Source organism: Oncorhynchus mykiss, chromosome 11 (assembly GCF_057628025.1).
Source record: "Oncorhynchus mykiss isolate SJ-2025 chromosome 11, ASM5762802v1, whole genome shotgun sequence".
Taxonomy (NCBI): Eukaryota; Metazoa; Chordata; class Actinopteri; order Salmoniformes; family Salmonidae; genus Oncorhynchus; species Oncorhynchus mykiss.
The window spans coordinates 10,370,870-10,442,958 of record NC_143032.1 but is presented as its reverse complement, the minus strand read 5'-3'; the positions used below and the strand labels follow the sequence as shown (position 1 = coordinate 10,442,958).

The following is a 72,089-nucleotide window of genomic DNA, read 5'->3' as shown; positions in this document are numbered from 1 at the left end:
CTGGGACCAGACCTTGTGAACCCCTCTACATCCTCAAACCAAACAGACCTGGGACCAGACCTTGTGAACCCCTCTACATCCTCAAACCAAACAGTGACATGCTGCTACCGGCCCCCTCTCCTCATAACAGCATATAAGCTCCTTGTGAACACTCGGCTGGGTGGGTGGTTGGTTGGGTCCCCCCTCTGGTCCTCCTATTGCCGGACGAAGGGTGTTGATTCCTGCCTGACCCTCTAAGAGAGCTGAACCCCAGCCAAGTCAGCAGGGACATACCTGGTGTATAACGAGAAGACCAGCAGGTGTGTAACGCTTGAGTATGAGTGTGTGTGTGTCATGCTTGTGCTTGGACACTTGTTTTTTTTCTTCACGTTAACTCGCTGGTCCCCCGTCCCCTACGTCGCCCCCATCCCCCGCCCCTAACCCCCTCTCCAAACCTCCGTTCAGACATGTTAACTCGCTGGTCCCCCGTCCCCTACGTCGCCCCCAACCCCCGCCCCTAACCCCCTCTCCAAACCTCCGTTCAGACATGTTAATCGTTGCGTCCGGCTTCAGGTAGAGAGAAGAAGATTAGCCGTGTTATGTCTGTGTGTTAAAATGAAGTGCTAAGCGATTTGCGGGGACCATGGAACCCGTAGCTTCTGAGTGGGGACTGTGTCTTGTGAGGATGTTTGATGTGAGGATCTTTTTTGTTCTTTTTGATTCCTTTTATGTATGTCAAACACACCGGTAAATGAGGAGAGAGAGAGAGAGAGAGAGAGAGAGAGAGAGAGAGAGAGAGAGAGAGAGAGACCAGTTAGTTTGCCCTCTCGACAGCCTTTTGTACAAGGCATTTCGTTCCTCTTTGTTGAAGATAAAAACATCACAACTCGCCAGTGTCATCCGTAGCCACACAACACTGGGAACATTTGTGTACAGGCCACAACGGCTGGGGGAAATGAGTTGTGTGTTTAAAGAAACGAACTGAAACACAAAGCAATAGCCTCATGTCAAGAATTAGGTAACCACCCGGGCACAAAACAATGGCCTATGGTCGACAATGAGAGCTGTTTGCTTCGTGGCTCGCTTACAGTTTGTTATCATATTGCCTAATTTATTCACTGGGTCTCCAAAATCCACTGTAAGTTACGTAAAATGTCCTGTCTTTGTAACTTAATGTAAGAAGGCTTAGACTTTGAATTAAAGCATGAGGCTTATGTCAACAAACCAAAACATAAATGAGAAGAAAAGGAAAAGAAAGGCTCTAAGTTGTAAGGGCAAAAGGCCTCTTAATGGCCCCCAGGACATGTACACACAACACATCTAGTTGATCTATATTTGAATCCTGGTGAAGGTGGTGAAAAGGTCTGTGTAACTTGGCGGGGCGGAAGGGTACCGCAAGCAAAGACGATGATGATGATGATGCACTACCAGAGAACAGAAAGAGGTAGAGATCAGGGAGAGACAAAGAGAGAGAAAGCAGGAAGAGAGAGAGAGAGAGCAGGGGGAGAGAGAGAGAGCAGGGATAGACACAGAGAGAGAGAGCAGGGGGAGAGAGAGAGAGAGAGCAGGGAGAGAGAGAGAGAGAGAGAGAGAGAGAGAGAGAGAGAGAGAGAGAGAGTAGGGAGAGTAGGGAGGGATGGGAGGGATGGAGGAATCAGAGCCACAGCGTAATCACCATATCAGCGGTAGCTCATGAGCAAGCGCCGCAATGCCCTTCCTCTCACCCTTCAGCCCCCTCATGGCTGACACCCAACACCCAACAGGCCAGGCAGGGGTTACACAGGGATGAGTCTGTACGCTAGTTGACATGTGGGTGGTAGGGTGGTGTAGGTTGAACGTTTCAAGCATTTACATTAGAGTCCTGCCTTTGTGTGTATTGATAGGTATGAATGATTGGTACTTTTTTCCACACACAAAGAGGCATGCGATACCAGTCATTAACGTATTGGAGCCAGTTGGATGAAGGAGACAAGTCACACAAAATTAGCACACCTGTCTAAATGATTTCACACTGTGAAGACGGAATCCGCATTAGGGGAAACCGTATCACTCTCTGCCCAAGTACCTTTGTTATTGCTTGTGTTTTTTGGAGGAAATGGAGGTGATGTGCATCGAGCAGCATATATTCTGCTGTTCTATCATGCCTACAATGACGTCAGAGGGAAAAAAAACTGTGTTGATTGTTTGTAGTAACTTTTTTTGTTTTTTTTGTTTCAAAGTTAAGTATTCCAGCTTGAATCTAATAACTGTATAGTGAGAATGGTGTGGGTAATGATACATACAGAGGCAGTGACAAGGACCTCCACTGGCCTGAATGACCTGCCAAGGCTTAATAAGGAGACGTGATGAAGAGGAATGAGGAATGTGAAGGATGGTGCTGTGACTGACCTGCAGAGGTCCACATAGACAGAGAAGGCATTTTTTTTGGGGGGGGGGGGAGGGGGAATGAAACTGCTTTGAACACTTGAGTGTCCTGGTCCCTCATCAGATAGTGGATAACAAGATATAATCATCATCATCATGAATCACGTCTTGGCATTACCACTGATAACTGTCTCCAAGTTCTCAATGATGCACAGATACAAATAGTTTACAGCTATATTATCACAACATCAGTACTCTCCACAGGTTTCACAGCACTAGCATATCTCTGAGATCTTCAGCATATAAACATGATATGTAAAGTGACATCTGCAGTTAGCTTCATTGAATCACGTGGTTCAGAGAGTACCCATGTGATTTGAGTGTAGTAGGGTCAGGTGACGGTGCGTTGGGAGTGACACCTCTCTAAATGACCGCAAGAGCCAGGGAACGGATTTCAGGGACGCAAAAGCAAAGGTGGAGCCAATAGTTGAAATCTAACCAGGTGTGAAATACTCTGGCATCCAACCTGACAGCGCCTGTGTAAAACTGTGACCTCCCCATTGAACCGGGTACTCAACTTCACACATTTTCCTTTATCTTTAGATCTGAACTGAATAAGTATGACTTCACCAGTTACTACGGGCTGAACTCATACACATGTTTTCATATGCTAATTAGGGACCGCTGATTAACATTTTTTTAATGAGATTCAAATACAGTGATGAGAATAGGTACACTTATGCCAAATTTGGAGTCTGCATGATTTGGTTACACTGCCTTTGAAATCTTACAGGTTCAATGGTTTTGATATGACTAGTATTTACATGTTATCTAAGCTGTATGAAGAACTTAAGGGAGGGTTTAGGGGAGACTTTATTGAATAAAACAAAATTTACGGCAATCTCCAACTAAATATGTTGCCAGTGTATGTATGAAGTAACACATGACTGAAGAACGTAGGCTACCCTTATGTTTAAACAGATTACCTTCATAGATTTCAATTAGACGTACATCTGTACATCTGACCAATAGCAGCAAATGTTCCCCAAAAGTTGAATACATCAACTTTTCTTACGATAATTAAATACCTTTTGTAAGTTACTCTTTCTGATTGTGGATGCTTAACAAAAAAGTTCTGAATCAGATGGAATCTCTGTCCGTGCACTGGAGAAGCATACATCTCTTAACTGTCTGTTTTTCAAATGGGAGGATATCTTCCCAGATCTAAAGACGGGATAAAACCTAGGCTTGGGGCCTCCTGAGTAGCGCATCGGTCTAAGGCACTGCATCACTGCGCCACCATCAAAAATGTAATAAAAAATAAAAAACTGTCTTGGAATTCGCCAGACATGTGACACAGAGGACAATTCTGCCAAATATCTGAAATGACTAAGTGCTCTGGTGCCAAGTGGAAAAGAGTACCTTGTCTCCCCCTGTGATTGCACAATGCAATTTCTGACATGCTCTGGTAGCAGCAGTAGATGAATCATCCCAGTTAGCACCACTGTCTTGTTTATCATGATCAAACCTGGACACTGCGGCAAAGACTGGCTCCATTGCAGAGGCCCGCCAAGCCAACCTGAAAATAGTGCCAAAAACAACCTCTCCGATCCTTTTGAAATTCAAAACCATGAAGGATATGGTGCATGCAAGTCCGTGCAGGAGCACAATGGCAAATTAAGACACTGTTCCACAAAGAAAATCCAAAATGGCCCCTCCTTATTTGAAACCTTCGCTAGTTTATGTCTTGGAAAAGTTGCATTTTTTACTATCTCCAGACATCGCTGATGCATATGGCACAGATGTTGTTTAGATGATGTAGAGAAATTTATGTTTTATCAAAGCTACCAGCATGAGCTGGAGTTTTTCCCTCTCTTTTGGATCTGGTCCCACCAGTGTGAGAGACGTCTACGTGCAGCTGTTCTTCGTCTGTTGGTGTGTAAACTGGCAGTCATTATGAGGTTGACCAGGAGATCAAATATTTTCAACAGGTCTAACCTATACGGGCATCAGTAGCTCCTGCGTTCAAAATAAACATTTGTCAAACATATTGCTTCACGCACATTCTGCGTGGGATGAGTAACAACCCTCATAGCACGCCACAGATATATAAAGCGGTTCACGAACCCGTTGATGATTTTTCCAGGATGACAGCGAGGTTGACGTCAAACTTGGGAAATATTGGAAAAGTTGTATAAAAACTTTAAGAATCACTGGTACCCTGAAACTGTACCAAAAGTTATGCGTTCCATTCTCAAACAAGATATACAGTAGGTAATGGAAATTCGAACAACAAAATAAGCAAATCATTTGTAGTCTGTAGATAGTCTGCAGATAAATGCATTACTGGAATTGTTTGATTGACGGTGACACACACGGAAGCCGATGCTTTCCCAGAGATGCATGATTCAAACAACGATTTAGGTATTTACAAAAAGGCAAAGCAAACATGACATTGAATGACAGCATGACAGCCACTTGTTTCCACTGAAAGCCTGACACACAGCAAATACATTTGTACTCCTGGAACTACTGGGTCATGTTTTGGTTGGGAAATCTCCAGTGGTGCATCTCAACTGGAAAAAAATGGCTTCCTCTCCTTTGCATTGACATAGAAAGAACTGGGCAAGTCAAAGCAACTCCCTGGTAAAAAAGTGAAAGCAACTCCCTGGTAAACAAGTGAAAGCAACTCCCTGGTAAACAAGTGAAAGCAACTCCCTGGTAAACAAGTGAAAGCAACTCCCTGGTAAACAAGTGAAAGCAACTCCCTGGTAAAAACAAGTGAAAGCAACTCCCTGGTAAAAAAGTGAAGCAACTCCCTGGTAAACAAGTGAAAGCAACTCCCTGGTAAAAAAGTGAAAGCAACTCCCTGGTAAACAAGTGATAGCAACTCCCTGGTAAAAAAGTGAAAGCAACTCCCTGGTAAAAAAGTGAAAGCAACTCCCCAGTAAACAAGAGAAAGCAACTCCCCAGTAGACAACTGAAAGCAACTCCCCAGTAGACAAGTGAAAGCAACTCCCCAGTAGACAAGTGAACGCAACTCCCCAGTAGACAAGTGAACGCAACTCCCCAGTAGACAAGTGAAAGCAACTCCCCAGTAGACAAGTGAAAGCAACTCCCTGGTAAACAAGTGAAAGCAACTCCCTGGTAAAAACAAGTGAAAGCAACTCCCTGGTAAAAAAGTGAAGCAACTCCCTGGTAAACAAGTGAAAGCAACTCATTGGTGAAAAAGTGAAAGCAACTCCCCGGTAAACAAGTGAAAGCAACTCCCTGGTAAAAAAGTGAAAGCAACTCCCTGGTAAAAAAGTGAAAGCAACTCCCTGGTAAAAAAGTGATAGCAACTCCCCAGTAGACAAGTGAAAGCAACTCCCCAGTAGACAAGAGAAAGCAACTCCCCAGTAGACAAGTGAAAGCAACTCCCCAGTAGACAGGAGAAAGCAACTCCCCAGTAGACAAGTGAAAGCAACTCCCCAGTAGACAAGTGAAAGCAACTCCCCAGTAGACAAGTGAAAGCAACTCCCCAGTAGACAACTGAAAGCAACTCCAACGTAGACAACTGAAAGCAACTCCCCAGTAGACAAGTGAAAGCAACTCCCCAATAGACAAGTGAAAGCAACTCCCCAGTAGACAAGAGAAAGCAACTCCCCAGTAGACAAGTGAACGCAAATCCCCAGTAGACAAGTGAACGCAACTCCCCAGTAGACAAGAGAAAGCAACTCCCCAGTAGACAAGTGAAAGCAACTCCCCAGTAGACAAGTGAAAGCAACTCCCCAGTAGACAACTGAGAGCAACTCCAACGTAGACAACTGAAAGCAACTCCCCAGTAGACAAGTGAAAGCAACTCCCCAATAGACAAGTGAAAGCAACTCCCCAGTAGACAAGAGAAAGCAACTCCCCAGTAGACAAGTGAACACAAATCCCCAGTAGACAAGTGAACGCAACTCCCCAGTAGACAAGAGAAAGCAACTCCCCAGTAGACAAGTGAAAGCAACTCCCCAGTAGACAACTGAAAGCAACTCCCCAGTAGACAAGTGAACGCAACTCCCCAGTAGACAAGAGATTGCAACTCCCCAGTAGACAAGTGAATGCAACTCCCCAGTAGACAAGTGAAAGCATCTCCCCAGTAGACAAGAGAAAGCAACTCCCCAGTAGACAAGAGAAAGCAACTCCCCAGTAGACAAGTGAGAGCAACCCCCCAGTAGACAAGAGAAAGCAACTCCCCAGTAGACAAGTAAACGCAACTCCCCAGTAGACAAGTAAACGCAACTCCCCAGTAGACAAGAGAAAGCAACTCTCCAGTAAGCAATAGGTAGACTATCCATCCAGCAAATTGCTTACACATATCCTGTGCTTTCAGATCAATGCTTATGAAGAAGTGGAGACGAGCAGGGGGCACATTAGACTACTGATATACACCCCTGAGAGGAGACCAGCGGCCCCCCAACTACGGAGCCTCTTCAGCACACCCTCAGTTCAGGCCACAAATTCTGAGACGGCCTGATGCAGTGTTGTGATAGGGCAGAAGAGGACACCTTTCCTTGAAAAACGTATCTGAGCAGGAAGCGAAAGCCAAAAATGTACTGTCTTCTTAAAGAGGCATGAAGCAGCTGGTTAAGCCACCGCCTCCCAGATAGACATCTTCTAGTCAGGATATTGTTCCCGATAAGCAATCTGCCAGCTGCCTTGCACCCTGGAGTCCACTAGGCTCATTGGATTTCTCCCTCTTTTTCTCCCTCCCTCTATCTCTCAGACTTCCTTCTGTTTTTGATCATCACCAAGTAGCATTAACAGGAAAACAGCCACATCTGAGACAGGCAAAGAGGAGGATGGCTTTTTCAGGAGGGAGCGCTTGACTATTTCAAAAGTGATTTATTTCCAAGGACAGAAAATAATTTGTGTGTAGAAAAAAATAGATGTTTTGATTAAGCCTTGTCACCTTTTATCCACATAGAGATGGGGAAGCTAAAACAAAAGAAACGGCAAAACAATCCCCTTGTTTTGTAATGGATCCCCTCTGACTAGATTCAAGATACAAAAGGCTGTACTGGGTGTATGGATGAGGACTGTGTGACTCATCTGGTCACAGTCCTCCAGCCATAGGGGCCATTACGAACTCCAAGATGAAGGGAGAGCACAGATACCAGCTGTGCAGGGGGACTCCTCTGACTAACAGGCACAAATCAATTGACAATCGGAGGCAGGCATTACAAAGAAGGCCATACTGTAACTGCATGTCAATTGTAAATTCACTGAATATGTTAACACTGTGGTACATTTTCTAAGTGCACAGAGGTGTATAACTACTTTACAGGGTGTAAAATAAGTCCATTGAATAATGTTCTTTTTCCCAAACACAATCAGCCATAGAATTGAACTGGGCAAGGCTATGGTTTGTTGATTTGTGCTGTTACTTAGATGATGTTTTCCTGCGGGGCTCTTGCACACGTCAGTCTCCACGTCAGTCTCCACGTCAGTCTCCTGCCGACCCACAGATAGCTGATTCTCAGAGATACCTTGGCTGATTTCAGCTAGAATGGACCCGTTGGGGTGGTTTCTCTTCCATTGTGATAAGCGGTAGACCGTGATCTTCTTGTTGTTGTTCATTCTGATGAAAGTGGACGTCGATGCCTGATGCACAATCAGAAGGATGAAAGCTGTCTACTGAGGACGGTAGTATGGTGGTAGGATGGACAGAGGGAGTTACAGTATACAAAGATGGTATTATAATGGACAGAGGGAGTTACATTATACAAAGTTGGTAGTAGGATGGACAGAGGGAGTTACAGTATATAAAGATGGTATTATAATGGACAGAGGTAGTTACAGTATATAAAGATGGTAGTAGGATGGACAGGAGGGAGTTACAGTATATAAAGATGGTATTATAATGGACAGAGGGAGTTACAGTATATAAAGATGATATTATACTGGACAGGGGGAGTTACAGTATATAAAGATGGTATCATAATGGACAGAGGGAGTTACAGTATATAAAGATGGTATTATAATGGACAGGAGGGAGTTACAGTATATAAAGATGGTATTATAATGGACAGAGGGAGTTACAGTATATAAAGATGGTATTATAATGGACAGAGGGAGTTACAGTATATAAAGATGGTATTATAATGGACAGGAGGGAGTTACAGTATATACAGATGGTATTATAATGGACAGAGGGAGTTAGTACATAAAGATGGTATTATAATGGACAGGAGGGAGTTATAGTATATAAAGATGGTATTATAATGGACAGGAGGGAGTTACAGTATATAAAGATGGTATTATAATGGACAGAGGTAGTTACAGTATATAAAGATGTTAGTAGGATGGACAGGAGGAGTTACAGTATATAAAGATGGTGTTATAATGGACAGAGGGAGTTACAGTATATAAATATTATATTATAATGGACAGGAGGGAGGTACAGTATATAAAGATGATATTATAATGGACAGGAGGGAGTTACAGTAAATAAAGATGGTATTATAATGGAAAGGAGGGAGTTACAGTATATAAAGATGGTATTATAATGGACAGAGGGAGTTACAGTATATAAAGATGATATTATAATGGACAGGAGGGAGTTACAGTATATAAAGATGGTATTATAATGGAAAGGAGGGAGTTACAGTATATAAAGATGGTATTATAATGGACAGAGGGAGTTACAGTATATAAAGATGGTAGTAGGATGGACAGAGGGAGTTACAGTATATAAAGATGATATTATAATGGACAGGAGGGAGTTACAGTATATAAAGATGGTATTATAATGGAAAGGAGGGAGTTACAGTATATAAAGATGGTATTATAACGGACAGAGGTAGTTACAGTATATAAAGATGTTAGTAGGATGGACAGGAGGAGTTACAGTATATAAAGATGGTGTTATAATGGACAGAGGGAGTTACAGTATATAAAGATGGTATTATAATGGACAGAGGGAGCTACAGTATATAAAGATGATATCATAATGGAGAGGAGGGAGGTACAGTATATAAAGATGGTATTATAATGGACAGAGGGAGTTACAGTATATAAAGATGATATTATAATGGAAAGGAGGGAGTTACAGTATATAAAGATGGTATTATAATGGACAGAGGGAGTTACAGTATATAAAGATGGTAGTAGGATGGACAGGGGAGTTGTTTGTTGGCCCTGAGTGGTCAGACGGACAAGGTTCAGGTGGATTTCAAAATGGTTACAATCAAGGATGGAGGACATCCTGGCTTAACATAATGTTTCTCATCCTAACCAATGACGGATGCTGACTGACTAAATACCCAGGGTGCGAGGTTGACAGCATGACAGAATGATGATGTCAAGTTTTCGAACTACCGGCAGTTTCTTTGAGAAGATACAGTTGAAGTCGGGTGTTTACATACAGCTTAGCCAAATACATTTAAACTCAGTTTTTCACAATTCCTGACCTTTAATCCTAGAAAAATTCCCTGTTTTAGGTCAGTTAGGAGAACCACTTTATTTTAAGAATGTGAAATGTCAGAATAATAGTAGAGAGTATTATTTATTTCAGCTTTTATTTCTTTCATCACATTCCCAATGGGTCAGAAGTTTACATACACTCAATTAGTATTTGGTAGCATTGCTTTTAAATTGTTTAACTTGGGTCAAACATTTGGGTAGTTTTCCACAAGCTTCCCACAATAAGTTGGGTGAATTTTTGCCCATTCCTCCTGACAGAGCTGGTGTAACTGAGTCAGTTTTGTAGGCCTCCTTGCTCGCAAACGCTTTTTCAGTTCTGCCCACACATTTTCTATAGGATTGAGGTCATGGCTTTGTGATGACCACTCCAATACCTTGACTTTGTGGTCCTTAAGCCATTTTGCCACAACTTTGGAAGTATGCTTGGGGTCATTGTCCATTTGGAAGACCCATTTGCGACCAAGCTTTAACTTCCTGACTGATGTCTTGAGCTGTTGCTTCAATATATCCACATCATTTTCCTTCCTCGTGATGCCATCTATTTTGTGAAGTGCACCAGTCCCTCCTGCAGCAAAGCACCCCCACAATATGATGCTGCCACCCCCTTGCTTCACAGTTGGGATGGTGTTCTTCGGCTTGCAATGCTCCCCTTTTTTCCTCTGAACATAACGATGGTCATTAGGGCCAAACAATTATGTTTTTGTTTCATCAGACCAGAGGACATTTCTCCAAAAAGTAGGATCTTTGTCCCAATGTGCAGTTGCAAACCGTAGTCTGGCTTTTTATGGTGGTTTTGAAGCAGTGGCTCGTTTTACTGTGGATATAGATACTTTTGTACCTGTTTACTCCAGCATCTTCACAAGGTCCTTTGCTGTTGTTTTTGGGATTGATTTGCACTTTTTGGACCAAAGTACGTTCATCTCTAGGAGACAGAACGTGTCTCCTTCCTGAGCGGTATGACGGCTGCGTGGTCCCATGGTGTTTATACTTGGTACACTTGTTTGTACAGATGAACGTGGTACCTTCAGGCATTTGGAAATTGCTCCCAAGGATGAACCAGACTTGTGGAGGTCTACAATTTTTTCTGAGGTCTTGGCTGATTTCTTTTGAATTTCCCATGATGTCAAGCAAGAAGGCACTAAGTTTGAAGGTAGGCCTTGAAATACATCCACAGATACACCTCCAATTGACTCAAATAATGTCAATTAACCTATCAGAAGCTTCTAAAGCCATGATATAATTTTCTGGAATTTTCCAAGCTGTTTAAAGGCACAGTCAACTTAGTGTATGCAAACTTCTGTCCCACTGGAATTGTGATACATTGAATTTTAAGTGAAATAATCTGTCTGTAAACAATTGTTGGAAAAATTACTTGTGTCGTGCACAAGGTAGATGTCGTAACCGACTTGCCAAAACTATAGTTTAACAAGAAATTTGTGGAGTGGTTGAAAAACGAGTTTTATTGACTCCACCCTAAGTGTATGTAAACTTTCGACTTCAACTGTATACAGTGTATCGCGATCTGTGCATTTTAACGACACCATAAATACACATATTTCACTTCTTCATGTGAAATTCTCCGACTGTTTTGAACATATTATATTATACTATTTATAATCCAACCTGTTCATACTGTTTCTATTATTTTTCAAACTGTTCATACTGTTTATACTATGAGATTATACTATTTACAACCATCAGTCAGCTCAAACGAGTGTACCATAGAGAACACAACAAGCATGCAGATAGGTGAAAACACATTATCTAACTGGGGATAGCTAGCTAACATAATGTCACAAAGCATTATCTAACTGGGGATAGCTTGCTAACAGAATGTCACAAAGTATTATCTAACTGGGGATAGCTAGCTAACATAATGTCACAAAGCATTATCTAACTGGGGATAGCTTGCTAACAGAATGTCACAAAGTATTATCTAACTGGGGATAGCTAGCTAACATAATGTCACAAAGCATTATCTAACTGGGGATAGCTAGCTAACAGAATGTCACAAAGTATTATCTAACTGGGGATAGCTAGCTAACAGAATGTCACAAAGCATTATCTAACTGGGGATAGCTAGCTAACAGAATGTCACAAATCATTATCTAACTGTGGATAGCTAGCTAACATAATGTCACAAAGCATTATCTAACTGGGGATAGCTTGCTAACAGAATGTCACAAAGCATTATCTAACTGGGGATAGCTAGCTAACAGAATGTCACAAAGCATTATCTAACTGGGGATAGCTAGCTAACAGAATGTCACAAATCATTATCTAACTGGGGATAGCTAGCTAACAGAATGTCAATTTAATTGCAATAGAAAGTTAGTCAAAATAGACAAGATCTTGCAACCATGGAGAGGTAAATACGTGTCTATTTATGGATATTAAAGCGTTATACTTAAATGCAGTGGTTCCCCAGTAGATTATTAAGAAAAGCTCATCCATTGATAAAACAATTAATGTTTGCCTTCATCCAGATTGCAACCTCTTATTTTCAGTTAATTGAACATAAAACCCTTTCTGAAACAAGCGATACAAAGCTGGTTACAATTTCAATTACAGGCTCCAGAAAAGACAGAACAAATGTTACAACAAATATTATGAATAAACTCAAATATATGAATTGATAAAAATAAAAATGAAATGTATGGATATATATTTTTTAATGGCATTGTTTTTTATTCGTGATATTTGGAGTTATGTCACACATGCAGCTATCGGAACTATATGGTTATGTTTGCTCAATGCAACATTACAACCAATTGATTGCAGAATTACCACAGAATTGGAGAATATAAGTGGAAGGGGGATAAGGTTCTTTGTCTCTCCTGACTACCACAATATTGTTTTTTTGTTGTTGTTTTTTTTGCATGGCTCAAGGTTTTTTTCATAAAAGTAGCATGTCGAACAAAGTTGTTTTTATACATAAATTGTGAGACTTTTTCCAGTATTTGTATTTGTTTGTTTTTACCCCCCTAACACATTACACACACAAAAAACATAGCTAATTTGTTATTTTCCTCCTGTTTCATTACCTCTTAAAAGGACACCTTGACTCCATATCTATTTACACAAATCAAGCTGTAAAATGTTGCCCTTCCTGGGTCATACAATACACTGTCCCGACTTAAACTTGCAATGGTCATTGAGAGAAATGTCTTACAAAGACTAGAACAAGTACTACAAACACACTTACTTATAGAGACACATTTTAGTCCACAAAAGGTCTACGCGTTTAACATTCAAACAGTGTTAGACAAGCCGGATCTTAATGTTGCGCGTAAACAAGCAAATGTGCCATTTAAGATTCGGTAACCCCTAGGTCCTCCGGCAAGTGTTTAGAGCATGGTAGTAATGAGGGAGAAAGAAAGTAAATAAGCAGTGATACCCATACAAACACGGGAGGGGAAAGTATTCAGACTAGGTGCTGATTACTGCTGAGCTCGACCAACAGACCCTAATTCTGCCCTCAGTAATGTGAGATGCACCATAAACACTGTGGGGAAAGACAGTGTCAAACACAGCAGGATCAGGCACACCTGGCCTGTCTATTGATATGCTCCTCAGCCTGTCACTTAGTACCTGGCTAACACACTCCTAGAGCTAAATGTCAATTAACTCATTCAGAAAAGGATTTTGAGTGTCATAAGACTTCAGTTATTGTACGGTAGGAAAATTATATTACATTTAGTTTGGGTGCAAAGAAAGCAGTCGTTTTCCAGATTTTTTAAACGTTTTCATTGTTGGATATAAAAGACTGTAAAAACACCGTAAAATCAGTTTCAAGTGATTTTAATATTTGTAAATCTGTTCCCAAGTATTCCCACGCATAAAAGAGAGACACAAGTGCTCGTATACAAATGTAAGCAAGGTTTGAAATTATTATGTTTAAGTCTACAAATTATTTTTAATTATGTTCCAGCCCCTACCATCTGCTTGGCCCTCGGATGAATGTAGTTGATGATCCTTGAACTAGTAGATATCATGAAGTATCTCATACCGATTTTCAGGAATACATTTTTCCCAGGTCAAAAAGCTGAATTTAATCTTCGAGTTAAAATCTGAACCAAAACAGCACTGCTTTTTGCACACAATAGCATTCTCAGTATGTTCTCACAAAACATATCTGAAATTATAGCGAGACGTACAGTATATCTGGTGTTTGATAAACAACCACTGTGTGAACCAGAGACACATACAACAGTCACAGCCATGTTAGATCTGGGAGTTGTAGAGGTTAAACGAACAACGCCTCGGGATGCAGACCTAGAGCTCTCTATTCCCACGGGTGTGTCGAAAACCCACTCGGATCAGCGTTTTTGGATGCAGTCTCACACACACACACACACACACACACACACACACACACACACACACACACACACACACACACACACACACACACACACACACACACACACACTGCAAAGAAAAGTCCCACGCAGCTGTGGAAGGCCCACTACTACAGGCGGCTGGAGGAACTGGCTGATAGATCGGCATCGGGCGGGGGGCTATTCTTCACCACTGGTGTGTGCTGCCAACTGCAAGCAGAGGCCTTTGAGCGCGGTAGAGTGTGAAGTGCTTGTCACTGAGCCCTGAGAGTGCTTCCCCTGTTGATAACAACACCTCAGGTGTTACTCTCTGCGGGGGGGATTTTTACCAACACCTTCCTCCTCAGTCAAAACCTTTATTTACTTTTTTTGGACTTTCTTTCTTTCTTCCTGTTTTGTGTTTTTCAGTGGGTGAGATTATGGGCGTGTGGCACTCCCATGATCAAAGTATTTTCAAATGCGTAGATTAAAGTGGGAGAACTATCCACTTATTCAAAACAATCACATTAATTATGTATTCGTTAAACATATATATATATATATATATATACACACAGTGTACATATGTTTTTTTCAATGGCAGAGTGCACGTTTCAAGACCAACCTTGGGGAAAGTCTCTTTTGGGAGACATTGGTTATTTGTTGAATATGATCTTTGTCTCGCTGGTTATCTATCCACCATCTCTGTGAATAACCTATGTTTCTGGGGTACTGCAAGTCAAACACTTCTTATGGAATATGCCATTAGCCTATAGGCCGTAAAATGCAGACACCTTCTCACTGCATGGCGTGGTCCATTCCACACTTGAAGATGTTTAATTATTATGAACCAAACACCAAACATTGTTCGGTGCTGTGCCTTGGCTTGAAAGTCAGGTCAGTGATCACCTTGACCCGCTGGCTTTGTAGTGCTGTCGGGATCGTTCTATCTATATCCTCTCCACTGCAAATCACCTCTGTCAACACATCATTACTCTTACCGTGACAGTAAATAGATACTCCAACAGATTTCATCTAGTCTCAATTATTTATGGTAATGCATGTTGTATTTTTATATTATGAAACACAAGATGTAGGCCTAACCAATGAGATTAATCCAAAGGAATTACTTTGAATTACAATTACAGACAGAAACAGACTCAAATTAGCAATATATATATATTTTTGTTTGTTGTGAACCTATATGTGAGTTCATCTGATCCTTTGAGCATTTGAACAAAAGGTGGAGCTGAAAGTTGCTGAGGTTAACTTGTGTGTGTGGCCCTTAAAACCCCAGTCTCATGGAGGTGCCCAGGAAAAGTATGCCCCTATGAAACCCAATCCTCACATCTGCAGGATACACCCCCCCCCCCCCCCCCCCCCCCCACACACACACCCCTTGACTGTAATGGTTAATGAATTCCAATGCAAAATCATATGATGTTGAACATTTCCTCGATTGATGGATTACTCCTGTATCGAAAACAAAAGCAGATCTAATATCTAATAATAATCTAATATATGTCATTAGGTACCACTAAGTAGAATTCACAGGTGTATACTTGCCAAGTCACAATGTAAAAACAATATATTTGAGAGAGAATATGGAGAAAATATTATGTTCCCCATTAACCAGTCCTTGAAATCCAGGATATATCTTGTTATTATAATGTTTAAATTCAATTACATTTTTCATATTTTGATTCAAGCATATAGCATAGAATGAATAAAGTGAATGGAAAGACTAATAAACTAATCCCCTTTATCTGAGGTGTTGTTTCATGGGGATGGATCAGGAGGGGAGTGGCTCCTAAACATATGACACATGGAAGATTTATCCTAGGGAACAATAATAACATTAGGGGATATACCATGCCAAAACAATGGAACGACAGGCATCAACGTACTCAATAACCCTTCTGCATCTTGTGCCAATAAGAATAGATTATCAACAGTAGCCAACAATAAAGATTTTAGGTGAGGAGGACCCATGACCTTCAAGTGTTAACAATTCAAAAAGCAGTGATGGAAAAAGTACCCGATTCAAAATGACTCAAGTAAAAGGGAAATACTACTATAAACGTCTAAAAGCATTTGGTTTTAAATATACTTAAGTATTAAAAGTAAATGTAATTGCAGAAAATATACATACAGTTGAAGTTGGAAGTTTACATACACTTAGGTTGGAGTCATTAAAACTCGTTTTTCAACCACTCCACAAATGTCTTGTGAACAAACTATAGTTTTGGCAAGTTGGTTAGGACATGTACTTTGTGCACGACACAAGTCATTTTTCCAACAATTGTTTACAGACAGATTATTTCACTTGTAATTCACTGTATCACAATTATAGTGGATCAGAAGTTTACATACACTAAGTTGACTGTGCCTTTATTAAACAGCTTGGAAAATTCCAGAAAATTATGTAATGGCTTTAGAAACTTCTGAGAGGCGAATTTACATAATTTGAGTCAATTGGAGGTGTACCTGTGGATGCATTTCAAGGCCTACTTTCAGTGCCTCTTTGCTTGACATCATGGGAAAATCAAAAGAAATCAGCCAAGACCTCAGAAAAAAAATTGTAGACCTTCACAAGTCGGGTTCATCCTTGGGAGCAATTTCCAAACGCCTGAAGGTACCACGTTCATCTGTACAAACAATCGCACGTAAGTATAAACACCATTGGAACACACAGCCGTCATACCGCTCAGTAAGGAGAAGCGTTCTGTCTCGTAAAGATGAACGTACTTTGGTGCGAAAAGTGCAAATCAATCCCAGGACAACAGCAAAGGACCATGTGAAGATGCTGGAGGAAACAGGTACAAAAGTGTCTATATCCACAGTAAAACTAGGACTAAATCGACATAACCTAAAAGGCCACTCAGCAAGGAAGAAGCCATTGCTCCATAACTGCTATAAAAAAACAGACTATGGTTTGCAGCTCTACATGGAGACAAAGATCGTACTTTTTGGAGAAATGTCCTCTGGTCTGATGAAACATAAATAGAACTGTTTGGCCATAATGACCATCGTTATGTTTGGAGGAAAGAAAGGGAGGCTTGCAAGCCGAAGAACACCATCCCAACCGTGAAGCACGGGGATGGCAGCATCATGTTGTGGGGGTGGCAGCATCATGTTGTGGGGGTGCTTTCCTGCAGGAGGGACAGGTGCATTTCACAAAATAAATGTCATCACGGAGAAGGAAAATGATGTGGATATATTGAAGCAACATCTCAAGACATCTCAAGACAAGTTAAGGCTTGGTCGCAAATGGGTCTTCCAAATGGACAATGACCCCAAGCATACTTCCAAAGTTGTGTCAAAATGGCTTAGGCCAACAAAGTCAAGGTATTGGAGTGGCCATCACAAAGCTCTGACCTCATTCCCATAGAACAATTGTGGTCAGAACTGAAAAAGTGTGTGCGAGCAAGGTGGTCTTACTAACCTGTCTCAGTTACACCAGCTCTGTCAGGAGGAATGGCCCAAAATGTACCCAATTTATTGTGGGAAGCTTGCAGAAGGCTACCCGAAACGTTTGACCCAAGTTAAACAATTTAAAGGCAATGCTAAAAAATACTAATTGAGTGTATGTAAACTTCTGACCCACTGGGAATGTGATGAAAGAAATAAAAGCTGAAATAAATAATTCTCTTTACTATTATTCTGACATTTCACATTCTTAAAATGAAGTGGTGATCCTAATTAATTTAAGACAGGCCATTTTTACTAGAATTAAATGTCATGAATTGTGAAAAACTGAGTTTAAATGTATTTGGCTAAGGTGTGTGTAAACTTCCGACTTCAACTCTAAGTAACAAAGTAAAACTATAAGTACAAATCAATTCAAATTCCTTATATTAAGCAAACCAGACGGCACCAAACAAAGAAAAAAACATGTAAAAAGTACATTATTTTCTTTAGGAATGTAGTGAAGTAAAAGTAAAAGTTGTGGAAAATATCAATAGTAAAGTACAGATACCCCCAAAAACTACATAAGTAGTACTTTAAAGTATGTTTACTTAAGTACTTTACACCACTGTCAAAATTATCACAACACCCTCATTATAAATCAACAATATGACCTTCAGGAGCCTGTCTTTAATGCCGCACCTCATTAAATCAACAGTATGACCTTCAGGAGCCTGTCTTTAACACCGAACCTCATTAAATCAACAGTATGACCTTCAGGAGCCTGTCTTCAACACCGAACCTCATTAAATCAACAGTATGACCTTCAGGAGCCTGTCTTTAACACCGAACCTCATTAAATCAACAGTATGACCTTCAGGAGCCTGTCTTTAATGTCACACCTCATTAAATCAACAGTATGACCTTCAGGAGCCTGTCTTTAACACCGAACATCATTAAATCAACAGTATGACCTTCAGGAGCCTGTCTTCAACACTGAACCTCGTTAAATCAACAGTATGACCTTCAGGAGCCTGTCTTTAATGCCGCACCTCATTAAATCAACAGTATGACCTTCAGGAGCCTGTCTTTAACACTGAACCTCGTTAAATCAACAGTATGACCTTCAGGAGCCTGTCTTTAACACCGAACCTCATTAAATCAACAGTATGACCTTCAGGAGCCTGTCTTCAACACCGAACCTCATTAAATCAACAGTATGACCTTCAGGAGTCTGTCTTCAACACCAAACCTCATTAAATGTCTGTCCGTGACATATTACACACTCAGAGCCACTGAGGCGTTTCCAATGGGGAGATACGCCAACTCTTCCAATATAGAGGGGATACTTTAAGTCCACTGCACCCGAGCCTTATAATAAAGGAAGATACTACATCTACAACTAGTCAAATAAAGGATGGTACTTCAATCAGTGGAGTACTGGTAGTCAGCTGGTGCTTCCATTTTGACCGGTCTGTCTGAAGTGCCTTATATCTAGGTTTGATTTCCTGTGTTACTTTGGACACTAAGTGCCTCTCAGCCTGAGTTGCTTGCTAGCACTGTCTTAGCCTTGCTACTCTGTTAAACTCAGAAGCATCTCCTAAATGGGATATATTATTATTATTATTATTATTATTATTATTATCGTTTAAAGAAACTCAATGGGAATTGTGGGGAAATTATTTTCTATTTACATTTTAGGAATTATTACAGGAGGGTCAGCTTTGTTCATTACCACATGTTGTAACTGACTTTATTGTGTTCAATTTGGCTACTGGATTGGAACATTTGACTGTGAATGTGTGTATCACAGAGCCCCCTTGTGGATGAAGAAACAAACAACTGGTATACATTTTCTCAGTAGAGGGAGACCAGGGAACAAAGTAACAATTATAGGCTTTTGCTTGTTCTGAAAATATTATTTGAGTTGGATTAATTATATTTTTATACAAACAACACACATATCTCACCTACCATTATACACTGTAACTAAGTTTCTAGGACATACCAGTTGTTTACAATTCAACCAAAAGCGTCTAGAGTGATATTTTCTGGGTACAATCCTAGATCTATGACCAGGGGCAACTCCATTCCAGCTAAGGGGGTTCAGAGGTGGCGAAACGGGACAGTTTGGGCAGGAGAGCATCTGGTGTGCCTCATGGTGCTCGGTAACAATCCTCCTCAGTTCTGATTTGTCAGCTTTTCTCACACCTAGGACAAGAAAAAGAAAGAATAGAATGAGTAAAAAGACAGGTGACAAGGGACATATCAAGCTGGTGTGGTGTGTGTGTGTGTGTGTGTGTGTGTGTGTGTGTGTGTGTGTGTGTACATGCATGCGTGTGTCTAATTACCTCACTGGAGGTCTTCATTCAAACTCAGTGTGCTCTTGGAAGAATGGGACAATGTAGGGGTTGAGAACAGCTGGCTTCCTATGGGTCACCTTGTCATACACTTTGTCAGATATTCAGGGTTCATCATCTTGGGTTGATTGGAACCTACAGAATATATGCAATATAGTTATTAAATCAATGGAGGCATTGAACAAATACAAATAAGACAGCTAGATACACCTAATGTACTTCAACCCTATATAACTAATACAACACTGTTATATGCTACACAATACATCAGATTATTTTATCAGACTCCCAATATTTTCCTTTCATTCTGTGCCACCAAATGTTTGCATACTACTAGTAAAGTGATCAGGTTTAGCTAAAACACTAACATGGTTAGCGGGGAGAGGCTGTTGTCCGTGCCACCCGGGATCCTTGGAAAGTCCATACCCAATTGAAGTTGACATTTTAAATGCTTAAGGTTAGGCAAGGGTTCTGGTTAAGGTTAGGGTATGTGATCATGATCTGATGAGGGGGAACGTAGGGGGTGTAATAATAGGTTATTTAAAATAATTTTGATTAGGTACCTAGCCATGCAATGTCATAAAGTAGTTCATTTCCTTATTTAGGAAGCTCATTGGATCCCATCCAGGTTGAGGTCAAAGTTACTATTTTTTTCTCACAGACTATATGCACAAATTTGTTTATATCCCTGTTAGTGAGCATTTCTCTTTTGCCAAGATAGTTTATCCACCTGACAGGTGTGGCATATCAACAAGCTGATTAAACAGCATGATCATTACACAGGTAAAAGGCCCCTCTAAAATGCTCTGTTTGGTCTCACAACACATTGCCTAAGATGTCTCAAGTTTTGAGGGAGCGTGCAATTGACATTCTGACTACAGAAATGTCCACCAGAATTGCCACCTCCAATGTCCTTTTAGAGAATTTGACAGTACATCCAACCGGCCTCACAACTGCAGACCACATGTACATGGTATGGGTAGGAATAACCTACGGACAACAAACACAATTGCATTTTAATCAATGGCAATTTAAATGCAGATACGGTGACGAGATCCTGAGGCCTATTGTCGTGTCATTCATCTGCCGCCATCACCTCATGTTTCAGCATGATAATGCACAGCCCCATGACGCAAGGATCTGTACACAATTCCTGGAAGCTGGAAATGTTCCAGTTCTTCTATGGCCTACATACTCAGCAGACTTGTCACCCATTGAGCATGTTTGGGTTGCTCTGGATCAACGTGTATGACAGTGTGTTCCAGTTCCCGCCAATATCCAGCAACTTCTCACAGCCATTGAAGAGGAGTGGGACAACATTCCACAGGCCACAATCAACAGCCTGAACAACTCTATGCGAAGGAGATGTGTCGTGCTGCATGAGGCAAATGGTGGTCACACCTAATACGGATTGGTTTTCAGATGCATATCTGTATTACCAGTCATGTGAAATAGATTAGGGCCTAATTACATTTATTTAAATTGACTGATTTCCTTATATGAACTATAACTCAGTAAAATCTTTGCATTTTTGCATGTTGAGTTTATATGTGTGTTCAGTATACAACCCTTTCCACAGAGGGTTCAACATGGAAACAAAAAGGGTTCTCCTATGGGGACAGCTGAACCGTTTCCCCCCCAAATGTACAGCTAATAATAGGCTAGCTAGTAGCTACTAGCTTTGTTCAGTTTGGTTAGGGGCGAGCTGGATATTCGAATAATGGCTGGGCACTCCCAAGTGAAAAAAAATGTCTGGGCACTCCCAAGTGAAAAAAAATGGCTGGGCACTCCCAAGTGAAAAAAAATGGCTGGGCACTCCCAAGTGAAAAAAAATGGCTGGGCACTCCCAAGTGAAAAAAATGGAAGACCACCATGTCAAGTCCAATGATGAGCTCAGGGAGCAGCCTGATCACCAAGGTTCAGCATGTTACATCAGAGAAACATCCAGCTTGTCCAATGATGAGCTCACAGAGCAGCCTGATCACCAAGGTTCAGCATGTTACATCAGAGAAACATCCAGCTTGTCCAATGATGAGCTCACAGAGCAGCCTGATCAACAAAGTTCAGCATGTTACATCAGAGAAACGCCCAGCTTCACCAATGATGAGCTCAGGGAGCAGCCTGATCACCAAGGTTCAGCATGTTACATCAGAGAAACGTCCAGCTTGTCCAATGATGAGCTCAGGGAGCAGCCTGATCACCAAGGTTCAGCATGTTACATCAGAGAAACATCCAGCTTGTCCAATGATGAGCTCAGTGAGCAGCCTGATCACCAAGGTTCAGCATGTTACATCAAAGAAACGCCCAGCTTGTCCAGCTGAGAGGGACCTGAAGTACATTTCACCAGGAAGAAAATGGAATCAGAAACTTCTCATGAGGTTCAACACAGCATGGAGGAGGCTGCAACTCATCTAAATGGTAAGCTACAACATTTATGTCCCTGGCAGCCTTGCCAGAATTATGAATGAATTGGTTCTCTCTCGTGTAAGCCTACTGGTTGTTTGGCAGATTTTTAAATGTAATGTATAGTTCAGGCCTTTACTTCAATACATATTTTAGATGTAATGTCATTGCTTTTTTTGCGGGTCTAATTGCTATTGATAGACATACAGCTTTGCGTTATTTGATGGGTGTAGGTACAATGACCAATGTAGCCTATAGCTTGTGCTCTGAGGTGATGCTGACAAGGGCTGTGCATTTAACGTTACCCTTTCAAATCAAATACATTTTTATTTGTCACATGCACCGAATACAACAGGTATTACTGGAAATAGCTTACTTACAAGCCCTTAAACAACAATGCAGTTAAGAAAATAGAGTTAAGAAAATATTTACTAAATAAACTAAAGTAAAAAATTAAAAAATTAAAAATAAGTGACACAATAAAATAACAATAATAACCTTGCTGTAAATAGCTTACTTTACAAGCCCTTAAACAACAATGCAGTTAAGAAAATAGAGTTAAGAAAATATTTACTAAATAAACTAAAGTTTAAAAAAAATAAAAAATAAATAAGTGACACAATAAAATAACAATAATGAGGCTATATAGGTAAATTGACTATGCATAGATAATAAACAGCGAGTAACAGCAATGTAAAAACAAAGGGGGGTGGGGGGGGGGGGGGAATCAATGCAAATAGTCCAAGTGGCCATTTGATTAATTATTCAACAGACTTATGGCTTGGGGGTAGAAGCTGTCAAGGAGCCTTTTGGACCTAGACTTGGCACTCTGTTACCGCTTGCCATGCGGTAGCAGAAAGAACAGTCTATGACTAGGGTGGCTGGAGTCTTTGACAATTTTTAGAGCCTTCCTCTGACACTGCCTATTATATAGGTCCTGGATGTTAGGAAGCTTGGCACCAGTGATGTAGTATGCCGTACTCACTACCCCCTGTAGCGCCTTGCAGTCGGAGGCCGAGCAGTTGCCATACCAGCCGGTGATGCAACCGGTCAGGATGCTCTCGATTGTACAGCTGTAGAACTTTTTTAGGATCTGGGGACCCATGCCAAATATTTTCAGTCTCCTGGGGGGGATAAGTCGTTGGTGTGCCCTCTACATGACTTTCTTGGTGTTTTTGTTGGTGATGTGGACACCAAGGAACTTGAAACTCTTGATCAATCAATAATCAATCATTCAAATATATTTACATCAGCCGATGTCACAAAGTGCTGTACAGAAAGCAAGCCTAAAACTCCAAACAGCAAGCAATGCAGATGTAGAAGCACAGTGACTGGGAAAAACTCCCTAGAAAGGCTGGATCCTAGGAAGAAACCTAGAGAGGAACCAGGATCTGACGCATTCCACAAGAGCACCGTAGTTGTTCAACCCCTCTTTTTCTTGTGGTCCACAATTATCTATTTTGTCTTGCTCAGATTAGGGAGAGGTTGTTGTCCTGGCACCACACTGCCAGGTCTCCTATCTCCTCCCTATAGGCTGTCTCATCATTGTCGGTGATCAGGCCTACAACCATTGTGTTGTCTGCAAACTTAATGATGGTGTTGGAGTTGTGCTTGACCACGCAGGGCTGTACAGGAAGGGACTAAGCACGGACCCCTAAAGGCCCCCATGTTGAGGATCAGCATGGCAGATGTGTTGTTACCTACCCTTACCAGCTGGGTGCGGCCCGTCAGGATGTCCAGGATCGAGTTGCAGAGGGAAGTGCATCAGGATCATTAAAGAAACAATCTTCACCCAGTTTGAGGGACTGAGTTTCAACAACTTAATAAGGAGTCACTGAAACATGACAGAATTGTGTGTGGAATTACAAATGACCAAGTGCGAAGCAGATTACTCTGAGAACCAGATCTCCTGCTAGCTAGAGCAATAGACATTTGCCGTGCTAGTGAAGTGAGCCAGAGCCAACTGAAAATGCTTCATTATGAAGTCGAGGTACCCATTCACAAGGTGCATAAGCAAAGGAAAAGACAACACTAGACAACGACCGTGCACAGCTACTAAAAGAGAGGTTGCAGGTAGAATGTTCACGTTGTGGGTAAAAACATGAACCAAAAAAGTGTCCAGCGTAGAGTCAGATGTGCAAAGTATGTCACAGAAAAAAACAGAGAATTCACTGCATTGACAGGGAGATGACAGCAGGAAATGAGGACATGTTCATTGGGACAATTTAAGTGAAACACAATGTGTAGCTCAGCTAGTGAACATCAATGAGAAAAACCATGAGAAAGAGCAATGGACAGAAACATTGAAAATAAACAACCACAAACTTACTGTTAATCTGGATACAGGAGCTGAGTGTAACATTTTGTCCTTGAGAGAATTGAAAACGCTGAAAGGAAAAGTTAGTGGCAGATTCCATGCAAAAATTCACCTGCAAGCTCGTGACATATTCCGGCCAACAGATAGAGCCAAAAGACAAGAAAACACTCAAATTTCAGTACAAAGAGAAAGTGTTTTAACAGGAATTTCAAGTGCTTGAATAAGATGCACCTGCAATACTTGTAAGATCAGCTTGTCTATAAATTGTCTTAATACAGATAATATTCAAGCTTGAACAAAGGTCAGAGACTCACATTTACGGTGAATATAAAGATGTATACACAGGACCTGGATGTGTTCCTGGAGTTCATCACATACAAATAGACCCAGAAGTCACACCACTGGTTCACTCATGCAGAAAAGTACCTGTAGCACTAAAAGGAAAAACTGGAAATGGAACTGAACCCCGTGGAAAACATGGATGTTATCGTCAGGCAACCTGAGTTTACTGAATGGGTAAACAGCTTGGTGATAATCGTGAAGCCAAACAAAAGACGGGTATGCATGGACCCACAGGATCTACACAAAGAGAGAGAGAACATTATGCCACTGAAGAGGTAGTTGCTGAAATGCCTAACGCCAAGGTATTTTCAGTAGTTGATGCAAACTAAGGATTCTGGCAAATCCAACTGGATGAAGAGAGCACCCGACTCTGCACTTTCAATACTTTGTTTGGGAGGTATTCCTTCAAGAGACTGCCGTTCGGAATTGTGTTCGATCCAGAGGTGTTCCAGGGGTACCTCTGTTCTGGAAGGTGTCGTAAACATCATGGATGACATTCTTGTCTGGGGTGATGACACAGAGCAGCACGATTGGAGACTGAGACTGCTACTAGACAGACTGAGAAGCATCAACATGAAACTGAATAAGGACAATTCAAAAATCAGAAGGACAGAAATTTGCTACATTGGACAGTTGTTAGGCCTGAAACCAGACTCGGAAAAGTATATTTATGGTGTTATTTCCAGCTTCTGTTGACTCCAAAATGGCGGATATTTCCGCCGTTCTCAGATTAAGCTTTTTCCGTATGATTTTTTTGAAATCTGACACAGCGGTTGCATTAAGGAGAAGTGTATCTTTAATTCTGTGAATACCAGTTGTATCTTTTATCAATGTTTATTATGAGTATTTCTGCAAAATCACAGGATGTTTTGGAATCAAAACATTACTGCACATCTGAACATAACGCGCCAATATAAACTGAGATTTTTGGATATAAATATGCACATTATCGAACAAAATATACATGTATTGTGTAACATGATGTCCTATGAGTGTCATCTGATGAAGATCATCAAAGGTTCGTGATTAATTTAATCTATATTTCTGCTTTTTGTGACTCCTATCTTTGGCTGGGAAAATGGCTGTGTTTTTTTGACTTGGCCATGACCTAACATAATCATATCTTGTGCTTTCGCTGTAAAGCATTTGTGAAATCGGACACAATGGGTAGATTAACAAGATGTTTATCTTTCATTTGCTGTATTGGACTTAATGTCTTAAAGTTACATATTTTTGAATTTTGCGCACTGCCGTTTCAGCCGAATGTTGTCGAGGGGTTACGCTATAGGAACGCCTGCCCTAGAAAGGTTACAAAAGATAAGACACTTGACAGAGAATAGCCAAGAACTAACGCCCGAGGAAGACTTGGGCATGTGGAAAATGAAAGGGGTGATCCTACAAGATAATGTCAGACATAAGGATAATTTACTAATCTTACCTAAGTCATTGTTTAGATATGCAGCAATATTGACACATGGGTAAAAGCTAGGGGACACTATTTTTATGTTTGGAAAAATAATGTTCCCAAAGTAAACGGCCTATTTCTCAGGACCAGATGCTAAAATATGCACATAATTGACAGATTAGGATAGAAAACACTCTAAAGTTTCCAAAACTGTCAAAATATTGTCAGTGAGTATAACAGAACAGGAAAATCCAATCAGGAAGTGCCTCTTATTTTGAAACCTCTCTGTTCCTATGCATGCCTATCCTCCATTTAAAGGGATATCAACCAGATTCCTTTTTCTATGGCTTCCCTAAGGTGTCAACAGTCTTTAGACATAGTTTCAGGCTTTTATCTTGAAGAATGAGTGAGAAAGATCACATTGCGTAAGTGGATAGGTGGGGGCTCTCAGAGTGAGTTTTGCGCAACAGCATAAAGTGGCCATTGTTTCTCCCTGTCCTATTGAAAAACCTACACACCCGGTTGATATACTATCAAATATATATTTTAAAAAGAACCTGAGGATTGATTATAAAAAACGTTTGACATGTTTCTGTGGACATTATGGATATTATTTGGAATTTTCGTCTGTGTTGTCGTGACCGCTCTTTCCTGTGGATTTCTGAACATAACGCGACAAACAAACGGAGGTATTTTGGATATAGAATCACCTTAATGGAACAAAAGGAACAGTTGTTGTGTAACTGGGAGTCTCGTGAGTGAAAACATCCGAAGATCATCAAAGGTAAACAATTAATTTGATTGCTTTTCTGATTTTTGTGACCAAGCTACCTGATACTAAGTGTACTTAATGTTTTGTCATGCGATCGATAAACTTACACAAACGCTTGGATTGCTTTCTCTGAAAAGCATAATTTCAAAATCTGACACGACAGGTGGATTAACAAAAGGCTAAGCTGTGTTTTGCAATATTGCACTTGTGATTTCATGAATATTAATATTTTTTAGTCATATTATTTGACTGTGGCGCTATGCTATTCAGCGGTTGCTGATGACAATTATCCTGCTTAAGGGATGGGTAGCGTCAAGAAGTTAACCTCTTGACCTCTTGGCAGCCTAGGACTTTCACCTTTTGGGGAAGATATCTGTGTAGATTCCCGTGTAACTCCTGGAATCAGGTTAAAGCTCACACAGAGAGAGAGGGCTATGTAAATCCACATTCCCAATATACAAATATATGGAGTATAGTAAAGGTCAGGGTTTTTGACTGCAATCCGGAGCGAGGGACGTATTGCATAAAGGTACAAATTACCATTAAAGGTGTGAGGAAAGAGGATCTTGGGTTATGGTATGCGGGTTTCGACCCGACCAGCATTGACACTAAGGTACCATTCCGAGTAGTAGAGGGTAGGACTGGTGATAGATCTACAGCCAGTACAAGTTAATATACAAGTTAAATCTAGAATTGGCTTCCTATTTCGCAACAAAGCATCCTTCACTCATGCTGCCAAACATACCGTTGTAAAACTGACCATCCTACCAATCCTCGACTTCGGCGATGTCATTTACAAAATAGCCTCAAATACCCTACTCAACAAATTGGATGCAGTCTATCACAGTGCAATCCGTTTTGTCACCAAAGCCTCATATACTACCCACCATTGCGACCTGTTGGCTGGCCCTCGCTTCATACTCGTCGCCAAACCCACTGGCTCCATGTCATCTACAAGACCCTGCTAGGTAAAGTCCCCCCTTATCTCAGCTCGCTGGTCACCATAGCATCACCCACCTGTAGCACGCGCTCCAGCAGGTATATCTCTCTGGTCACCCCTAAAACCAATTCTTTCTTTGGCCGCCTCTCCTTCCAGTTCTCTGCTGCCAATGACTGGAACGAACTACAAAAATCTCTGAAACTGGAAACACTTATCTCCCTCACTAGCTTTAAGCACCAACTGTCAGAGCAGCTCACTGATTACTGCACCTGTACATTAAGCTCACCTCTAATTTAGCCCAAACAACTACCTCTTTCCCTACTGTATTTATTTATTTATTTTGCTCCTTTGCACCCCATTATTTTTATTTCTACTTTGCACATTCTTCCACTGCAAATCTACCATTCCAGTGTTTTACTTGCTATATTGTATTTACTTTACCACCATGGCCTTTTTTTTGCCTTTACCTCCCTTATCTCACCTCATTTGCTCACATCGTATATAGACTTGTTTATACTGTATTATAGACTGTATGTTTGTTTTACTCCATGTGTAACTCTGTGTCATTGTATGTGTCGAACTGCTTTGCTTTATCTTGGCCAGGTCACAATTGTAAATGAGAACTTGTTCTCAACTTGCCTACCTGGTTAAATAAAGGTGAAATAAATCAAAATAAATAAACAAGCAATACCTTTGATGAAACGGACGTCATCCGTGGAGTCATCCAGGGTCAAGGACCAGTGAGGATAGTTCAAACTAAAGATCTCAAAGAAGTTATAGAGGTAGAAACAGGGTTTGTGGATACCAATTTGTGGATGGAGTGGATCCAATATACAGCCAGGTCTATGGCTAAGGAAGAGTGCTATGCCTGTGGAACAGCTAAACACCGGGGTGGCGTGTATGGTAAAGCTTTTCATGTAAGTAGGAAAGCCTGACAATGATAGCTGTACTGCTCTACATTATTTGTATCCCTACGTGGCTATTAGATCTAGGCTTCCCCCCTTCGAAGTAGCAGGCGGAGACTATTACTGTTTGGCCCGGTACAATCCTCATGGGAGGGACGTGGGGGAGGTGACTAGATGTAACAAGACTGAGAATGTCACAACTGATGAAACTATGAGGGATTTGACCGGGTGCTTGAGCTCCGAGAACTTCAGTAAAATAAAAAGACAGAGAGCTGATGTCTGGTGGTTGTGTGGGGGAGTGGAATTATGGCCAACTCTACCTACAAATTGGTCAGGCACATGTGCTCTTGTGCAGTTAGGAATGCCTTTCACCCTCATCCAACACCATGACCTCATGCCAGTAAAGCGGGCAAGAAGGAGCTCTCCGTCTGGGTCTTTTGACGACAGAGTATATATTGACAATATTGGGGTTCCAAGGGGGGTGCCAGATGACTATAAAGCTAGAAACCAGATGTTAGCAGGGTTGGAGTCTAGAATTTTCTGGTGGTCAACTCTCAATAAGAATATAGATTGGATTGATTATATCTATTATAATCAACAGCGTTTCTTCAACTATACCAGGGATGAGATAAAAGGGTTAGAAGAACAGACAGATGCAACTAGTTTAATGACAAGGCAGAATAGAATAGCATTGGATATGTTACTGGCCGAGAAGGGTGGAGTATGTGTGATATTTGGATCAGCGTGCTGTACATACATTCCTAATAACACAGCTCCAGATGGATCAGTGACCAAGGCCCTGGCAGGTTTGACCACATTAGCTCATGAGTTAGCAGAGAACTCTGGGGTGGATACTTCCCTGACAGGGTGGTTCGAAAGCATGTTTGGGAAATGGAAAAATATTGTAAGTACTGTATTGTGGGCTGCTTTCACCTGTATGAGTGTGTTGGTGTTGTGTGGATGCTGTTTGGTCCCATGTGTGAGAGGTTTAATCACCAGAACTCTAGAGAGATCGATGACGCAACAGATGGTGAGATATGGACCGATTCCGAGCTCCGACCAGTGGGATGACGAATACAGATCTCCAGGCCTAGGAGATGGCTCCGTTTCTTTTAACCACGAGGAGCCAATGTTAGATGAGACTATCTTCAATGTTTAGATCAAACTGTTCCTTTAATGAAGATTATAATGACAATCCTATTAGGAAGAGTTATAATTGGATATAGGCCTAGAACAGTCATTGATGAGTATCGGATGTAAATACATGAATTGGTTTTGTTTGTTCTTGTATAACATTTATGATTCCATATAGCGTTTGATGTATCAGTGTGTATTATTTAGTCATGAAGGGTGGATTGCTTAAAGGTAAAGATTAAAGAATCCCACCCTGAAATGTAACTAATGTGATTCTTAGTTTATGTAGCATGTATAATGAATGATTAAAGTACTAAACGTAAGTCCAATAAGGTTTGGTAGAGAAATGTGTTTGTGTATGTGCCTAAGAAAATACCGAGAACAATTCAAATGTGTTTGACCCGACCTGGCTAGAACTCTGAGAAACTTATGATAGGACAGGGAGTCCTTTCAAGGTTCCTCTAATCTCGGGGGAATGGAACTGTCGAATGGCTAGTGATAAACAGTGGTGAGAACTCTGGGGAAGGATACAACTTACCTACTGTTCGTGTGTATGTACAGTGGGGCAAAAAAGTATTTAGTCAGCCACCAATTGTGCAAGTTCTCCCACTTAAAAAGATGAGAGAGGCCTGTAATTGTAATCATAGGTACACTTCAACTATGACAGACAAAATCAGAAAAAAAATCCAGAAAATCACATTGTAGGATTTTTTATGAATTTATTTGCAAATTATGGTGGAAAATAAGTATTTGGTCACCCACAAACAAACAAGATGTCTGGCTCTCACAGACCTGTAACATCTTCTTTACGAGGCTCCTTTGTCCTCCACTCGTTACCTGTATTAATGGCACCTGTTTGAACTTGTTATCAGTATAAAAGACACCTGTCCACAACCTTAAACAGTCACACTCCAAACTTCACTATGGCAAAGACCAAAGAGCTGTCAAAGGACACCAGGAACAAAAATGTAGACCTGCACCAGGCTGGGAAGACTGAATCTGCATTAGGTAAGCAGCTTGGTTTGAAGAAATCAACTGTGGGAGCAATTATTAGGAAATGGAAGACATACAAGAACACTGATAATCTCCCTCGATCTGGGGCTCCACGCAAGATCTCACCCCGTGGGGTCAAAATGATCACAAGAACGGTGAGCAAAAATCCCAGAACCACACAGGGGGACCTAGTGAATGACCTGCAGAGAGCTGGGACCAAAGTAACAAAGCCTACCATCAGTAATACACTACGCCGCCAGGGACTCAAATCCTGCAGTGCCAGACGTGTCCCGAGGCTTAAGCCAGTACATATCCAGGCACGTGGCAGGGTCTTTCAGCATGACAATGATCCCAAACACACAGAGGAACGTATAGTCCTCTACACTGGTGGCCATCAAGAGGGTCGTATAGTCCTCTACACTGGTGGCCATCAAGAGGTATGCATAGTCCTACTCCACTTGTCAGTGGCCTGAGTGGTTTGTTTCCTAGCATGGCTTAGCCTCGTTTGTTTACTAGCATGGTTTAGCCTCATTTGTTTACTAGCATGGTTTTGTCTCGTTTGTTTACTATCAGGGTTTAGCCTTTTTTGTTTACAAGCATGGCTTTGTTCTGAGAGGCCATGGGTAAGTGTACTTCCAAGGGTGAATTTTAATGCACAAGAGTTCACTACCGTCATAAAAAAATTATGATGACTCATACACCTTCCTGTCTGGCAAAACATTAGCAATAATGAAATTAAGGTTAAGGGAAGGGTTAAAGCAGGGGCCCCCAAACTAGAGGTCGCAGCCTGATTTGAAAATGGGGTCACACAACAAAATTTGCCCTTGGTTCATAGAACCGGGGTTAAGTCAGTAACTTCCAGTTGCCGCTAGACGCATTTGTAATAAACAGAAAGGTTTCTGTTTCCTTCCTATAAATGTTGCTCTACCTTTTGAATGATTTAAGCAAAAAATATATATTATGACCTCATCCCTGAAAGATAAAACTCTCAGGATCATGTATGTCCTGTTTCCCTCTACTATGCCCACAAGCCTTTAGAACCCAGTGGACAAGACCAGGCTCTATATCACCCTGGGGAGAGGTACATCGATGATGATGTTCTTTTCTGCACAGAAGATCCATACAACATTATTGGCTGATGATCTTCTGAACTTCCCAATACCTTTCTAATGCATTTCAGTCACTTCAAACCAGACTGTCTTCAGAATGAAATACTATCAAAAATAATGACAGATCAAACTGATTTCAAATAGACTGCCATAGCCCCAATTATTATTTATTTTTTTACATTGGGCGTTGATTTCATCACTTTTTGTGGGGTCGAAATACATTTTGATATCAAAATGTGGTCGTGGGCCAAAAAAGTTTGGCAAGGTTATGCATAGGATTAACCACCATCCGGAACCATACAAAATATGCAGGCTGCATGTACACTCCGCAACTACAAACAAATGCGGCTGAAGTCTCCCTTTAGGTTTTCCCATGACTAAGGAAAGCCAGGTTACAGGTTTGTCTTTCATCATGGAGATTAGGTAGAATAATGGATGTGGCGGTGCGGGGGGGTGAGTGCCAGTTATAACTAGAGTGCCAGTTATAACAGCTTATAGCATACACCCATTTCCTTGCCAAGTCATGTATTTAAGAGTGGGAAACTGCAGGTGGCTTGTTCATTAGGCAACAAAATGGAAGTAAATTTACTGAAACAGGGAGGGACTATAAGAAATGCTTATACTCGTTTTCTGTTGCAAAACATTAACAAAAAAACGATGTTGCATTGCCTTACTAACACAACCCAGATTAGTTAGAAATTTCATATACAGACAATTCTATGAATTCTTAATTTGCAGAAACAAGTTCATCCCTGAGTCAGCGATCAGAAACATACATTTTCAGATATTACAAAGCCAATCATTTATTCATTAACATGGTAGGTCTCCCATAAGAACTACTTGACTCTCTCCTGTGACAACACCAAGGATAACTGGAGTAACAGGAGGTCGTTACCATTACCATCACTGGCACTCCCATCATTCATAGAGTTGGCTATTGTCTGTAAACACTGACAAATATTTTGGCTTTTTGTGAATTATCATATGTGGCACAACCCCATATGGTGCATTTTAAAGGGATGGTTCACTCCATTGTCTTGCGATTTAAAGGGATGGATGGTTGGTTCAAAGTTAATTTTCCTCAAAAGTGGTCTAAAGTCCTTATTCTATACTTGTTGTGTGTAGATTCCACTACATTAGAATCAATCAATCACCCAAAAGCCCCCAGCAGACACCCAACAGCCGCTCCAGTAGACCCCCCACCAGGCCCCCCAACAGCCCCTCAAGTTGATCCCCCCCAACAGCCCCTCCACCATGTCCCCCAACAGCCCCTCCAGTAGATCCCCCCAAAAGCCCCTCCACCATGCGCCCCAACAGCCCCTCCACCATGCGCCCCAACAGCCCCTCCAGTAGACCCACCAACAGTAAGTTATGTGACAATTGTAACATTATAACACAGTATCCCTCATAAATCTAACTCAAAGAGACATGTGTATCTATTTGGATTCGGACATGACTGGACTCTTGACCTATGAAATGTCCCATTCTGTGAGCTTGTGTGGCCCAACACTTTGCGGCTGAGCCGTTGTTGCTTCTGGACGTTTCCACTTCACAATAACAGCACTTATAGTTGACCGGGGCATATCAAGCAGGGCATAAACTCGACGAACTGACTTGTTGGAAAGGTGATATCCTGTGACGGCCCCACGTTGAAAGTCTGTCTATGGATTTTATACACCTTTCCCCAGAGCTGTGCCTCGACACAATCCTGTCTCTGAGCTCTACGGACAATTCCTTCGACCTCATGGCTTAGTTTTTGCTCTGACATGCACTGTCAACTGTGGGACCTTATATAGAAAGGTGTGTGCTTTTCCAAATCATGTCCAATCAATTGAATTTACCACAGGTGCACTCCAAACAAGTTGTACAAGCATCAAGGATGATCAATGGAAACAGGATGCACCTGAGCTAAATTTCAAGTCTCATAGTAAAGTGTCTGAATACTTACATAAATAAGGCATTTATGTTTTTGACTTTTAATGCATTAGCAAAAATGTGCTTTGTCATTATGGGGTAGTGTGTAAATTGAGGGATTAAAAACATTATTTAAATCAATTTTAGAATAAGGCTGTAACGTAATAAAATGTGGAAAAAGTCCAGGGGTCTGAATACTTTTCGAATGCACTGTACATTAACATTCATCTACATGACGTTAAAGAGAGCCATTTTGATTCAATGAAAGTGAGTGGATGTTCTGCCACAGATGTCTGTCTCAGAGTTACTTTGAAGCTGGAAAGAACACACTAGGGGCGAATTTCCCAGGATACTGATTAAGTCTAGTCCTGGACCAAAAAGCACTTGCAACAGAAATTCCCCAATGTGCATGCTTTTCAGTCCTGGACTAGGCTGAATCTGTGTCCAGACAATTGTCCCTATAGAAGGGGTCCTGTAACTATGGTATAGTACATTCAGCACATGGATCACTCAGATCTTTTTTTATTTTCAGATTATGATGGAAGGCAGACAGGCCCCAAATGAAAAGGACAGGGCTCTGTGGAAAACCTCTAGCAACCAGACTAGAGGTCCACTTGCACAGCCAGTCCATGGGAGGGTAGACTTGGCACCCAAGTACGGAAGGGAAATCACTAGTGCACCAAGAGAAGCTATAAACCCAACCTGCAGGTTTAGCCCCAGTCTGATATGCACTAAGAAGGAAACTGTTTTGTAGCTCTGAACTTCACTGCCCTCAGTGCATGTACTTCTGAAAGGCCTCCAATGTATTATTCCAACAAAGTAACATGTACAGGGATGTCCAAGGAGTCATTTCTGTACATGTTTTTATACTGGCATCATTTGGGTGATGTATTTGAACAAGACATATGCCAGGAGGACAGATCCCTCTAACTTCACCAGAAGAGTACCGGGACTTGGTATTGTAATTGCTGATTGACAGGCTGATGCGTTTGCTCTAAAACAGGGGTTCTTATCAGCTCAAGACCCAAGAAATTGTCAATCCTCCCATGACTCAAATCGTCCTCCAACAACCCAAATTAAGAAGAAATAAATGTGTAATTATAGATGTATTCTCATCATTTTTACGACCCACCTCTCACATGCCCGGGGCCCACTTTGGGTCCGACCAATAATTTAAGAAACACTGCTGTAAAGTATCCCTCATAGACAATCACGTCCTGAAACCCGTTGGATGCCGACATCTGGCATGCCTCATGCAATTAGTTTATGATATTAGATTTTTTGTGAATTTTGTATTCTAGATTTTTATAATGTAATTGTTTCTATTATGTTTAAGAGTTTTGTTTACATTACTAAACTCAAGGGACATTTTATTAGGAAATTCTTCCTAAAACTGTAATTGTAAAGGTTTATCGCTCATATATCCCGAGTAGTAATTTACTGAATCAGTGGTTAAAGCAGCATTGACTTCAGTTATATTATGTATGATGGCAGTCTACACTTATATAAAGGTAAATAAACAAACACTGGCCATCTTATAAACCTTATACGCAACTTCACGGTTCATTTATCTCTTGTAATGTAATGACAAATCTGCGTAACAATATGAACAAAAACACATGACAGTCCTTGTTATTTCATAAATCAGTGTTCAATTATACATTTTTCCAAAATAACATTCACATATCTGACTGATATTCTTGGTGAACGATATAAGACCGTAGAAAAGCACGAGAGGATAGTGATTTTGACATCGGTGTCTGTGAACATCTTCTTCATTTCAGTGCATTATGACTCCTGGGGCTTCTGCAGCAGCATTCCAACACCCAGCTTCCCCACCATAAGTAGACTACACAAGGTAGAGACAAAAATAACATGTTAAGTAATCTCATACTGCATCATCCCCATTTCCTAGTCCTGAAACAACAACAACAAAAATAAGGGAGTTGATTGGCTACCTTGCTGCTGCCATCATTCCAGCAGGCATCATCTTCCTGGAACCATAGAATCTCTTTCCCATCACACCTGCCAGGGCTCCTGATGTGACTGTGTGATACAGGGGGAATTGACTCAATGCAGTAGGTCTACTGTAAAACTAATCATCATGAGTAGCTAGAAGTCAGTTAGTAGTGATCAAGAGAGGTCTGGGCGACGAGACATATGTATACATACTTGGCTAGGGTGTCTAAATGTGACAGAAATTGTACTTTTAACAGAGAGATACATTCACAAAACAGTGAGGGACAACACCAAAGGTTTACTAACCTAGAGACACCCAAACATTTGTAGGATCTTGCGATATCTGGTAGGCACCAACCCCAGCTAAGCTGCCGAAGAGAAGACCTGCCGCCAAGGAGGGGACACTGCCTGGAGACACCAAAAGATGTACAGGGGAGAATGGAAACCATGTCATCAGTTCATTGTCACAAGACTGGACATATGATGCAATGCATTAGACTCAAAAACAATTGACTCTATTAAATTGAGTTAACATGACGGCACAACAATAAACGTACGTGCTTTGACATAGCCCATCACGCCTCCGGATGCAATGAGTGCTGCATACCCATATCCAACCCAATCAGTCATTCTAGAACATGTAACGATGGAAAGAGAGAGAATGTTAGGCTACTAATCGCCATTTGCCACGCCCACTGCAGAACAATTGGCAGTGGGCATGTGGCGACGATACACATGTAGCAAGTCATTAATTAACTCACGATGTGCCCGTTAAAATATGTTAAATAGCCATGTTTGTTGTTTTGCAAAAATGTATCTCACTGCTAAACTGAGGTGTATTGATTACGCCGATTCTGTTGCAAGACGTTACGTCGCATTAGTGGAAACCCAGAGTGTTCTCAGGGCAGACCTGGTTGTGGCTAGATACCATACATTACCAAAAGTATGTGGACACCTGCATGTGTCGATAATCTCATGCCAAAATTAGATTCATATGGAGTTGGTCCCCCCCTTTGCTGCAATAACAGCCTCCACCCCTTTGGGAAATTTTTCCACTAGATTTTGGAACATTGCTGCGGGGACTTCCTTCCATTCAGCCACAAGAGCAGTAGCAAGGTCGGGCACTGATGTTGGGAGATTAGGCCTGGCTCGCAGTCGGCGTTCCAATTAATCTCAAATTCATCCCAAACTGCAAGATGGTGAAGCATGATTCATTACTCCAGAGTCCAATGGAGTTCACTCCAGCTGATGCTTGGTATTGCACATCTTGTGTGTGGCTGCTCAGTTCCCGACAAACAGTTCTTGTGCTGGCATTGCTTACAGAGGCAGTTTGGAACTCGTGGTGAGGACAGACGATTTTAACGTGCTACGCACTTCAGCACTCTGCTGTCTCGTACTGTGAGCTTGTTTGGTCTACCACTTCGCAGTTGAGCCGTTGTTTCTCCTAAACATTTCTACTACTTCACAATAAGAGTACTTACAATTGACCGGGGCAGCTCTAGTTGTGCAGAAATTTGACAAACTGACTTGATGGAAACGTGGCATCCTATGACGGTGCCACATTGAAAGTCACTGAGCTCTTCAGTAAAGCCATTCTACTGACAGTGTTTGTCTATGAAGATTGCTTGTGTAACAGTATAGCTTCCATCCCTTTCCTTGCCTCGAACCAGGGACCCTCTGCACACATCATCTGACACCCACGAAGCATCGTTACCCATCGCACCACAAAAGCAGAGCAAGGGGAAAAACTACTTCAAGGTCTCAGAGCGAGTGAAGTCACCGATTGAAACGCTATTAGCGCGCACCCGGCTAACTAGCTAGCCATTTCACATTGGTTACACATGGCTGTGTGCCCGATTTTATACACCTGTCTGCAACGGTTGTGGCTAAAATATCTTAATCCACTAATTTGAAGTGGCGTCCACATACACTAAATATACAAAAGTACGTTTGAGTCGCGACAATTTTAGCTTATCCTATCCTTAACCTAATTATCATACCCTTCATTCACCTAACCTGTTAGGAAAAGTAACTTGTGTTAGGCAGAACCAGCAGACCTGCCCCGAGAACAGTCTTGGTTTCCACTAATCCAGAAAATGTTTTGAAACAAAAACAAGAGCTTCTATTGGACAAATTCAGGTAGGTTTCCTCCCCATTTCGGTTGCTTCAGTTTGGTGGTTCTTAAACGGTCAACGGTTTCCCTTGCAAGACATAACGGACACACCCCTGTTCACTTCGATACAATGTAGCTTGTCGTACCCTGAGCTGCACTGGGAACGGAACGCAATCATGGTTACATTAAGACACAGTGGAGCTGGCACGAGAAATGCGTCAGAAAACGTTCCTCAATGCAGGGATGGGATATACCACTGTACTCAATTTGACCTTTATCCACAATGTTCCATCGAGATGATTGAAAAACTGATAGTTCCCTTTTTGTCCTCATGCTTGCTAGCAGTAGCCACCTCCGCCGTTTTGTAATGGCAGTGTCAGCCAATCAGCTCATTTGCTGTTCAACACCACGTTCCATAACAACTGCGGTGGCTAATGCTAGCTAACATGAGGACAAAGTGCAGTTTTCTTGGAAAACTTGGAAGTATTTAAAATGTCATTAAGCAGCAGTGTGGATAAAAGTACATTTTTGGAGTACAGTGGCATATCCCATCCGTTCATTTTCCAACTCCTATCTCATGCAGGCTCCACCGTGTCTTAATGTAACCATGATTGCGTCCATGACCCCAGTACAGCACAGGGTAAAAAAGCGTGACGGTAGGGTCACTATCTTCTGGTAACAGTGTAGCCTGTCCCAGCTAAATTCATAAGTGGAACACTGTAGTTAATTGCCCCAACGTTGCTACAATGTTTCCCTTTTTAAAATATATATTATATTTGATTTTCTTCAGTACATTGTAATGTATCGGTTGGGAAACACAATTGCAAGTCAGAGCGCAACATAGCATACCTAGCAGTTTAAGACAACAGTGCCCATTGAGTCAATGGAGTTGCCCATGTGTGGGATCGGCATTAATTTAAAAGGCAGATGGCTACATTGTCAAGTTTAGGAAACCTTTGGATGAATAGTAAAACACAAGCTTGTGTACAACCTTGCTCCTGTTGGCGTATCCTTCAACGCTGCTTCGTAGTGCGTATCGTAGCAATGACGCGTTGCCAAAGACCCCACGGGAAGTGAAGTTTTTCTCCACATGGCAGACAGCAGAACCTAATTTGTCTGGAACACTCTGGACCTCATATCCCATGTACCCCCAATTATAATGTTTTACGAAGTGACACTATCAAAATAATTGACAAAAGCTCTGTGTCTACAATAAATGTATAAGAACATGCAATTAAAGCACACATACAAGGGGAAACCTAATATGTTAAAGGCCTGTAATTAATCGATGAAATACAGTACATCGCGTAGCCTATTTATTTAATTGTAATGAATTACTTTTCAGAATATTGGCCTAATGTAGACAGTAATATCCGCAGAAAATGATGCACTTAATAATGAGTTGAATTTGAGTGTTTGTAAGGTGTTTTAGACATATGTCCAGAATGGATCGCGATGGTAACCACAAGGCCTACTGACAAAACAGAATATGGCTAATATGGCCTACCTAAGTAAGTGGAATATTTAATAAATGCCCAGTTTCTCGTTTCCCAGTTGCGATGTAACTAAAGCATAACGTTGATCGTACCAGATGCATCATTATTTACCAGACAAATTTGTGAGTGTTTCTGAAACCAACAGGTAGAGAAAACCCTGTGCAGGTAGAGTAAATATTGTATTGCCAATGGCCCTGGAACTGATCCTGTATATAGCTTGCTTACTTTCTTGTGTTCTTCTTATTTTTATTTATCGTGTTTTTGTTCTACTTTACTTTTTTTTAATGGTAATACTGATATTGATTACTGCATTGTTTGGGGGCCCTAAGTAATATTTGGTTGGGGGACCTCCCACCTCACAGCAAAACATTTTTGTGACCCTCCCCCATCAAGTTTTCTGCAATTCTACCTATTTTGCCATGGGGTAGAGAAAAGCTCATTTAAAGCTAATTTCCTGCAGTTCTAAACATTTTGTAATGACTTATGCCATGTTAATATGATATCTGAGTGACAATGACTAACAAAAATCAATGGCGACCCCCTGGGGGTCAAAGCCCCTGAGATGTGCCCTGCGTGTCCGGTCAGTATTCGGCTATGATTATTCCAAGTTTAAATACCTGGCTAGACGACCAATCTAAAAATTGTTAGCTGACATGTCTAATTGAGTGACTGTCAGTGACATCACAAGATAAAAACTGCTGATACACAACCACATTGTCACATCCACAAGTACAGTGAAATGCATTATCAATCAATCTATCAATCAAATGTATTTATGAAGCCCTTTTTACATCAGCTGATGTCACAAAGTGCTGTACAGAAACCCAGCCTAATATCCCAAACAGCAAGCAGTAAAGATGTAGAAGCACGGTGGCTAGGAAAAACTCCATAGAAAGGCCAGAACCCAGGAAGAAACCTAGAGAGGAACCAGGCTATGAGGGGTGGTCAAGCGTCTTCTGGCTGTGCCGGGTGGAGATTATAACAGAACATGGCCAAGATGTTCAAACGTTCATAGATGACCTGCTGGACCAGATAATAATAATCACAGTGGTTGTAGAGGGTGGAACAGGTCAGCACCTCTGGAGTAAATGTCAGTTGGCTTTTCATAGCCAATCATTCAGCAAGTCCGGGACACGGTAGCACGTCCAGTGAACAGGTCAGGGTTCCATAGCCCCAGGCAGAGCAGTTGAAACTGGAGCAGCAGCATGACCAGGTGGACTGGGGACAGTAAGGAGTCATCAGGCCAGGTAGTCCTGAGGCATGGTCCTAGGGCTCATGTTCTCCGTGAGAAAAGAGAGAGAGAGAGAGAGAGAGAGAGAGAGAGAGAGAGAGAGAGAGAGAGAGAGAGAGAGAGAGAGAGAGAGAGAGAGAGAGAGAGAGAGAGAGAGAGAGAGAGAGAGAGAGAGAGAGAGAGAGAGAGAGAGAGAGAGAGAGAGAGAGAGAGAGAGAGAGAGAGAGAGAGAGAGAGAGAGAGAGAGAGAGAGAGAGAGAGAGAGAGAGAGAGAGAGAGAGAGAGAGAGAATACATAGTGGGCATGTGGCCGAAAAACTCAGTCTGGGTCATGCCCACTAGCGGCAAGTAAAGTCATTTTCCCACTAATTGGTCTTTTGACCAATCACATAATATCTTTTCACGTTTATAGTTTCCAATTTGTAGATTCAGCTTGTTTTTATTTTATTTTATTTTCACCTTTTTTGGCCAGGTAGGCAAGTTGAGAACAAGTTGTCATTTACAATTGCGACCTGGCCAAGATAAAGCAAAGCAGTTCGACACACAACAACACAGAGTTACACATGGAGTAAAACAAACAAACAGTCAATAATACAGTAGAAAAATAAGTCCAAATACAATGTGAGCAAATGAGGTGAGATAAGGGAGGTAAAGGCAAAAAAAGGCCATGGTGGTGAGGTAAATACAAAATAGCAAGTAAAACACTGGAATGGTAGATTTGCAGTGGAAGAATGTGCAAATTAGAAATATAAATAATTGGATGCAAAGGAGCTAAATCAATAAATACAGTAGGGGAAGAGGTAGTTGTTTGGGTTAAATTATAGATGGGCTATGTACAGGTGCAGTAATCTGTGAGCTGCTCTGACAGCTGGTGCTTAAAGCTAGTGAGGGAGATAAGTGTTTCCAGTTTCAGATCATTTTGTAGTTCGTTCCAGTCATTGGGGCTTTGGTGACAAAATGGATGGCACTTTGATAGACTGCATCCAATTTTTTGAGTAGGGTATTGGAGGCTATTTTGTAAATGACATCGCCGAAGTCGAGGATCGGTAGGATGGTCAGTTTTACGAGGGTATGTTTGGCAGCATGAGTGAAGGATGCTTTGATGCGAAATAGGAAGCCAATTCTAGATTTAACTTTGGATTGGAGATGTTTGATGTGAGTCTGGAAGGAGAGTTTACAGTCTAACCAGACACCTAGATATTTGTAGTTATCCACATATTCTAAGTCAGAACCGTCCAGAGTAGTGATGCTGGACAGGCGGGCAGGTGCAGGCAGCTATCAGTTGAAGAGCATGCATTTAGCTCGAGCTCAGTGAGGTTGGATGGAGAGCATTTGTGAACAGCAGTTTTCAGTTCTTTCCACAGATTCTCGATTGGATTCAGGTCTGGACTTTGACTTGGCCATTCTAACACCTGGATATGTTTATTTTTGAACCATTCCATTGTAGATTTTGCTTTATGTTTTGGATCATTGTCTTGTTGGAAGACAAATCTCTGTCCCAGTCTCAGGTCTTTTGCAGACTCCATCAGGTTTTCTTCCAGAATGGTCCTGTATTTGGCTCCATCCATCTTCCCATCAATTGTAACTATCTTCCCTGTCCCTGCTGAAGAAAAGCAGGCCCAAACCATGATGCTGCCACCACCATGTTTGACAGTGGGGATGGTGTGTTCAGCTGTGTTGCTTTTACGCCAAACATAACGTTTTGCATTGTTGCCAGAAAGTTCAATTTTGGTTTCATCTGACCAGAGCACCTTCTTCCACATGTTTGGTGTGTCTCCCAGGTGGCTTGTGGCAAACTTTAAACGACACTTTTTATGGATATCTTTAAGAAATGGCTTTCTTCTTGCCACTCTTCCATAAAGGCCAGATTTGTGCAATATACGACTGATTGTTGTCCTATGGACAGAGTCTCCCACCTCAGCTGTAGATCTCTGCAGTTCATCCAGAGTGATCATGGGCCTCTTGGCTGCATCTCTGATCAGTCTTCTCCTTGTATGAGCTGAAAGTTTAGAGGGACGGCCAGGTCTTAGTAGATTTGCAGTGGTCTGATACTCCTTCCATTTCAATACTATCGCTTGCACAGTGCTCCTTGGGATGTTTAAAGCTTGGGAAATATTTTTGTATCCAAATCCGGCTTTAAACTTCTTCACAACAGTATCTCGGACCTGCCTGGTGTGTTCCTTGTTCTTCATGATGCTCTCTGCGCTTTTAACGGACCTCTGAGACTATCACAGTGCAGGTGCATTTATACGGAGACTTGATTACACACAGGTGGATTGTATTTATCATCATTAGTCATTTAGGTCAACATTGGATCATTCAGAGATCCTCACTGAACTTCTGGAGAGAGTTTGCTGCACTGAAAGTAAAGGGGCTGAATAATTTTGCACGCCCAATTTTTCAGTTTTTGATTTGTTAAAAAAGTTTGAAATATCCAATAAATGTCGTTCCACTTCATGATTGTGTCCCACTTGTTGTTGATTCTTCACAAAAAAATACAGTTTAATATCTTTATGTTTGAAGCCTGAAATGTGGCAAAAGGTCGCAAAGTTCAAGGGGGCCGAATACTTTCGCAAGGCACTGTATGTGGGGTGGCCAGTCCACTTCTGGCTGTGCCGGGTGGAGATTATAACAGAACATGGCCAAGATGTTCAAATGTTCATAAATGGCCAGCATGGTCCAATAATAATAAGGCAGATCAGTTTAAACTGGAGCAGCAGCACGGCCAGGTGGACTGGGGACAGCAAGGAGTTATCATGTCAGGTAGTCCTGAGGCATGGTCCCAGGGTTCAGGTCCTCCGAGAGAGAGAAAGAAAGAGAGAAAGAAAGAATTAGAGAGAGCACACTTAAATTCACACAGGACACCGAATAGGACAGGAGAAGTACTCCAGATACAACAAACTGACCCTAGCCCCCAGACACATAAACTACTGCAGCATAAATACTGGAGGCTGAGAAAGGAGGGGTCAGGAGACCCTGAATATCAGCCTACATTTCATCCTATTCATTACCCAAATGAAACATGTATCATCTATTGATAATGCCCATTAACACAAAACACTTATACATTGTTTTATAATGATATCTTGTCAGGTAAGGCAGGAAAGAAGCCTATAACGATGCACTGTTCACTGATGTGGGAAGGTTTTTAAAAGCCATGTTACTAACGCTCTGGGAAACACCTCGACTACTAAAGATGCATCATAAGATGGCTCTAACGTTGATCTTAACGCTATCAAGGGTCTGGGAAATGGCGCCTTGGTGAATCGACTACAGTAGGCCCTACAGCCAAGTGTTTTTGTTTTCATTGTACAGTAAATAGAATGCTTTTATATTGTATAATTTCTGCCAAAAGATGGCGCAAGAAGATCAATTAAGGTACCTGCCGATGTCTGTGTTCAGATTGTATCTGTCTGGGATTCATAAATAGGAATACTGGGCCAAATCTGAGATTATTATCATTATGAAGGGTTTTAGGATGAGACGAAATGGTACATTAAAAAAACATATGTTTAAGTCGAGTATAGGGAATAATTCAAGCGTATTCTTGATATAAAGGTAATTTTGTTTTATAGTCTATTTCATTAAACTAAATGATCATTGCAGTGAAGTGCTCTGCACTGACCTGGTAGGCTTTGAGCGTATTATTTCTTACTGGAATGCCCTTTGCACACAATACATTTGTTTTCAAATACCGTTGAATTGGAAACTCTGGCTTTCTGTAGTGCTCTTCTTTCTATTAGCGCTTGATGGCGCAAGACCACAATTTATTATCGTGGAGATCGTCATTTGAGAATAACGATTGTTTCATCACTCGAAACACATAGGGTAAGTACAACATCTATAACTCCAGAGTTCATAACATTATGTGAGAGGACTCTTCATAGATTTTCTTGGTTAAATTTGAAGCACATGAGGGAAGGAATATAATATTGGCTAATTTTGTGTAAATTGTTTTACACCTTGTTTATAGTGCTTCAAACCATGTTATTCTTATTTACGTAGTTATAAGGCATAGTTTCATCACGCCTTACTTGTACGATAATGAATAAAGTTATGCGCCAAGGTTTGGGTATATAAGAATTAAGCACAAAATATGTGTTAACCACATTCTATGACATGTCATGTTGTGAAGTAGATTATTTCTTTAGCATTGGACTGTTCATTACGTAAACATCTGAAATACATCTAAACATCTGAAATACAACAGCTACTGATGATGATAATGATAATACAGTTGTGTTGTTATTGGCAAGACGCATTACATGCGCATTACCCTTACTAAATGGTGAGATATATCAATGCCCAAAAAGTGCAACCAGTCGTTTCAGTATCGTTGCCTATTAAGCATCTTGCACGGTTTTATGGTGCTTAACGGAAATTGTGCCGGGGGGCTCGTGGTAGGGGTGCTAGCGGTTGAAACTAAGCCTTAGACAAACAGGTTGGATATTAACATGGAAACGTATCCTGTCCAGAACTCACACAACACACTTGCAGCGTTCCTGTGCACAGTATTCCAGTACACCTTGCTGCTCTGAAATATATTTTTACATTGTTCTATTTAATCTGTACCTGTACTTCTATTCTTCTCAAATCGATTGTCTTTGAAGTAAAACTTTAATATTACCTCAAACATGTATAGAATACAAGGTTGAAGACAGTTGCCAATGACAGACTATAACACAACAGTCAAATGAAGTGTGCAAGTTAAATTAAATAAAAAATGTAATCTAAAATATTTGAGTGTTTGCGTTAAAAATTGTGTGACTGTCTATTTCAAACTGAGCTGGGTTTTCTTAGGAAAAGTATGCTCAAAAGTAAAGGCCTGTTGTTTATGCTATATGGGCCTAGCTTACTGTTGTCACTGTTGAATTTGACATACCACAATTGTTATTATTGTTTATTTATCATATGTATATCAACTTAATAACATACCATTGCTCAAGCCATATATCTTTCCATTCTGCAATTGACAGCCATATATCCTTCCCTTCTGCAATTGACAGTGCAACACCGAGCACATGTCGACTCTATCCATGTTGCGGTCAACAACATAGAGTCGACATGTGAGAAAAGACGTTTATCACCTCAGCGCGCGCACGTGTTGTTATTTTTGTTGTTGTTTGTGTTTCTGATGAAGATGAGTTCCTCCCGAGGAGTTTACATAAGTAGGAAATAAACAGATGATAAATAAACCGTGACCCCAATGCACGTAAGGGAATCCGGTAGACTGTGTGTAAGTAATGATGTTACAGTAACCATCCGATTTTCATCCTGATACAGTTTCACTTTGAATGTGAATATATATTTTACAACCAACTGACAGAGTAAACTTATTGACATGTTGTAAATCAATAAGATGTTAAATTTAGTTTACTATTTATACATGTAAAAATCGTAAAACTCTAGCAAAGTTATAATGTTGACCTCGCTGAGTAGGCCTATCCACAACAGTTAGCCCATAAAAAAGTTGCTGTTGTACCCTTTTCTCTCATATGTTCAATGCAGTGAGACCCAAATGCAAATTCACATGAGACCATTACCTCTACTTCAGGTAGGATTACACACCCGGTCCATTGCGCGTGCGCCACCAGGTGGCCCACACGGTTTTTATGGCCAGGTGAGGTAATCTCGTTCAGCACAGGTAAAAGCTAAAATTGTTTTAGGGACCGAAGGCTCAATGAGATTACACGACATGCAAGCTACCATATCAGGACAGATTGAAGAAAAAATCATGTCGATAATTGGCAAAATGGGAGATTGGCAGGTATGTGTTGTTTATTTCAAGACAAAGGTGTTATTGAACGTGTGCATACTACAGGAGTTTAAGCTAATTTGTCGAATTTATGGACACAATTGGGGAAATGCATTGGCCATAAGCGATTGCCTTGTAGAATTAGTAGCGCTATCTTTAGCCTAAATATAAATAAAGTTATATTCTATAGGTATTGTTTAAATTATTTTCACTTGTACAGTGTTAGTTTCCCTCAAACGTTAATAATGTTCCCATTTAGCCCTGATTAACAATACCGTATTGGCTGTTGTGCTAACTTTGGGAAAGTCTGTTTAACATGATGCATAGTAAGTAGGCTATACCGCTCAAGCAATTTAAGAAGATAGAAAACCGTCCCTTATAAAGAAGCAAAGAATAGCCTATATGTAATGTGTGAACAGTAAACATATATTTGAAAGAACCGTGCTCAGACATTTTGTTTTGCTTTGCTTAGTTTTTTAAATTTAAAGTGTGAATACAAAATCAATTAAAATAGCACAGTCATACATAATATACTCCAACTTTTCATTTTATATGTTGATTCGTCTCTGCGATGGTAAATAACCAACACTTGAAATAACATATACTAAAATTATAGGTCGTCTAGGACTTGTGGTTCTTGTCATCTCAAAGTTCGAAACAAATCTATCCGATCGATGTTTTACTGTGTATGTTGCATGTTGGCCTGGTGAAAGGGTGTTTAAATAATAATGTAGATTTTAAAACAGAACGTTCTAACGCGGTGAAAATGAGGTCGGTAACACAAGCCATGGTGAGATTTAGGTTTCACTCTCCGAAAGAACACCACCTCTAAAATCAACACCGCAGCACACATCCCACAATTTCTAAGGCACTTTTACCTAGACGATAGTTGTCATTGTGAGCTCGTTTCATGAGTCCTGTCTCTAATAACAACTGGTTATAAAGGTACCCCACCAAAAAATGGTAATCTAGAGTTGGCGACCTGGTTCTTGACCCGAAACCCCTGGTGCTCAACTTCGCCGGCGACGGGACTGAGACCAAATACTTTAGACCCTCATTCACATTAAACAAGCTGTTTTGTTGTGTTAATTATTTACATTCCAAAAACGGCGCTCTTCCATGTCGTCAATGGAGCTGTGTAGCTGAGTGGTCCCTCTTTTACATGAAAGTGACAGAATAGCTTCTCATTGTCTAAATACATCTAAAACAACAGGTTACGAAAATCAGGGAATAAGAGAATAGTAGAGAGAGTATTTGGCATAGTGTGGCACGCTCTTCAGGGCAAGTTGAAGATACAGAGAACGATCATACCATAGGTTAGGCCATGTGTCTGTGAGCTGATGTAAGTTGTTTTCATGAAGTTGTTTCATACAAAATATTCTCATCAAACAACATCTGCTAAAACGGAATATGCAAGAAAAGTAAAGCAAATTAATATAAGATATAACACGTATTATCCAATTATTAGTTTGATCATATCCATCATAATGATGAACGTTCACACTTCTGCCTAGGTGCAGGTTTTGTTCTTGTCCTTTTGTCATATTTAATGCTTACGCTCAGTTCGTGCTGTATATTGTCATTGGATGTGGGAGAAGTAAATACATGTGTAGTCTCTCTCCAGTTTTACCTGTGTTGTCCATTGGTGTTGGGCAGATGGAATCAAGCGGCTGTTGATATGCTAATGAGGGAATGCGAATGTTAGTACAGTGGTGCGCGAGCCTTTTACTTCCACCATTAGAGGGAGATCTCAGAGCGCAGACAGCCAAGTTCACCTAAAATAGTTTCAGCTAGAGCACAATTCACTGTGTAGAACAAGGAGAGGCGCTCTCAAGACCCACCATAACCCATGAAAATGCTTTGGAAATTAACTGACAATATAAAATATGAAGATTACGAGGTAAGAGGCTCATATTTGATTTATTGACATTTTCATGTCATTCATGGCGTGCAGTTTTATTTGTATTTTGTCAAAATCTGGAATTGTTTTGACATGTGTCAGGAAACATATTTAATTCTTCTGAAGGATATAAAAATGCATACTGGTTTATTTCATATGTTCGATATGTTTCTATTTTGAAATAGACTCATTACAGTTTTTAATGTGTAAAAATATACATTTTGCAGTTTCAATATTTATAACTCAAATATTGTAATAAATATCATCATCATCATAACAGTCATATTAATAATCATAATCATACATTTTCAAAGCAAGGAAGTAGATTAATACTTGTCAAATCTGATGCACAGGCAATAACAGAGACAAAAAGGTTTATATCATTTTTTACGAAATTGCGTTTAATAGGATTTATCAAAAATCATTGCTGAACAATGAGTAAAATGTAGGCCTATACATTTAATGTACGATAATGTACTTAGGGAGACATACTCAACATGCATTTTCTAACTATCATCGAAAAAAGTTTGTTTATAATAATGTGTTTAAATATAGAATAAATTATGGGATGCCTATCCCTAATATTCTTATGAAAGAAGTCGGTGCATTTCAAGCCCTTAGCTCGTGCACAGGCTGAGTGGTTGTTATTATAGCACACACAGAAAGTTTAGCAGTCATATCAGGCAGTTGTTTAGGAGCGGTGAATCCAGTTGAACATGTTTTTGCCCGGGTCTGGAGAAGGAACATAGTCTCGTCTAGAGCAGGGAAGAAACGCTGGGCTTGAATTTGTGATTATCTCAAATCCAGTTTAATTTACGGGTAACATACCTGTTTCTGTTAATAGAAATCAGTGTTAACTACACGGTGTTTTCATAAAGGGGACTCTTTCGCTGTTTTGTCAAAACGGTCGCGTGCAAATAGGTTAGTAGGGGAAAGTACATTTCATAAGCTTGTGAGGTGCGTAACCGTTTGAGAACTTTGTAAGATATTTGTTCCAAGTTAAAGTTAGCTTGGATGGCGTAGTTTGAAGTCGAATAACCGAGGATTCATTCATTTGAGATATTCGGGAAGGGCCATGGAACGCGAGGCGTCAGAATCTGAATTGGAAAACAAAGGCGAGCAGACAACCGCCCTCTGAACATTACAAATGTGCCAGCCGAGATGCCCTCAGCGTTTGCTGGATTTTCACACGAATCAGAGGTGCACATTGTTTCTTTCCATGGGTCTTCCTCTCTCTCTCTCTCTGGTCACCCCTTCATTCTGTCTTTCTTTCACTTTTGTTTGCCCTCGAACCTTTTAAACCCCTCCCCTCCTCTCTCTGATTCGTCAGACGCAAGAGAATCTCCCTCTTTTTGTCTCCCGCTCTCTCTCCCCTCCTCACTCACTCCCTCTTTCTCTCCTCATCTCTGATTAGATATACTGATTCCTCATTCAATGGACGTCATTTAGTGCAGACTCTGCCTTGAGTTGGTTCCTTGCTTCACGCTCGATTTCCGACCATTCTACCCTTATTAAGAATTCGTGTAGCCTAATATTAATAGTCATGAATATCTGCTATTAGGAGTCCAAGGGAAGAAGCAGCTCTTTGCTAATAGAGCTCAAGCGAAGGAACAACAGTGATAGAGCCAGACGGGGGAACAGGGATACAGGAAACTTTAAACATAAATCCGCAAGACCAAACACTGCATTTTAGAATCGAATGAAGGATAGTGGGAATTTAATCAAATTCTGATGGATTATCGTTCTTCGCTGATGCTTATCTGAACATTGGGCTACGTGATCTTTCAATAGTGTTGTTGCTGGCTTTATTTTGTTTGCTCGTAAATTTTCGTTGATTTGTCAACGTTTTTATTCAGAAAAATACATTTTGAATCGCTCGAAAATCTTCGCAGATGTTAGTGCACAGCTTTTCCGCGATGGTAAGTTGGACTCCTTGGCAAAGACTGAGATAGGCCTATACTTCATGCTGCATTCAGACTCCGATTGTTGCATTTATTTAATCAAATTGTTTTGCTAAGATAGCATCCAGACAATTTAAGCCAAACAAATATCTCACATTTTACATCAGTATCGAAATATTTCAACTGTAGGCCTATTCATTTATTTATTTTCCGAAAACGATCCAATACGAATGTATTATTGGCCTACAGTAATTATCACTGTTATTATTGGTATCATAAGTATTACTAGCATTATTATTAGGATATTATTCATCCGTTCAACAGGGATCTGATTTAATTCATTATTGCCCATAGTTTATTTAATGTCAACCAACAAATTTGGATACACACGCAATAGGCCTGATTGTAGGTGACAGTCCATAAAAGTCCCTGTGAAAACGGGGTAAAATGGAGGGTTGGTGTATAGGTTTAATTTCTACGATTCCTTTTTCCTGCAGGATCGTCACGACGGTACCAGCAATGGGACAGCCAGACTACCTCAGCTGGGAGGCGTGGGCCAGTCTCCGTATAGTGCTCCTCCGCTCTCCCATACCCCAAACTCCGACTTCCAGCCACCGTATTTCCCCCCACCCTACCAGCCCATCTACTCCCAGTCTCAGGACCCCTACTCGCACGTCAACGACCCCTACTCCCTCAACTCCCTGCATGCTCAGCCGCAGTCACAGCACCCTGGCTGGCCGGGCCAGAGGCAGAGTCAGGAGAGCACGTTGCTGCACCAGCACCGCGGCCTGCCCCATCAGCTCTGTAGAGAGTACCGGAGAGAAGTGCTCCTGCCGTCGGGCCACGGACTCGATACGGGACTCTCAGATTCTATCCCAATCCATGGAATACATCACTCTTTAGAAGATGTTCAGGTAATTCAGCATTATTTGGTAATTATATTATTATTACTATTACATTATTACTTTCACATTATTGATATGATAATCATAATAATTGTTGTTATTATTATTTTATAATTACGATTTATACATTATTATTACACGCTTAGCCTTCTATTAAAGTTTGCTGCTGTAAATTGGCAGCTCTGTATTAAATGTTAAGGCCTACATTAATATGACTCAATTTTATAAATGTAGAAATAGCAAAAGATTATGCCCTTAATTGAATTTAATTGACAGAGGACTTTTTGTACGAATGTATTTTATTTTACAAACGCCTTCGAGTCAAACATGTTATACAGGCCTGGATTATTCAGTCTATATTGTCTAGCTGTGTTTGCACGTTATTAGCCTTATTAGAGATAATTTGTTTACCCCCTCCCTCCACTGAAAATATATATAGTGTTATAAATAACACTTACCCTAAACTAAACAGATCTAAACTGCAGCTCTGAGGACTATAATTTGATCTCAAACCCCTCTCACAAAATGGATGGTATACCACGATTGTTGATTCATATACCCTGTCATTTTTTTTTGCCGTGATTCTGGATATCCTCCGTTCATATTTAATTTAATTGTGCTCATTGAAAAGACTCGTTCAAGTCCGGATACGAGTGGGGGTCTGTGAGCTATAATAATACAATAGTCCACTCGGGAGTTTTACACATTAACTGAGCACCATGTGTTAGATGAAGTTCCATCGCTCAGCGGGTAATACGAAGAAATGGAATGACTAAAGGGTCTATCTATAGTGAGGAATCGTTTTGTTTTATTGAAAACAATGGCCTAATCACTAATTAGCGTGCACGGCTTGTAATAACACCGTTATTCCTAATATAATTCATATTTATTCGTAAGTAGCCAATCTGTGGATGGAATCAGGTCACGATTATTGAGGCGTTATTTAAGTCTGGTGTGCACGACGCACCCTGCCCAACAGCTATAGACAATAACCCTTCCCCTTTATTGAAAATAATAACAGGTAACCTATAGGCCCCCCATATTGTCTGATTGTGGGCTACACGCCAGCCTTTTGCAAACAGCATGACATGTAAGATTCATTCCATTGTATTCTTTATTAAATAGTGTTTGTGCATCTGTGTGTTGCAGCATATTGAGGATCAAGGAATTCACATCCCAGACCAGACTGTAATTAAAAAAGGTAAGCAGTTTCCTTCGAGATGCCATGCCTGTTTGCACAAGCTGAACACCACACCAGTCCACCACTCTGCTCGGGAGCTCGGTGCGGTAGCTAAAGGCTTCACTGAACCAAATGGATTAATGCGCAGTGTTTTTTAATACGTGAGCTCGAGTGCATCAAACTAACTGCACGTGTTTAATCATTGAAGGCCAATGTCAGCATTTCAAAGTAGTCAGATGCGAATGTGCCCTATATAGGTTATGCTGTATCCTATAGGTTTTAATGTGTTGCATCCTTTTCGCTCGATGTCATATATAGGCCTATAGGCTAAACACTGTCCACGTCATTTCAACCCAACAAAAATCTATGCGATGATGTCAACGTGGAAAATTGATAATATTTGAAAAAAGTAATCAACAGAAGATGTAATCAACATAATATATATTATATATATTACATGTATTACATTATATGATATGTGTATATTTTTTTTTACCCAACTTTGAATCTAAATCCAATGACTTTTTTTAAATGTTGATTTCACGTTGAATTCACGTTAGATGACAACGCAGCCAAATGTAAATCAAAACTAGAGTATTGAAGCGACGTCTGTGTCCAGTGAGTAGTTCTCTTTGCACCGCAGGAGCAAATGTAACATGGCAGTTGTTAATGCTGTATGTATTCAGTATCAAGATGATACCAGATCCTGCATCAAGGTGGAACAAATCTCAACCTGCAAAAATAGGCAAGGTCTCTAAACCATTTATAGAGTCCAATTCCATCAATGTTTTACATAGCTGCGGTTGTTTGTGGAATAATGCGGTCAGGGTTGCATTATATAGATGGGCCTAGCATAATTGCGTGTGGATTGAAATGTTTTCTCCTATACTATAAGACCATTTCGGGCGTCTGAGACCTACTTCATGGTCAGGTTGAATGTTACTCCTCTCGCCATGTAGAGTCTTTTGTCAAGTCAAATTAGTTGCGCTGAGGATGAATCTTGAGAGATGCTCTTTCCGCGTCAGCATGATAATTGGCTCTTATATTAGTAATCTCAAGAGTTCGTTTAGCTTCTATTGTCTCTATTAGCCTCCCCTGAGCTCTTAATGTCACAAGTGATCTATCCAAAAGGCTAGTCCCTTTGTCTCCGGTTCCTGCACACAAAACGGTAAACCCTGCAAAGAGAAATCACACGCACGAATGTATTTTTGAGGGGGACCATGAATATTTGAAAATCAGCTTCTCTCAGCGTGATGTGTGTGTGATGTGTGTGTATTGTACATTTGCGCGTGTGTCTGCAGAAATGTGCAATGTTTCAGAGGTCAAACGTAATATATAGCCCCTCCTAAACAAATATAGGGTTTATAGGCCTATAACAAAGCCTTAAAATACGATAAAATAGTTTTTAGCAATGGTTAGCCCATGCCTAATAACACCAACAAGAAAACAATACATATATTATTATTAATATTATTATTAGGTCTGTTTATGTAATGTGTTATGATTCGTGTTAATATTATCATTATGATTTGGCCTGTCATAGCCTACCCTATGCCCATTGTTTGAATTTTGTGTAGACCTCTGCACACACACTGCGTTTGATATTGATCTGATGTGGTTAAGGATCTACATTGAATGAGATTCACTGAACTTGGTCTTTGTGTTCCCTAGGTCCAGTTTCTTTATCAAAGAACAACAATGTCTCCACCATTGGGATAAATAAGGACGGTCTTTTTGGCGGTGTGGTAAACCCCAACGAAGTGTTCTGCTCTGTTCCGGGTCGATTGTCTCTGCTTAGCTCCACATCAAAGTACAAGGTCACGGTGGCGGAAGTGCAGAGACGCCTCTCGCCGCCTGAGTGCCTCAACGCGTCACTGCTGGGCGGGGTGCTGAGAAGGTGAGCCGGACTTTAATGTCTCTTCTAATTTTTTATTCCACGAATAATTTAAATCGACCAAGCGTGACACCTCCTGCTTTTAAAACAGCCTTAACGGCAGACTGTTAAATTCCATATTAACTTTACGCACACACTGAATTTGTTTTCTCGCAATGTAGCCCACAAATGAATGTAGGCCTGTTGGCCTTACCCTCAACCCTCTAACACATGTTTAAGCACATCACATAGGCCTACACCAAAAGTAAACTACTGTAATGTTCGGTCTATTGATTCTAAGCTAGACGCAAAGGCAGTATTTTGGCTGTATATTGTGTATTTACTCAAATAAATCCGTTTCAGTGAGTTGACAATGCATAGCCTATATTGACACGCAAACAGGCCTATAGACACCGATATATAGTTACAGAAGCACATGAAAGAAATACGATGCCAAATAGATAGTTATCTCTTTGATTAAATAATATTCATTCAACTCTTTTTGGATCAGATAGTGTGTCCAATTGAGTGTTGAAAAAATATTTTATAAATTAGCCTATTCATACAAGCTATTTTTACTCTCTTGTTACAGAGCCAAGTCTAAGAATGGCGGAAGGTCCCTCAGAGAGAAATTGGATAAAATTGGATTAAATCTACCTGCAGGTAGACGCAAGGCTGCAAACGTTACCCTGCTGACGTCACTAGTTGAAGGTAAATTGCATTGTAAATTATCTGAATTCCGGTTCCGGCGATAGCAGGTGCTTTGAACGGTTTCAGGGGGAACATTCGAAATCAGTACGTTAGTGTAATTTGTGCCGGCCTTGCAAACCAATAATGCATGAAGGATATCTGTGTATTTTTGAGTGAGATGATGATGATGGTAATTATTCTAGAGGCTTTACGCAACATTGGCCTGTGTATTTAGCCTACCTGTGTGCAATCCTCTCTTTGTAAAAGTGCATGGGCCTAAGGCTAGGCTACTACATTGGAGGTAGGAGTCGGTTAGCCTTGCTGGCCTAGTTTGTGCCAGATGAATTAGGCTGCTGTTGAAGCCGGCTTATGGGCATTTGCTTATTTATTGTCTAGCGGGAGTGTGGAGCTGCTTCACCTCTGGCAGAAGTGGATCGATTGATTTATTATATTGATTTATTTTAGTGGCTTGTTATCATGATCAGTGTTATAAGGCGTTTATTATTATTAAGCTAATACTAGTAGGCTAGTAGTAAGAATTCTAGTAGGCCAAGGCTACTACTAGGCTACAGCTACTGGTCACCTATTATTTACACTGGGCTCGTTCTTTCTCTGTGATGGAAGTGTAACTGACCTATGGCGGAACTATATGTTGTGAGCCTATTAAATAATATAAATGAGTCATTTACGGTGTACTGTGATCATGGCATTGGCTATTGAATAAAGAAATGTTGCTTGCAAAGTTGAGCCGTTATTATTCATCGCGGTGGTATTTGGTGAGCTGTGGGTTTTAAAGGTGAAAGCATGGGATGGTTCATTGGTTCCTCTTAATCATTACAGCCGAAGAGTGAATGCAATATTCATTGTGCTTCATTGAAATTTGGTGCTGTATGGTAATGAGGCTGAACAAATGTATGATTCTTTGCGATAAGGGGGGGTGGGGGGTATGAAGGCTCTCGGTTATTTAGTGAAAAGACTATGCTTTTTTCTGAAGTGCTGTTATTGTTTATGATCCGCTCCATTTTATGGAAACGACAAAAAGGAGTTTACTGGACATGAGCTTTGACGATAATTGGCGCGCATGCGTTCTTCTGGAGTTGAGATTTATGTCAGGAAGCCCCGCAGTAAAAACCCAACTGTTTCAGGAAATGAAAACCAAAATCAACAAAAAAGGCAGACCTCAGTGGAATGAACCTATAATTCTCAAAGCTAAAATATGTCGGAGCGAGATTTACGTATATAGCCTTTTAAAATTGCTTTCCTATGTTGCATTATCGTATGGACTTTCAATAATGTTTAGGGATGTCTAATCGATGTCATGGTGTTGTGCAATGACGCTATTTATAACATTGTTGTACTGTTTCCCTGGTAGTGAACTCTTCTCTCAAAAGGACGTATGGTGCCTGACTTGTATTATTAATAACATAGAATTTTGTTCCATAATGTGAAAGAAGGAATGCTACAGGTGCTATATAGCCTACTGCTTTGGACATGGATACGATAATAATGCCTTCTCTTTGGCCGAAGACGTTCATTAAATTCATCATCTGTTAAGTGGAAGTGTTAATTGGTCTATATTTGATGTCACCAATTCAGAGCAATATATTATACACTCAATCCATTATTTCCTTCTTAGGCGAAGCAGTGCATCTTGCCAGAGATTTTGGTTATGTATGCGAGACTGAGTTTCCAGCCAAGGCAGTAGCTGAATATACAAACCGCCAGCATTCCGACCCAAACGAACACGTCCAAAGAAAAAACATGTTATTGGCAACGAAGTAAGTGTTATGTTATCACATTTCGTATGTCCCAAAAAAATGTTTTCAAGTCATTCTCATGTTTACATCGACAGTGTTTGCAAACACAAACTCAAATGGATGGTCGTTTGTTGAAGGCTTTTTGATAGGTTTCACACGGATTTCTAGTGTTACATTTTTGGCATTGATATTTGGGTTACATTGTTGTATTCTTTTCCACTAATTAATTGCATTCTGAATGAATGTGACACATTACAACTGACCAACAAAAATTATTGGATACAAATTAATCGACTAACGTCAAAATATTTGAGCTTCTAATGCGCCGGATAAGTCATCACGTGATGTTATGCACGCGACAAAATGCTCAAATGAACAAACACTTTTGGAATTTCACCCTGTCAACTAACTGAATTTAAAATCCCAACTCTCTTTTTCATTTGATTCATGCCAAACATGTTTATCATGGTGCGTAAGCATGAAATAAAACACGTGGACGAATCGGCCTGTATTAGCCTATCCAAACTGGAGTGTACTGTCATTGGTCGGTCTATTGAGCAGGCCTCATCCACACGCAACCATTTTGTTTGCTGTGATTGCGTTTGCATTGACACATAGCTGGTTCTACGCCAACATAACCTTTCCCCACTGCATTAAAACATTTCGACACTACAGTAGGCCTATCACACGTAGCCTATAGCCTACGTCACTTTGAGCAAATATGTTGTGCTAACAACTATAAATTCTATCAAATTAATTGGATTTTTGGACAACTCTTGTATACTGAATTTATATTAGGGGCAGACTGGCATTATGATTGTAATTAACACATATATTGTCTCCCCTTTTAGGCAAATATGCAAAGAGTTCACAGACCTGCTTTCCCAGGACCGTACTCCCTTGGGGAATTCTCGACCACAACCTATACTTGAGCCAGGGATTCAGAGTTGCTTGACCCATTTCAGTCTCATTTCTCACGGATTCGGGACCCCGGCCATGTGCGCGGCCCTCACCGCTCTCCAGAACTATCTGACGGAGGCGATTAAAGCCATGGACAAAATGTACCTGAACAACAACAGTCACTCAGACAGCGGCACTAAAGGCGGAGACAAAGACGAGAAGCACAGAAAGTGATTCTCACCTGAAAGCCCAATATAAATATTATAAATACATATAGATACTATTGATCAAGTAAACGGGCCACTTCCTGATCTCGCGATGATTTTACATGTTTGTTTTTACTATCATTCAACTTTGGATTTTCGGAAAGCGACGTGCAAGATGCCCACCGTAATTCACAGCTCCAGAGAGAGAAAGGTCTTTGCCACATGGAGGACTTTTTATGTAGGCCTGCTCCCTCCTTTTATGAGCTGCAACGGATTGAAATCCAGCGACCATTATATCTCAATTTACGATTGTAGCCGTATGACAAAAAAAGAGGCTAAAAGAGGATGAATTATTATCAGTATTGTGAATAATAAACTTTGAAAAATCCACATTTACATGTCATGACTTCAGTTGCAGACTCTCACTCCAAATGACCAACTTGAACTTTCAACACGATTCACGGTTATATAAGGGAATCTGTGTTCATGTATGTATATATTTATTTATCTGTAATTTAATGGGAATTGTAAATATGGTGCGTCTGTTGAAACTTATTTTTTATTTATCTGTTGCCTCCTGTTTTAGTGGGTTTAAATATTCGGTTAGTTCTTCATGTGGTTTTATGGTTCTTAGAAAACAGAAGTTTGGGGTATTTTTTTTATCTGGGATATTTCAATTCAGCCCTCTTGTAGCATGTTGAGGCGACATTGAAGCAAGTGAACAAATGTAATAGAAATAAACCTCCATTTCTCTCTATCATCCTTATTCTATTCCGGGTTTTTTTGTTGTTGAAAAGAGCATACGCGATATCCTGATAAGAACTCTTTTGTGTTTCTACTTTCTTGTTTTAATACAAGATTTTATGTGTTGTGCCAATCAGAATACGTCTCACCTCTTGTTCTTCCCTTGAAGCACCATAAAAGCAATAAATGGATATTGTCTTTAGATTTTTTTTTTCATGTTCAAAGAAATTAAAAACATTTGGGACCACCTGATATCTTGTATGTCCAAATTGGAGGCGGTTTTAGCTGTATTGTATAGACCTCTGCTGGCAATAGTTCCCATGCCTGTCAATGTATTATAGTCCTTTGTTGCCCAGAAAAAAATAAATATTTGATACGCTTCATGTCGATTTGTATTCATATCTTTTAATGTTTTTATTCGGTGGTTGATATACGCCCGGGTGTATTTTCGTTCTTGGCATTTTTTTTTTATTCAGCCCGGTTACAGTAATTGCGTTTAACTGTCCCCTGACAATTGTTCCTTGCAATAAGCAGCTGAACCCATTGTTTCCCTCAAGTAGGCTATAGTAAAAATAAAAAAGCACATATACTTTCAACTCATAGTTCATAGCACAGGATCATTCAAAACCGCAGCGGAGCTTTTTACCCTGCCAAATGACACAGAAAACAATGAATACATTGGTGTTTGATGCGTGTGTGAAGCGCCAGCCCTCAAGCGAAACCGTTGTTTAAAATCAGTGAGATGTGCACGGCTGTGTTGAAGGTTATTACACTTGCCATTCCCTACCACTCTGTTTTTTTTTTTTGTTTTAAGATATGCATCAAATATATCTTTTTTACTACTAGGCTGTCTGTAATTATCGGTGTTGTTTGACAGCGTCCAGTTGGAATATAACTTATTTCATAAGCAATAAGTTAATTGATATGGCAAATAATTCGGAATGTGGATATCTGTTATATTTGGTCACATCTCTACCTTATAGCCCATAGGCTTCGTATAAGTCATATCCATGCAAATGATCACGTGTGCTACTGCTAATACACCAGATGTAGCCTTGTTTTACGTGCAAAAAGGCCATGGGAACATTGCATTACATAACCTAATTCAAATAGAGTTTGGATTGTATATTGATGGCATGCACCTCGAAATCAATATATTGATGCATGGAGCAGAGTCTGTGGATGTATATGAATATGCTATGTCTGTGCTCTAGATCTCCTTTTCACTGTCACGTTCTAGTCTAGAGCGTTCTAGCTTCGTCTTCTCTTTCTCTAACCCAGACAGTCTGTTTTCAAATAAGGTGAATGAAGCCTAACTGTACACGTCCTTGGCATAATTGCGATGCAGTGCTGTGGCAGGTGAAGCGAGCCATGGTCTGTCAGGGCTGTTTTTGTTGGCTGCATCTCAGATTGTGTGTGGGATCCTAACCCCAGGCACAATAGCTCACTCATAAAGAGGAATACCCGGCTGCTCCATCCGTAGAAAAATAGTCACAAGGAAAACAATCGTATGCTTATTTATGCATTTGTATTAGGAAGCCCCTTACGTGTGTCATTAATGCTAATGTTATTTAATAAATGAAAACAGTTTTTGAGAGCGAAACGAACGCATTATAGCCTAAATATCTATCACAATGGCTGCTGTCGAAAGCTATAGGCCATAGGCCTGTCTATCAAGGCATGATACAGGAAATACCATTGCCCCCATTTCTTTAAAAAAGTGTTGTTAAAAATAATATGTATATATTTATTTCGTTTGTTTACGTTGATACAAACATGTCATTTACATAGGCCTATACGTTTTAACACAAATGTTGCCATAATTTGATCACAAACAGGTAGAACTAGTTTGACATAATGTCTTAGAGCTAAAGTAATTTACAACAACGAAGAGGCCTGCAAATTTTACAGGCAGTCAGCAATACCCAACTGAATTTGTCTAATTCAATCCGTAACCCCTGGTTTCAGCTACATCAATTACACTTGATTCCACTATAATAATTAATACGTGTGTTCACTGTGTACTGTTCCCGAGTTGTTATTAAATAGCCTATTCTTAAATGGTAAAATATATATAAATATATTGATCAGATATTCCCATGCACTCTTGATTGCATAGGCTATACACGAATATGCAGAAATACAACCCGCGCATGTATGCTTGCTCTCAGGCACGCATAAACTACACTCCACAGGCACGTTTATCGGACTCTATTCGGAAACTATTTTGTTGAGATGTTGTTGGGAGTTATTGCTGAGCTAACACTAGTGTCTTCTGTTTTTTCATAAATCACAAGACCAGAGTAGACTCCAACATCTTTCATGACAGTAGAATACTTTGCGATGGCAGATTTTGCAATAGACTAAAGACTGTTATTAGTGGCCATAGCTATTGTTTGATTTTCGGTGCTGAGTCCATTCCTTTCCGATTCCAGTTTTAATGCATGAAATAACAGAATGTATTTAATCGACCATTCAAACACCAATTTGAATGTATTTGCATCAGATCAACAAACGTAATGTATCAAGTGCAACTATGGCTTTGAACCAGTTTCCATAACGGTGATACGCTGTACTGCTTTGCCATGTGTTGTATAGCCTACACAAGGAACCTCGATGGTCGTCATATTGACCTCTGAACTGAAAACCTGTTGTGTCAAGCGTGCACATAGTATAACATTCCATCTGCAACATGCAAACAATGTATATACAATATTTGGAGAGTTTACCATGTACAAATGTGTTTATATATTTTCATTTACTATAGTTCCTGTATGGACACATCTGTTTCATCAAATTGCCAATTTCTTTATATCTTGTTAACTACGAATTCCAAACTGCAGGTCACTCGACAAGTAGCCTAGCCTTTAGGCTAGATACAAATGTGTTGTATGCATATAGGGTTCACTCATGACTTATGAAACGGGGACCGGTGCAATCGAATTATGTTACTCTATGTTTGCAATGAAGCGCAAAATGGCTAATTGTCGTCAAGTCTGACATCAAACCTCATTTCGGTCTCAACACCCACTTACCTCACCCCACTGTGCGAGCCGGGCCTCAAAAGCCACGAAAGGTCATGGACTCCAACAAATCGTTCTTGATTACTTGAGACATCAGCTAATCGATTAGAAAACATTAACTGACTTTGACTAAACAAAATGACTTCTGAGTAAGTGGAAAATACGATATTTCCAACCCAATATGGGTCATTCAGAAATTAAGATAGGTGTTTGATGATTATTAAGGCGACAACTTTGGGACCACACATATGCACACACAGCCACGCACGCACGCAGGCACGCACGCACATACAAACAAAGCCTAGAGATATAGGCCCAATGTCTCAAAAGTTTCCTTTTACTTTAGGCCTATTGGTATGTGCACAGGCCACGCCACATATGTATTACTTAATGCAAATGAAAAAAATCTCAGCATTTACCCATAGTTAGATTTTCCAATTCGTTTATGTTCACAAAATTGTCAGTGAGAAAACGAATTTAACATCAAAAGACAATATTTCAACTAGATGGCAGTATCTTGGCTTATAAACATTAACATAGTTGTTATCAGACTAATACTCGCCTAGTATGTGTCTAGGCCTAAATTATATTTGATTATGGTTCGGTAAGGTTAACATAATATCATGTTTATATGGTGTCATTTTTAGAGAGAAGGATAGCATCTGGGCATGTGTTTACTTTGTATCTTAATGTTAGTGGTGTGATGACTGCTCATGCTCATTACAATTCATAGGCAGCACGGTTGTTCTACTATCGTTGCCTTCACCTGTCAAAAGCGGAGGTCGACTAATTTCATGGGCTTGTGTCTCCCAAATATACAAAAATAGGGGATTGAAATTGTGTTAATGTTTCCCCTCTCGGTTAATGTAGTTTATATTCTAGTTTTCAGTCTCTCTGCCCCTCTCTCTCCCTGCATTCTCTGAAAGCAGCCGGGGGGACAGTCGCCCCGGGCCAAACATATGCTTCTTTCCATTGCACTAATCCAAATTCAGCGTGGAGGAATAATTGCTCGAGTGGCCATGGCTTCGCGGGGCTTTGTCCCTCGCTGGCTCCCGTCAACTCAACACACGCCATTTCAATCAACCGCCCTTTGAGGGCTGTCTCTTTTTTATCAAACCTTAGACCTTGCAAATGATGCGAACATTTAACCAAAAGGCTTCACGCTCCATAAATACCCCAAAACTACTTTATTTATTCGTTTGTTTATTAATGTATGTATCCATGTATTTATTTATTTATTCATTGGTCTCATGCAGTCTGTTCACTTTAGTTATTGTGTCATTATGTTGGCCATTCGATCACATGACGTTCGTTACAGATTTCCGGGGACCCGTAGAACTACTTGTCTGTATAGGTCGCTTAGATGGTGAACTTGGTAAAGGTGGGGAAGAATGATGTCTATTTTATTGCGTATCTAATTGATGCTTTACAAATAGAAACAATTTAATCGTATCCCACTCAATGAAATGAGATAACTGTTTTTTACACATGAACGAAATTCTTTCAATTTGCCTCATATAAAGTTCTGGCTTTATGAGCCTCAGCTATTGGGTTACAATATTGTCATAACATAAGAAACAGCTAAGAATGATTTGTATTGAGAAACTGTTTTTTCCAAACGAACATTTGCACCAAGTACAATCTGAAGATATAATACTTTTGTAAAGTACCAAACCATCAAGCGATGCTGATCCCGTAACATGCTTTGAGGTTCTTGCTGGCTTACACCATGTTAACACGCCCTAAGACTAGAGCAAGTAACAATCTTTCTCATACTCAAAACTGCTTGCTAAAATGATCTGATCGAAGTTGGTGTCATTAGTGTAATAATAACAGCCTACTAACATTACTACTACTATGCTATTGGACCAGATCTCTCTTGGAAAATAGATGTTATCTCAATGAGAAAAACCTGTACAAATAAAGGTAAAAATAAAGAAAATACTGCTACTACTGTTACTACTGCTACTACTACTACTACTACTACTACTACTACAACTACTACTGCTACTACTGTTACTACTACTGTTACTACTGCTACTACAACTACTGCTACTACAACTACTACTGCTACTACTGTTACTACTGCTACTACTACTACTGTTACTACTACTACTACTGCTACCACTACTACTGCTACTACTGTTACTACTACTACTACTGCTACTACTACTACTACAACTACTACTGCTACTACTACTACTACTACTACTACTACTACTACTACAACTACTACTGCTACTACTGTTACTACTACTGTTACTACTGCTACTACAACTACTGCTACTACAACTACTACTGCTACTACTACTGCTACTACTGTTACTACTGTTACTACTACTACTACTACTGCTACCACTACTACTGCTACTACTGTTACTACTACAACTACTGCAACTACTACTTCTACTACTGCTACTACTGCTGCTGCTACTACTACTACTGCTACTGCTACTGCTGCTACTACTGCTGCTGCTACTACTGCTGCTGCTACTGCTACTGTTACTACTACAACAACTACCTCTACTACTGCTACTGTTACTACTACTGCTACTGCTATTGCTGCTGCTACTACTGCTACTACTACTACTACTACCACTGCTACTACTGCTGCTGCTGCTACTACCACTGCTACTGTTACTGTTACTACTACAACAACTACTACTACTACTGCTACTGTTACTACTACTGCTATTACTACTACTACTACTGGCTACTGCTACTACTGTTACTATTAATACTGCTACTACAACTACTAATGCTACTACAAGGCAATAGATAGACAACTACAACTACTACTACATAACTTTAGACCGTCCCCTCGCCCATACCCGGGCGCGAACCAGGAACCCTCTGCACACATCAACAACAGTCACCCACGAAGCATCGTTACCCATCGCTCCACAAATGCCGCGGCCCTTGCAGAGCCGATTGAAACCCTATTTAGCGCGAACACCGCTAACTAGCTAGCCATTTCACATCTGTTACACTGCTACTACTACTACTACTACTACTAATAATAATAATATCAGGCCAAATGATCTAATAGTAATATTATAATAAATTCGATTTTTTTTCACACAAAAAAACGCATAGGCCTGTCTACATCAAAGGAATAGCCTAAATCAAATTGAATCCAGAAACAACCTTTTTCAGACTATAATATTTCCATTGACATAATGACAGGATTAACAAAGTATGTCAACGCCAAAATATCTATTAATTCTTAATAAATATGACCTCTTGTTTGTTGATCATATTGAGAATTGACGGCAGCAACCTTAGCCTACATTAATCTATCCATTGACAAGAGAACTAGGTTATTCGGTAAACTCGCTCTATTGTCTATCTATTGCCTATTTCTCTAGAATGAATATATGGCATGTAAACAATTCCAGAAAATTCGAAAAGATAACGACAAAACGTGTCATATGTTTTGTTACAGTTTTAGTTCGGCTGCACTGTGCTATGAACGAAGCTCCCCCCCCCCCCCCCCCCCCCCAGCTTTATTTTCTACGAATCAACGATGAGAAATGACTCTAGTAAAATGGACCATTTGTAAGGAAATCGTATATTTTTCACGGATAAGGAATATTATAAGAGAGGGAAATGGAGAGAGGTAGAGACACTGATGTCGGACTAAATTAATAGACAGGATAATTTAAAACCAAAGAGGAACACTATTTCATCTAAGCTGATATCGGTTCCATCACAAAGGGTCACCGCGCAGCTGTGGCATACCCAGCGTTATTATCAAGTTTGATGATAGTATCCCGTTTGCTGTCCTCGCACCTTGCTCGAGGCAAGCAATAGCTCCAGGCAACGCCAGTGCCGCACGGTGATAAAGGACTTACTCTGCGCAGAGAAAGAGAGCAGCTTTCACTTGAGACGTAATCAACTCAACGGCTTGGCCTATACTGCTTTTCGTTTTTTCTCCCCTCAATCCTTTTTTTCCCCTTCATAATACATCTCAAACTTTTGGCTTATTGCACATTTCCTGAATAATTACTTGTTTCTTCTGCTAAATAACTAGGCGGATTTGAAGGATGTAGATACGCTGTTAGAATGAATCCATGCCCACGGATTTTTATTATCCACAAAGATAGTTTAAAAATACATGTATCTGGAAATACAATAATGCAATTGCTCAGTTGTTTAGCAAGTTACATGATAAATGTGATCAGAGAAGACACACATGCAGACTCCCCCCCCCCCCCCCTCCCAAGCAGTCAGAAGGACCTGTAAGACAAAATGCTTAGCAACCATTCTGTCTGAAGCTCATTTGAACGTCTGCCTTTAAGGTTGATGATTAAAACTTCATCCAGTAAGATAGGCCTATAACACCTTTACACAGTCATTTCCACTCTAAAGACTAGGTATCCTCCTTTCCCTTTTAAACGCCGATTGGGAAGGGTACATTGATGTATTCCACTGATGTTTTCCACAATTGTCTTTTTCCACGTTGCCAATTACTTTTATTTCCTGTTGTTTGGACAGTCTGTATAAATATTTGTGTTTCTGTGATTGAGCCCAAGACGAATTCCCACTTGAATCTGAATGAACACTAAAGCTGCGAATTACATTACACTGACGCTCCAAGACACTCTCTACCTGGGCTGTCTGAAGCTGTGGAGTGGACTCTAAGCCCCAGAACCCCTCTCCCGTGTTTGTTGTGAAGGCTTCCCTATGCTGTAGATTAGAACCTGTTCACATTAGCACTGGTGAGGCCTTGCCACTTGACTAAGTTACCTCTTTGTCCTCTTCATCGTCACCATCATCATCATCATCATCATCGTCGTCGTCTTCATCCTCATCGCAGTCATACTTCTCGTGGCCATCTTCATAATTTCTCCTGTCTGTGCAGATAAAGATGATCCTATAGTTCCCTGTAGGAAAGACATGAGCAGAATGAGTTTAGCGCCATAAAGAATACCTTATGCTTGTCTAACAGTGCAAAAGGAGGCCAGAGTGAATGACTTGGCTAGTGACTTTTGATCATATACTCCTAAAAAGACCTCATAAAGCACGTACTTATAACAAATTGTAATTGTTTATAACTTGATATATACTGAACAAAAATCGAAACACAACATGTAAAGTGTTGGTCCCATGTTTCATGAAATAAAAGATCCCAGAAATGTTCCAAAATCACAAAAAGCTTATTTTTCTCAAATTTTGTGAACTAATTTTGTTGATATACCTGTGAGTGAGCATTTCTCCTTTGTCAAGATAATACATCCACCTGACAGGTGAGGCATATCAAGAAGCTGATTAAACAGCATGATCATTACACAGGTGCACTTTGTGCTGGGGACAATAAAATGCCACTCTAAAATATGCAGTTTTGTCACACAACACAATGCCACATATGTCTCAAGTTTTGAGGAAGCGAGCAATTGGCATGCTGAATGCAGGAATGTCCAACAGAGCTGTTGCCAGATAATTTAATGTACATTTTTCTACCATAAGCCGCCTCCAATGTTGTTTTAGAGAATTTGGCAGTACGTCCAACCGGCCTCACAACCACAGACCACGTGTAACCACGCCAGCCCAGGACCTCCACATCCGGCTTATTCACCTGAGGGATCGTCTGAGATCAGCCACCCAGACAGCTGATGAATATTTCTGGTCTGTAAGAAAGCCCTTTTGTGGGGATAAATGTATTCTGATTGGCAGGGCCTGGCTCCCAGGTGGGTGGGCCTTGCATGTTGTGTTTATATTTAAAATGTCATTATCATTTTCAGTATCTGGGAAAGAGGTTGATAATGTGTAATAACTGTTTATGACGAATTTCAAAATGATTATCTTACTAGAGGAAACTTATACAGGAGGGGAGATTGCTTCGACCTCTTGAGTGTAAGACGAAACAGTTAGATCTAACCACAGGCTAAACACTTCCAAGAGGACTTGACATTGCAGAACAATTTCCAACAATTACCTTTTGACATGCATATTGACACAAATGGGCAAAACTGTAATTTTCTCTCTGAATTTGTTAGCTTGAGGGGCTGGCTTTCATGCCAGTGAATTGTCAGAAGTATTTCTTCCTCCCTCCTGCTAGTCTGACTGACTGTGGGACAGTCAGAGTTCCCTGACAACCAATTTGAAAGTGAGAGGCCCATTTTAAAAATGGCGGAAACATTTTTTTGGGTCAAAACACAGAACTTTGATTTTCCCATTCTTTAGATGGAGGAACAGCATGTCAATGCTATTTGGTGTGAAACATTGAAAATTACTTGAACGGTAGCCTAATGATGTTACTAAAGATTTTACCATCCAAACAAAAAGGGTCATCACAATTAATAATCAAATTGGATGTGTGAAAATTGTGATTTATCATTGTGTGTTATTTTCTGTGTCCTGTTTGAAGGTTTCCTGCTCTATGACCAAATCACACCTACCTAATAAACTTTACAAACGTCTCAGTCAATCTTGCACGATAAATCCAACCTAGCGTGCCCATTGACATTGAAATGCCATGGCCATCGAGACATCATCTTGTCTGTGACACAGCCAGGCAGTGAGAGGAGAAGGAGCTCTATAGCTGTGTCATCACACACGTGTCATCCCATTCCGACTGATTGGCATGTGCTAACCCAGATCACAACAGCGTTGAAGGAGGAGGGTTTCCCCGATTCACTCGAACTCACCCAGGATCCTCATTACAGGATCCCCAGCAAAGTGGGTAAATTGGGCCTCGCCTGGCTCCGGGAGGCCCCCTGCCTTGTCACCAGCCGCATAACCAGCTTCAGCCCCATCCCCAGCCCATGCATCTCCAGCCCATTCAGCTCTGGCCCCAGCCCACACCTCCAGCATTGTGCCCTAAATGAGTGGCTGGATACGGCTCATTGCCGAGCCCGCATCGCTACACTGCTCAAAGTGTGAGGTGGGCTGTATGTGTGAAAGATCAGTCACAACAAGCTTTATCTACTGGGAGATATTGAGTGGTGAAAGGAGATGAGTGGGGATGATGGTGTGACGTTGGCTAGCTAAACCAGGAAGTACTGATGTTGTGAATGGGAATGGTGGACTAGTCTGTCAGCCAGTTAGTTAGCGAGGTTTCAAACTGTTGTTGGTACATGCAACTAGAGGTGAAAATGCATGTTTTGAACAGGATACAGAAGTCAAAATGCTTGTCTCATTAGCCAAATATAAATTCAACACCACATAGGCAGTGTCTGACAGCATTCAAACTACTCCTGGAGTCTTGAGCTAAGCAATGACCCTAGATAAAGTCACAGTGACTAAACACTGACCGTCACTCCTTTCGTCACACGGCGGCCTGCGTATCTCATGCCACCACCACGGCCTTCAACCACTTTCAAAAGTCATGGTGTTGAAATGATCAAAATGAGCCTCCGCTCCTTCTCATCACCCAGATTATCATGGCAGCCTCAACTGGTGGGGACAAACGCAAGCAGCTAGCGAGCGGCAGCACTGTGTTTAACACAAGTTCCATTAAAAGAGCCATTACTATTACTGAGAGGAAACAGTGCCCCGGGGTTCTCAAAGTGTTGCTAAAACCTCATTGATAATTAAGTGTTGGTTACCCCGGTATACATCGCTCCCGAACGTTGCTTACCAATCAGAGCACTCTTTCCTCCTTCTCTCTCTCCCTCTCTCTTCCCAGGTCTCTCTTTCCCATCACTCTCTCTCCTCTCTCCCCAGGGTTCTTTCTCTCCCATCTCACTCTCTGTCTCTCCTGCTCTCCCCCCAGGTCTCTCTCTCTCCCATCTCTCTCTCTCCCCCTCTCTCTCCCCAGATCTCTCTCTCTCCCATCTCTCTCTCCCCCTCTCTCTCCCCAGATCTCTCTCTCTCTCCCATCTCTCTCTCTCCCCCTCTCTCTCCCCAGATCTCTCTCTCTCCCATCTCTCTCTCTCCCCCTCTCCCCCCAGGTCTCTCTCTCTCCCATCTCTCTCTCTCCCTCTACTTTGTGTTTGTCATGGAATCACACGGGCCCTCTAATAAGCATCAATTAGAGCAACGGGAGACCGGGGTTAATTATGCCTCAACACATTTTGATTGATCATCATTAGAATGTACAGTGTTGGGGAGGAACAGTGACAAGGTGTAACAGTAGACAATGTGTTCATCTTCATGTGTGTACACCGCTCACCTCCTCCTGCCCTTCCCGTCGCATCGATAAATACTGAGATGTAAAAGCCCCCATGACACCACCACCCACCTTTCAAAACCACTGCTATTTATTGGATTAAGGATTGTGGTTTTGCACATGGTATTCAGACTGAGTGTTTTGCATGCATCTAATGGCTGGTACCTTTGTGTAGTATTGAAGCAGACTAGATAGGAGAAACACAGTGGGAGGATGAATGACAAGCAGTTGCTATTAATAATTTGTGTTGTTGATCAAATTACTCACAAGTTACCAACCCAAATGCCCCCTAATGTGGAGGCTATTTCTCCATTTGCATCCAAACAAACAGAAAAATCATTGTCTTTGCAGAGATGTGCCTTCAAGTGAAACAGATTCCACCCTCAAAAATATAACAGAATGTGTGCCTAGATAAACAGTTACAGATTCAAGGAAGGAATCACCATTCCACTGTAAACACTTGCAGTGAGAGAACCTTGAAAAGCCAATACAAAACGACACAATGAGCACCGGGTATCTTCACTGAGACCCATCAAATGGATAACGATCATTAGCCCAAATAAGAACGCTTCGTTTGAGCAATGGCGAAGCAAAGACATAAAAGTAACTTCAAAATTAAGCTCCTGACAGCCAGTTAATGGATCGCTGTAGGCCCATCTGCTTCATTGCAAATAGAAATGGGGTTTGATTTTGTGAACTGTTACCACTGTCACTGTAAACAATAATTGTCAAACATATTTACCCGCAATCGCTTTAGCAGATGTTCCGGGTTTTGTTTCGCTCAGCTTTTGTGTATCTCCCCTCTGCAGACGCGCCACATGCCCCCCCAACGCCCAGCACCCCACCCCCCACCTTCCCCCTATACCCTCTGTACTAGAATATTGAGCAGGTATTTGCTGAAGGTGCTTCAGGACATAGGTTGTGGTGGGGGGGGGGGGGGGGGGGGGATTATCTGGCCTCCTCATCAGCGGTGCTGAGCCCACTCCCCTCTGCCTACGGAGCCTCGGGGCCTGGGGGGCCTGGGGGGGGGGGCCTTGCCTCGCAGCCATGCAACCTCTTTATCACCCTGATCTGTTAATTGTAGGCTCTCAGTTGGCACATGGTGTCTTTTTATTAGAGCCTCCCTACATGAACTAAACAGAGAATACAGACACGCCTCCCTACATGAACTAAACAGAGAATACAGACAAGCCTCCCTACATGAACTAAACAGAGAATACAGACAAGCCTCCCTACATGAACTAAACAGAGAATACAGACAAGCCAGTGTGTCCCTCTGTTACTAAACAGAGAATACAGACAAGCCAGTGTGTCCCTCTGTTACTAAACAGAGAATACAGACAAGCCGGTGTGTCCCTCTGTTACTAAACAGAGAATACAGACAAGCCGGTGTGTCCCTCTGTTACTAAACAGAGAATACAGACAAGCCAGTGTGGCATTCTTGTTTCTTCTCCTCTGTCTTTTTTAACCCCTTGATGTTGGGCCTCATAATGGAGCCTGGGCCCTTTCAGGTGCTCTCCATGCTCTATCCTCCTCTTCCTCCTCCTCTCAACCCCCCCCCCCCCCCCTGTCTTTGTGGAGCTTCTTACAGTCAACCAAGCCCCTTGTCTAAAAGGCTACATTGGCAACTCTCTCCACCTGCTCCGTTCAGGCTTGTTTGTGGACTGCTCTGCTCTCTCTCTTTGTCAGGCCAGCCAACCCAACAATATCTCACATTTTTATGGTTAAGTTTAGGCATTCCTTCTGATTGGTTAAGGTAAGTGTTAAGGTTTGGAATAAGGTTGAAACAGAACAAATAAAAACGAGTGCCTAGCGCTGGGATTGAACCCGTGAAGACTTCTCCTGTCATCCTGGGGACCTAGAGAAACGTTGAAAACTGAAGTCTATCTAGTGTAACCTGGGGACCTAGAGAAACGTTGAAAACTGAAGTCTATCTAGTGTAACCTGGGGACCTAGAGAAACGTTGAAAACTGAAGTCTATCTAGTGTAACCTGGGGACCTAGAGAAACGTTGAAAACTGAAGTCGATCTAGTGTAACCTGGGGACCTAGAGAAACGTTGAAAACTGAAGTCGATCTAGTGTAACCTGGGGACCTAGAGAAACGTTGAAAACTGAAGTCGATCTAGTGTAACCTGGGGACCTAGAGAAACGTTGAAAACTGAAGTCGATCTAGTGTAACCTGGGGACCTAGAGAAACGTTGAAAACTGAAGTCGATCTAGTGTAACCTGGG

The 72,089-nt window shown here is 40.9% G+C and overlaps 2 protein-coding genes across 14 annotated transcripts; one reads left to right on the top strand and one right to left on the bottom strand.

The window, feature by feature from the left end:
• Nucleotides 1-35,742: 35,742 nt before the first annotated feature.
• Nucleotides 35,743-39,313, bottom strand: LOC110535246 (transmembrane protein 14C). Of its 2 annotated transcripts, none has more exons than XM_021620129.3 (5): nt 39,177-39,313; nt 36,630-36,703; nt 36,379-36,480; nt 36,072-36,159; nt 35,743-35,962 (listed from the first exon to the last, which is right to left on the bottom strand). In XM_021620129.3, the coding sequence occupies exons 1-5, from the start codon at nt 39,275-39,277 to the stop codon at nt 35,902-35,904; spliced, it is 426 nt and encodes a 141-aa protein (XP_021475804.1). In that variant the 5' UTR covers nt 39,278-39,313; the 3' UTR covers nt 35,743-35,901. The 2 variants fall into 2 exon arrangements, with proteins under 2 accessions (XP_021475804.1, XP_021475806.1); XM_021620131.3 differs by having other exon boundaries at nt 39,035-39,231.
• Nucleotides 39,314-46,486: 7,173 nt separating this feature from the next.
• Nucleotides 46,487-59,105, top strand: LOC110535245 (transcription factor AP-2-alpha). 12 transcript variants are annotated; one of them, XM_021620123.3, is made up of 7 exons: nt 46,487-46,678; nt 50,965-51,381; nt 52,522-52,573; nt 54,224-54,449; nt 55,018-55,136; nt 56,752-56,893; nt 57,724-59,105. In XM_021620123.3, exons 1-7 carry the CDS (start codon nt 46,592-46,594, stop codon nt 58,004-58,006), a joined length of 1,326 nt encoding a protein of 441 aa, XP_021475798.3. In that variant the 5' UTR covers nt 46,487-46,591; the 3' UTR covers nt 58,007-59,105. The 12 variants fall into 12 exon arrangements, with proteins under 12 accessions (XP_021475798.3, XP_090045219.1, XP_090045217.1 ...); XM_021620122.3 differs by having other exon boundaries at nt 46,548-46,678; nt 50,965-51,399; XM_021620125.3 differs by lacking the exon at nt 46,487-46,678 and adding an exon at nt 48,373-48,566.
• The last annotated feature ends 12,984 nt before the right edge of the window (nt 59,106-72,089 follow it).

Bases quoted from the DNA above. Each gene is read 5' to 3' on its own strand.
- LOC110535246 (XM_021620129.3), bottom strand. From the start codon at position 39,277: ATGTGGAGAAAAACTTCACTTCCCGTGGGGTCTTTGGCAACGCGTCAT. The intron at 36,704-39,176 runs GTTGTACACAAG...TACATGTTCTAG, and splicing joins GATACGCCAACAGGAGCAAG to AATGACTGATTGGGTTGGAT. The intron at 36,481-36,629 runs GTACGTTTATTG...TGGTGTCTCCAG, and splicing joins GATGGGCTATGTCAAAGCAC to GCAGTGTCCCCTCCTTGGCG.
- LOC110535245 (XM_021620122.3), top strand. From the start codon at position 46,592: ATGAGATTACACGACATGCAAGCTACCATATCAGGACAGATTGAAGAA. The intron at 54,450-55,017 runs GTGAGCCGGACT...CTCTTGTTACAG, and splicing joins CTGGGCGGGGTGCTGAGAAG to AGCCAAGTCTAAGAATGGCG. The intron at 56,894-57,723 runs GTAAGTGTTATG...CTCCCCTTTTAG, and splicing joins AACATGTTATTGGCAACGAA to GCAAATATGCAAAGAGTTCA.